The 72,089-nt window shown below is 38.4% G+C and overlaps 1 protein-coding gene and 3 long non-coding RNA genes across 12 annotated transcripts; all 4 read left to right on the top strand.

Moving 5' to 3' along the window:
- The first annotated feature begins 1,618 nt into the window (after positions 1 to 1,618).
- Positions 1,619 to 4,874, top strand: LOC129451123 (uncharacterized). Of its 2 annotated transcripts, XR_008646610.2 has the most exons (5): positions 1,619 to 3,316; positions 3,850 to 3,942; positions 4,040 to 4,172; positions 4,255 to 4,355; positions 4,466 to 4,874. It is a non-coding gene; the product is annotated as an uncharacterized lncRNA (long non-coding RNA). The 2 variants fall into 2 exon arrangements; XR_012370868.1 differs by having other exon boundaries at positions 1,626 to 3,316; positions 4,255 to 4,874.
- A 25,256-nt stretch (positions 4,875 to 30,130) lies between these two features.
- On the top strand, positions 30,131 to 34,869 carry LOC141365597 (uncharacterized). The gene is made up of 3 exons (XR_012370669.1): positions 30,131 to 30,227; positions 30,294 to 30,393; positions 34,316 to 34,869. It is a non-coding gene; the product is annotated as an uncharacterized lncRNA (long non-coding RNA).
- Positions 31,093 to 33,057, top strand: LOC141365596 (uncharacterized). The gene is made up of 3 exons (XR_012370668.1): positions 31,093 to 31,408; positions 31,531 to 31,592; positions 32,544 to 33,057. It is a non-coding gene; the product is annotated as an uncharacterized lncRNA (long non-coding RNA).
- A 12,243-nt stretch (positions 34,870 to 47,112) lies between the features above and the next one.
- Positions 47,113 to 67,675, top strand: LOC129450481 (uncharacterized). 8 transcript variants are annotated; one of them, XM_073870925.1, is made up of 10 exons: positions 47,113 to 47,364; positions 50,498 to 50,560; positions 51,252 to 51,314; positions 52,024 to 52,086; positions 59,690 to 59,877; positions 60,059 to 60,173; positions 60,733 to 61,079; positions 65,600 to 65,820; positions 66,727 to 66,886; positions 67,382 to 67,675. In XM_073870925.1, exons 5-10 carry the CDS (start codon positions 59,691 to 59,693, stop codon positions 67,519 to 67,521), a joined length of 1,170 nt encoding a protein of 389 aa, XP_073727026.1. In that variant the 5' UTR covers positions 47,113 to 47,364; positions 50,498 to 50,560; positions 51,252 to 51,314; positions 52,024 to 52,086; position 59,690; the 3' UTR covers positions 67,522 to 67,675. The 8 variants fall into 8 exon arrangements, with proteins under 8 accessions (XP_073727026.1, XP_073727028.1, XP_073727025.1 ...); XM_073870924.1 differs by lacking the exons at positions 47,113 to 47,364; positions 50,498 to 50,560 and adding an exon at positions 50,750 to 50,927; XM_073870927.1 differs by lacking the exons at positions 51,252 to 51,314; positions 52,024 to 52,086 and having other exon boundaries at positions 47,113 to 47,901.
- The last annotated feature ends 4,414 nt before the right edge of the window (positions 67,676 to 72,089 follow it).

Genomic DNA, 72,089 nt, shown 5'->3' with positions numbered 1-72,089 from the left:
CCCATGCAGGAAATGATCCCACTGCGCCTCCTCGTTCCACCTGCACTCCGCCGCCAGGGTCCGGAACTCGATGGCATAGTCCGAGACCGACCGCTCCTCCTGTCGAAGCTCCGTGAGGAGACGGGCAGCCTCCTTCCCGGCGACGGAGCGATCGAAAACCCTCTTCATGTCCTGGGATAGCAGGGCGAACGAGGAGCAGCAGATGTCCTTATTCTCCCACACCGCCGTCCCCCAGAGGGCAGCCTTGCCGGTCAGCAGAGATAGGGTGAAGGCGACCTTAGTTTCTTCCAGAAAAAATGATCGGGGCTGTTGGGCGAAATGAAGAGAGCAATGTGACAGGAATGTACGACAATAATTTGGCTCACCAGAATATTTCTCCGGGATCGGTAGTCGGGGCTCAGGAAAAGAACTACCCCCTGGAGGTGAAGATGATGCGGGCGGCGTGGGTGGCGCAGTGGGTAGCGTGGTGTGTGGAGATCGCTGGGAAAGCTCGGAAACTTTCGCCACCATTGCATGGACGGCCTTCCGCATATCCTCGATAGCTTTGTCCTGATGATCCATCCTGGCCAATGATCGCTGGAGAAATTCCTCCAACGCGGAAATGGGTTGTTCCCCTGCTGCTTCCATGTTTGGCCAGATTCTTCTGTAATGACACGTAAGGAGTGGAAACAACTGCAGGGGAAAATTCAAACAATGTTTATTAAATATAAACAAAGAGAGAGTATTAAGAGTCAATGCGGAAGTGACACAGTCCGGTGTTGATGTTGCTGGCAATGGTGGCGAAGACTACGGTGGAAGTTGGAGTTTGAGTGCGACGTTGGTGGAGTGGTGAGCAGTGGTGAAATCCAGGCTGAACACGGGAACATCCACACGAAGACGACGACAATACACATCCAACTGAAAACTGTAATCCAAACGACACGAGACAACCAAACAACACGGGACCGAACACAATGTAAGAATCTGGCAGGGAACAGAAAGTCATGTGAGTATTTATGGAGGAGATGTAATGATGAACAGCTGGAGCGAGACAATCAACACACAGGTGAACTGAATCGCTCTAACGAGCACATGGCAGAGGTAAGTGACAAACAAACACACACACACACATGACACGGAGGAAACAGTGGATTTCCTACCGTGACAGACCCATGTTAGATAGGAGAATACAAGACTGCTGACAGTCCAGTAGAAAGGTGATTGACACTTCTTACTTTCCTGCTCACCCTAATGTCCTTTCAAGTCCTAAATAATAAGATTAATCTTTCAATATATTTTCATTGTATTTTTTTTACAATATTGCACACCATCTCAACACACTCTTACTTGTAAGTTTCATATACTTGACACTTACATTTTTAATGTTCATATTTTTCTAAATGTTTAAGTACAAACACAACATGCCAATTATTCTGGTATGACATTAATAGTGTTGATGCAATATTTCATCATTTTCATGATTATATCAACTGATAATATCTGTTATGATATAAATTATTTGTCATAATATCTGACCCTAAACTTAAATGCCCTTATATAACCTTATAAGCCCATATGCATGTATGACCATTCCAATTACTAAATAAATTAAATCTGAATCTCACATTTCACAAACCTAGTGTGGAATTTGATGTTGTTTAAATGTATTCTACTAATCGTATCGTTATAATTCAGCTTATGTGTGCTTTTGCGGGATTGATTCCTGTGCTGAGGATATGGGAGCTGTCTGTGTGTGGAGGGTTGCTGGGGGGAGGTAGCTTGAGTGAAGGAATTTGCAGCTGGTGATGGCCGAGATAAGAGCAAAACTTGAAGGAGAAAACACACAGACAAAGAAGTGCATGCTTTTGATATTAGTTCAATGGCAATCATTCATTTCCAGATTGTTACATGTAGAGGTGTTTGGATTTATAAAATTATATGTTGCTATGAATATTAATGTGTTAAAATATATAAATGATTATGCCTTTGTGCCCATGACTAATGTAGAAGATTGCCCTGTAATAAGACATTGCCATATAGGGATGAAATGCTCGAGGGCACAAAGTGTGTGTGTGTGTGTGTGTGTGTGTGTGTGTGTGTGTGTGTGTGTGTGTGTGTGTGTGTGTGTGTGTGTGAGCCGGGGGGCTGTAAAAAGCCCTGGAGGGAAAACACCCAGAACAGATGGTTTCAATAAACAAGTTGCTTGCTTTATAACTGTGTTACATTTAGAGAAAGTGAAAATTAGTATGTTTAACTAATGAATGCATTTAACCAATTTATGAACAATGGAGTATTGTTGTGTTGTTGAATAATGTTTTACATATTTACTGCCTACATTTCATGATGATTGCTAAAAGTGCTAAAGTTACAAAGATGTCCAAATAAGGACATAATGCCCCAGGGAACAGAATGGTCTGTGTATGTCTTTCTGTCTGTTTGCTATGCAACCCCCCACAGGTATGTGGTGATGGAATCTGATAAGGAAAACAGCCATCTGGGGGAGGAGAATGTTGAAGAAAGAACGACGATAAATACTCATGTGTTTGTCCTGAGCTGGGAGTTGTTGGTCGAATCTTGCTGTTAAGACTTGAGACAACCCGGCATGCTGTAACTTTTTCATATCTGATCAATAAATATTCAATTTAGATATTTGTGTCTTTCTCCATTGATGAACATGCTTTGGACGCCTTAAAGTCCAACAATTGGTGATCCCCGACGTTGTTGGAGGGAAAAGAAGATTAAGAGAAGTTTCGAATTGCTTAAAGAGCACCTATTATGAGATACACGTTTTTAAACATCCTTTTGTGTGTAAGTGTGTATTAGTACATGCTAACGATATTCAAAAAGTACATACCTCAAAGAAAACGATGACGCGAGTTATCGTCTCTAACGTTCGAGGACTACAAAAAACACTCGGATTGTAGGCAACAGTTTACTTCCTGGGATTAGTGACGTAGAGAAGACCAACATTATCATAGTTCAGCCCTCTCTGCTTCGCTTGGGTACGCCCTCAAAGACGGGGGTGGAGAGCGCTGAGTCAGAAGAGAGCTAAAATGGCGGAGGTTGGGAGTCCCTGCTTTGACCCTGTTTGCAAACTCTTGTTTCATCATTTAAGCAATTAAATCTCTCGAGTAGACGCTGTCTCTTTAGATGCAAGGGCAAAATAGCACTTTATGGACTTACACAGAGGACATCATGTTTAATACGGTTCCGGAAAAATCCAGTCAGAAGTTGTTCACGGAGTTTTCACAATAACTGCTTCTTATGAACCGAAGCTGGATTTGCGCGACGTTTCCTCTTGAAAGTTGGATTACCGTGCACTTCTGGATCACAGGCTGTAAGTATTCATGTTTATTATTTGCCTTTAGTGTAAGTTACGTTACCGGTAACCGGAGCTTAACATTATGTGCTTGTAGAGCTCAGATATAGATCTATGTGTAGAGCTAAGCTTGCAAGCTAATTGTTTTGTGTTGTAATAATGTTTTTCATAAACAGTGTACCATATTTACACACGTGTATGTTGAATTATGCAGACTATCGTTTTTATCGATGTTTATTTAGACGTGTTTACAAACTTGCTAAGCTGTTCCAGCTAAACTGTTACCGGTAAAGTTTGTTCTCATGATAAAACTCAAGAAACTCGAAGTACAGATGATTTGTTTAACGTTATATGTATTTTACTGTTGTTTTTACTTGAAGCTTTCTTAGATTTTGAAACGAAGTAAACACGTAATGTGTGTTGCTAATGTTGGGCCATGTAATACAATAACGTTTTAATGAATAGTCTAATGATTTATAATCGTTGTACTCTATTGTTATAATATGCCTTTTTGACTGAATACATGTTTGTTTTATTTGTCTATATCCTAGATTCGCAGCTGGACACATCCTTCTACACTGTATGCAAACATGCACATCATTACACACAGTACAAGGAGTCAGACTGGCATATGAGGAGCAAAGGTGTGTAACACATATGATGTATTTAGCTAGTGAAACCACTACCAGTCTTAAATGTATAACTGATGATGACAAAGTTTTTTTCTCTGCATAATCATAGGAACCCAGGCAGTAGCATCGTTTCACAATGTTTCAATCACCATCATCAGTGGATGCCTTTGCCGTCCGTAGCCTGAGATTTCAGATTTGCAGCAAAAAAATGTGACTTTCCCATTTATTGGAATGCTGTGCAGGTATTTAAGTATTTTAGTAACTGTGTAAAATAAAGTGGTATTTACTTTTACAATAAATGTATTGCTTGTTTATATTTTACAGGTTGTACCTTGGAGCCATCCATTACAATGTCACCAAGCCGTAACAAAAGCAGGAGAGGGAAAGTACAAGGCTATGTTCCCAAAACACACAAGTGACATACTGTAAGCAGTAATGTTTTATTTCAAAAACATTCATAATTAAAAACTTAATGTATGAAGCAGGGAAATAAATGATCAAAACAAAAGATTTATTGACTGCAATATTTGTACAGTTATGTGGATGATGTGATCAGGCTTGTGTTTGATGAGGTATTTGAAGATAAGCTGAAGGAAACCCTGATTCCAATGGACCTCGCATCACAGTTTGAGAGACCTTCAAAGGAGGACGTGATTGCATGCCATCTTCAGTGCAGGGGTCGTCGGAAGCCAACATTCCGATCAGGAAGCTCCAAGCATATCTGGAGAACAACACACGACAGGATGATAACCCTAAAATGTCGTCTTAGATAGCATCAGCTGACAAAGCTTTGATATGCCATTTATCTGAATAGATAGCTGTAAGAAGTGAATTGAACAATTTTTGAAAGAAGAGCACAATATGGTTACTAAAGTATGTTTATTTGTATATTGTTTAACATTTAAATATATATTTGTAATAAATAAACTTTTGACTGACTACTATATTTTCTTTAAAGTTACATCTTTTGTTCTTTTGGGTACTTTGTTACTATAATAATACTTTAGTGTTATTGGTTTAAAAATGTAATAAAACTTACTCTAGTCCTGCACCTCAAAGGCTTATAGTCGGTACAAGAAATGTTCTGTGTGTAGGGATTTAGACAATTTGTGCAAAACCTGGATGATGAATCACGCAGGTAAGAGGCCCTGGAACCTGTTGCATTCTCCTTAAAACCTAATAAGTAAAAACATAGCACTTATAAGTAAGCTCTTTCATAATAAAGTTTACCATAGTAAAATAATGTAGAACTAACATTCATTGCAATTAATACTTTTTTTGTGCTACATTTGGTGTTTCCATATAGTTTGCACAGTAATATAGTATGTAAGCAGTCTTATAATACATTTTACTGTAGTAAAATAATGTAGAAATTACCAAGTGAAATAGTTTTATAATCATTTCAACAAATACTTTCTATGTGCTACATTTGGTGTTTCCATATAGTTTGCACAGTAATATAGTATGTAAGCAGTCTTATAATACATTTTACTATAGTAAAATAATGTAGAAATTACCAAGTGAAATAGTTTTATAATCATTTCAACAAATACTTTCTATGTGCTACATTTGGTGTTTCCATATAGTTATGTAGTACGTTATAATTACCTTTTGGATGTTTTTGCAACACATTTTCGTCTTCGTTTAGCATTCGGGCAGAGCTAAGGACACCTAAAAAAGTTAAATCCAATCGCAGTCATTGACGGAGATCGTTTATATCGTAACGGCCTTCTGAACTCTCTGGATCGAGCTCGAAGTGGTAAGGCAGTACAGACACCATCGTTTATAGAAAAATATAACGCTTGTTTACGTTGCCTCTGAGGCTGTGACTCTCAGTCAGAACCGGTGTCAACCCACGCGTAGTCAGGGGCGTAACCTTTCAAACACACGCCGAACCCAGCTGACCAATAACAGTTGAGTAGTCATCTGACCAATCCGATTACACTAGACATTTTGGGAGGCGGAGACAGGAACTAAACCGAGCGTTTTCCAGACAGTGGGAAATTGGTGAGGTATGTAAGCAATTTATAAGACTCACAATGCATTAGTTCAAGTTTTAATAACATGTATGTACTATGGGATATTGCAATAACGTGCTAACGTGCCAATTTATTAGCATAATTGGTGCTCTTTAAGATTGAGTAAGGGAGGGCTCCATTTCAACACAAAAGACCGGTCTTCTAAAACAAAGGTAAGCAGAAGCCTGTTTTATCAAATTCTGCTATTGGACATATACCAAATTAATTGTGTTGATAAGGAGATCCAAACTGAAAGTAATAAATAATTGAATAAAAGATCAGATTGAAAAACTTAAAAGAATAAGAGATATAAGTTTGGGTTAGAGGCCCTTAATGTATTAGACATTATAAATGTATTAGTTTGGGTTAAAGGCCCTTAATGTATTAGACATTATAAAGTAATAAGTTTGGTTAGAGGCCATCGAGTTAGAGTCTCGTAAATGTATTATTTTGGGTTAAAGTCCCTCGAATGAAAGTTCCGTAAATAGTGAATTGGTGTGTCCGGATATTGTTAACTGTTTTAAGTTTTGTTAATACTCGGGTCAGTAGTCGCGCGGGTGCAAGTCCTGAAAACTACTGGTGTACATATTGTTAATTGTTTTAAGTTTTGCTAATACTCGGGTCAGTAGTCGCGCGGGTGCAAGTCCTGAAAACTACTGGTGTATATATCCTTCTGCTAGAAAAGAGTGACGTGTTGTGTTTTTTGAAGTTTTGAATGCTTGTAAATTGTGTAAAAATGGCTAAATTTAAAAAAATGTGATGAATATGGTTGCCTAACAGTGTATGTGCAATGGAAAAAAGGCAAGTAGTTTGGAAAGGGACCAACTGTAAAAGACTTGGAAACAGATTTGAGAATGGGGACGAGAATCGGTTTTGTTGCAGCTGAAGTTGAGACGATTACAAAGAAAAAAGGGGAGGTTGACAGTTGTGCTGTGAGCAAGCAAAAGGAAGTAGAACCAGGAAGCACTGAGCCAGTACCCTCAGCCCCACCCATGGCTCCTCCTCAAGTGAAGTCACTATACCCCTCACTGCACACACCTCCTCCTTATGAGGACAAGTCTGTTTTGATCTCAAAGCAACAGCCGGTGTTAACAGTAAACAGCGGTGAACTAGATGTTGAATTTGATGAAATAAAGGCCCTGAAAAGAAAAATGGAAAGATTAGAACAAACAATTATGACACAGGGAGAGATAATCACAACTATATTAAGATTACAGAGAGATATAAATGATAACAACATGGGAAAGAGATCTTGTGTATTAAACAGACAGGGCCATAAACAAATCACACAAACAGAACTTGTAGAGGTAGATAAGATTAAGAATGAGCTTTTGAAACTGCAGCTGGAACAGGCCAACACAAAAAAGAAACAAATGCCCCAGCAGGCCCAACCAACACTAGTAGCTATGACAACTAGTGTCCAGGATAACGCCCAATATCCCAATCAGCCCATAGATCCATATAAAGGCCCACCCTATACAGGAAACCCGTGGGAGGGATATAACGAACAGAGAAGGGGAAGGCCAAGAAGGAGTAGTAGACCAAAACGGGGAGGTTTTGGAGGTTTTGGCAGGAATACATGTTATGTGTGTGGACGGGAGGGTCATTGGGGACGAGAGTGTCCCATGTATTGGTCACAGCCCCAAAATTCAGGTGCGAGCCCACTTAACGGACCACCTGTGGGGGGATGGGGTCCCCGAGGAGGTGGTGCCGGGCGTGGAGCAGGTGGCTATGGCAGGGGGCCACCGAGATCGCACAACCCATCACAACCAGATTTAATGGCGCCTATGCACCCAACATGGGGCCAAAGGGAGTGGTGCGGATGAATGACGGGGCACACAGGAACCCACCATGAAAGGAATGGCTGGGCCTTTCATGGACCACTAAGAGCCCTAGTGGATAATAGGCCTAAATAGTCCACCATAAAAAAAAAAAGTTTCAACAACGGTGGGGATAATGGGTTTCTGGTAAAATTGAAAAGTGACTATCAACAAACCACTACCATATAAGGTAGCAAACCAGTCTAGTTCGCACGCATTTCTGTATTCCTCCAACACATAGTTATTAATAGATAGGGACCTAGAAATTACAATGACCTGTCAATGTTGTAATGTGCCTCCGGACGGACGGGGCACACATGAATGGCTGATTAAACTATGGGGAGATAGAGCCTTATGTCTGACCCAGGACCAGAGACTTATGTTGTTATTTATTTATTTTTTAATTTTTTTGGGCCTTATAAACAACAAACAATAGATAACAAGGTATGTACCAATATATAAAACGGTGTCTTAGATAAAGTTTACCAAAAAATCCTGGCCTGCCAAACCTGAAATTATGTCCATGAGGGTGTAAACATGACTGATCTAATCACTGAGGGTGAGCCACATGATTGCATACCATTGACTGCAAAAGCAAACAAATTAAGAGATGGTTTGTTCGCGGTACCACTGACAACTCCCCCACCGGTAATCACGTTATTTATGGATGGTTGTTGTTTCAGAGCAGCAGATGGCACATTGAAGGCAGGTTTTGCAGTTGTTGAACAGGTTGAAAATGATTTTGTAACAAGACTGAGTGGTAGATTGAAAGGTAAACAGTCAGCACAGAGAGCTGAAATGATAGCTGTTATCAAAGCTTTGCACTACGCTGGTGAAGAGAGGGTGATTATTTATAGTGAATCTGCATATGTGATTGGTGCAGTATATATGGAACTGCCATATGGCAGATAGGTGGAAACCAGGAAAGGCCGGCCTATAACACATGCTAGCGAAGCCTGACATATACTACAGGCTGTGAAGGTACCTAATGAAGTGGCTGTTGTCAACTGCCTAATAAGCCACTTATATCCCCAACCATGGTTTCCCAAGACAAAGTTAGATCTGACAAAATTGACAAACACGCACTGGAATTGAAATATAGTTTCGGGGCTGCTTGACACCCCAATGAAATAATGAACTTGACCTTGACATTAAAACTTGACTTGACAAACTCTGTGCACAGACAAAAATAACATGGCTTGACGCATTGCCAATTGCATTAATGTCTATTCGCTCTTCTGTTAACAGGATTTCTGGTTTCTAATCTTTTGAATTGCTTACAGATCGACAGTTTCCAGGCCCACGGAACGCCTTGGTGTATGATCCAATCCTGCCACGAACTCATACTGTTTATTTTTACAAACTAACTGCTATGATTAAACATTTTTCCTGCCAGGCTAAACGACACCGGGACAACGAACAAGCTGTTACAAATGATGATTGTGTGAAAGTGAAGGTGTTCAGACGGTGCTGGGCCCAACCGAGACGGTCCAGGCTACCGAGAGTAAAAGCAAAAACCTAACATTGTGTCCAGCTACAGGTCAAAGGCGACACCTGGTTCCATCTCTTCTTGTGTTCCATGTGATTCTCCCAGCAGGTCTCTCACAGAAATCGGTGTGGACCTGAGGACTCAGGTCCAAGAGAGGGAGAGTGTTGAAAGTGAAAGTGAAAGTAAATCAGCTGGAATACAGGGAGAACAAACAGGAAGTGAAACATCAGGGGTAACACTCACACAACACCAACAACAAAGTCAACAAACACTCTGTAAAATTGTGCATAAAAAGGTGACATTTTTTCCTAGCCCAGCAACAGAACCTTTAGCACACTGCACAAACTGTGCCTACGGAGTAGGTATAGCCGTACAATTCAAAGCGAAGTGCGGTACACAAAAGGTTGTAAGACAGAACAAACACACAGGTGAATGTGCAGTTACCCATGAGGACGACGGCAGATTGATTTTTCATTTAATAACAAAACAAAATTGTACTGATTTACCAACATATGAGAAATTTACCAACAGCCTCAGATGTATGAGAGATTGGTGTGAGGAAAAAGGAATAACAAGTGTATCCACTCCCCGGATGGGGTGTGGGTTAGATAAATTGGATTTCCATAAGGTGGTGGAGATCCTGACAGAAGTGATTGTAAACGTTATATAAGTGTATGTTTTTCCATCGTTTTACTTCTTTTGCTATACTCTTACCTGTTATTAAGTTTCAATTTAAGAGTGTTTTTTGAATTAAGCCAATAGGCATAAGTGTATTTTTCCACAGAGATGAAGCTATATGGAAATTGGAAGGTTCTGTGGGCCCTAGGGGTTATAACTGCAATTATAATCACCATAATAGTTAGCATAAACAATGGAGGTAATCTGAAAATTGACAAAAGATCCAAAACAACACCACAAGATTAGTGTGTACAGAGATATGGGGGAATTGAACTAAATTACACAAAAAATTCAACGACGTCATACACCTTTGATTTATGCAGTATGATAGACTGTGGAGGGCAACAGTAACCTCCATAGTAGTGTCCATTGGTGTATTAGTGGCTATCCTGGTGACCTGTGGATGTTGTTGTATTCCCTGTCTTAGATCCCTGTGCAACAGATTAATAGTGTCAGCAATAGAGAAAAAAGAGAACAATCCACCCCCATGTAGCATGCCCCTATTAGGCTTACAGAACCTGGATGAGGAGGAAGAAGAAAATGTGTGACCTCTTTCAGAGGTCAAGAGAGGGAATTGTGGAATTTGATGTTGTTTAAATGTATTCTACTAATCGTATCGTTATAATTCAGCTTATGTGTGCTTTTGCGGGATTGATTCCTGTGCTGAGGATATGGGAGCTGTCTGTGTGTGGAGGGTTGCTGGGGGGAGGTAGCTTGAGTGAAGGAATTTGCAGCTGGTGATGGCCGAGATAAGAGAAAAACTTGAAGGAGAAAACACACAGACAAAGAAGTGCATGCTTTTAATATTAGTTCAATGGCAATCATTCATTTCCAGATTGTTACATGTAGAGGTGTTTGGATTTATAAAATTATATGTTGCTATGAATATTAATGTGTTAAAATATATAAATGATTATGCCTTTGTGCCCATGACTAATGTAGAAGATTGCCCTGTAATAAGACATTGCCATATAGGGATGAAATGCTCGAGGGCACAAAGTGTGTGTGTGTGTGTGTGTGTGTGTGTGTGTGTGTGTGTGAGGCGGGGGGCTGTAAAAAGCCCTGGAGGGAAAACACCCAGAACAGATGGTTTCAATAAACAAGTTGCTTGCTTTATAACTGTGTTACATTTAGAGAAAGTGAAAATTAGTATGTTTAACTAATGAATGCATTTAACCAATTTATGAACAATGGAGTATTGTTGTGTTGTTGAATAATGTTTTACATATTTACTGCCTACATTTCATGATGATTGCTAAAAGTGCTAAAGTTACAAAGATGTCCAAATAAGGACATAATGCCCCAGGGAACAGAATGGTCTGTGTATGTCTTTCTGTCTGTTTGCTATGCAACCCCCCACAGGTATGTGGTGATGGAATCTGATAAGGAAAACAGCCATCTGGGGGAGGAGAATGTTGAAGAAAGAACGACGATAAATACCCATGTTTTTGTCCTGAGCTGGGAGTTGTTGGTCGAATCTTGCTGTTAAGACTTGAGACAACCCGGCATGCTGTAACTTTTTCATATCTGATCAATAAATATTCAATTTAGATATTTGTGTCTTTCTCCATTGATGAACATGCTTTGGACGCCTTAAAGTCCAACACTAGCCATACTCACATTAAATGAAAGGAACAAAACTAATTATATTAATGTGTACTTTATATGTGCCTTCATACAGGATACTGACTCTAATAAAAACAGGAAGATTTCACATAACATGGCAGAAGCAGTGAAGGACAACATAAAATATTACCTGGTATGGCAACATTACTTCAAATGTTAAAATGCTATATCTAAGGCTGTCCACTTAAAAATGACCTGTAAGGGAGGAAAACATGTCACCATCCATCCGTTGGCCCAAATGGCAGAAACCAACGGCATGGTGAAGAATTTCAGCACATTCTGTCTTTTCCGGCGCTTGCAGATGACATTTGCCGTTACGTAATTTACGTAGATTTATCTGACTCCAAAAAGATAAAGATATCGTTTACATTATATTACAAATCGGATTGATTATTAATTTTAACACTTTCAGAATTTGGATGGATGTTTGTTTATCCTGATTTAGCTCTGGTATTACACTCGTTCATTCAGTTCTCAGAGTCGCACATGATCCTACTACAGGCCTTATAATTAATATACTGATCAAAGGTCATAAGCAAATCAGTATTAGTCACTACCAGAGGTTGGCCTTTCACACCCATAAAACTATTCAATTCACATTTATTTTTACAAAACGGTTTAAAGTTCATACTGTCACAATTTAGATTTACAATAACACTAATTGTAGAATACACATAAAACACAACAATTCAGAAAAATATAGACCAGTTTATAGTCTATAGCTAACATAATCTGAAGTTCTTGCAAGGCCCAGAGTCATCTTTCCACATGTGGTTGGTCATCTGCTGGAAACAGGACTCAAACTAAAGCTTGCGCAATCACTATTTCATACCAATATAAAAAGACAAAATAAAAAAAGATAAAATAAATTAGTATAACTGTTCTTAATACCTTTTAATGTACAGACTACTTACACAATAGCAGAGTTGGGTATAACGCGTTACTATGTAACGCATTACTGTACTCTAATTACTTTTCCTGATAACGCAGTAACATAACGCTTTACATTTTAAATGTATGTTATTTGATTACAGTAACCAATGACAACAAAATTACTTTACTAGCGTTACAAATTAAGTGTTGAAAAATTAATTAAAATGTATTTTAAAATGACGTTTTGCCGTTGTGTCATGGGCTTGCCAGACCTTTCGTAATAGACTCAGGTCTGAGTGTATTTGGCAAGACCATGACAGTACTATGTTCTGTGTGGGAACATGTGGAGTCATATAGTATGTGTGGCTTCCACGTGTTCCCAGTGTTTTGTGGCTGTCATGGTCTTGCCTGACCTTGGTTATTATCCAGGTCGGATGTTAGAGGGCAAGGCTATGGCAGCATTGTGTTTACGTGGGAACACGTGTGTTTTCACATCATGTATGTGTGACACGTGTTCCCAGTGTCTTGTCACTTTTACCCTACTCCCTTATGTATTCGTGTCTTACGTGATTAATTATGTTCACCTGTTCCCCATTGATGTGCTGTCTTTATAATGCCCTCGCGTTCTCTGTGTTGTGCGCGTGCGTTGTTGAACGTTCAGAGTTTCCATGTTTTCCGTCTACTCTGTTTCCAGTTCCTGTTTTGTTCCCGTGTTTTGGTTTGTGTTTTATCACAGTGTTTTAGTTATCCTCTGTTTTACCCCCTCGTGGGTTTTTCTGTTTTGTATTTAATAAATACATAGTTATATTTTTGATACATCCTTGCGTTTGGGTTCTCTCTTTAGTTTTCCTTATTCGGTGTAATCCCACCGTGACACGTTGCTCAGCAACGTCTGTTAACGAGCATGCTCGCAGACCCAGCGGGCACCTTGACGTCAATTTGACATCAAGAAATAGTCAAGATTTTGACCACCATGTATGACGTGCATGAATATGCATATTTTCATTATATTTTGTAATTATTTCCTTGAGGTTGTAAAGAGGCCCAACAAAGGTATCAATCTGACATGTTTTTTTGTGATCCCTATATCTCAGGTCAATATCATTGACATTAAATTGATGTTGATTTGATGTCAGGAAATAAGATGTCAAATTGATGTTAAATTAATGTCAAAACAATGTTTGAAAAAGTATATTTATTATTCATTGTAAATTGATGCGACTCATTTTTAACATCTTAAAAGTTGTAAGTCTATGTATTTTGCATGTGTGTTTTTATTAATTTAAATCCTAGCATGTTTACATGTAGTTCACATTTAAAATTACACTATAATTGCATATACTATAAAAGGTCAATTTAATCTGATATCGAAGCTTGATATTGAATTATCCCAGCAGTCATATGACCGACCTTCAACATTGAAATTTGGTTGAAATAAGGTCAGTTGTTTGTTCAACGTTGATACAACGTTGAAACAACAATGAATGTAAAAACTCATTTTACGAAACTGATAAAAATACTATTTATAAATTTACCAAAAGTGATTGGGAGAGTTAAAAATGTAATAGACACATGCAAATAAACTATTTAGGGCCCGAGCACCGAGGAGCAGGCCAGAATGGCCTGCACCGAAAGGTGCGAAGCCCTATTGGTTTTGCTCAAATTTATTATTAGGGCCCGAGCACCGAGGAGCAGGCCAGAATGGCCTGCACCGAAAGGTGCGAAGCCCTATTGTTTTTGCTCGGATTATTATTTTTTTAATTATTATTTTTATTTTAATTATTATTATTTTTTTTAACACTTTTGGGCACTTTGGGTGCCTAAACATACTCGAAAAGTCTTGAAATTTGGCACAGACGTCAGAGTCGTCGGCCATCAGGTCCGGGCAAAGACTGGACCACGGGCGTGGCAAGGGAGCTCTGTAGCGCCCCCTGTAATGCAAAAACAAACATTGGGGCACAGATCGGGCAAAAATGTACGCACATGTACGAGAGTTGGTACGCATATAGATCTCATCGACCCGAACAACTTTCGCCCTCTAACATTTAAGCTCCGCCCAACAGGAAGTCAGCTATTTTGGATTGTTTAAAAAGTGCATGCGTTGAACTTTTAAATACTCCTCCTAGAGGATGCATGTGATTGACACCAAAAGTGGTGAACATTATGTCGAGACATTGTACTTGCTAAATTGCGAAGGGATTTTTGATATCTCGAACGGTTCTGCCATGGCGAGCCGACAAATTTATGGCGAAATCAGAGAAACAGGAACTGTCTAATATCTAAGGCAAAAAATGTCTTATTATGAAGACACGTGGGGTGTTTGTTTGTCTGAAGATTCCGATCGCATTGATGTGCCTATTGTGACTCCCGGGTATAGCGCCACCACCAGGCGCCAGGAAGTGTGACAGTCACAAAGGTGGATTTTTTTGACAGTTGCATGCAATGTTCTTTTAAATACTCCTTCTAGAATATTCATGCAAGTGACACCAAAAGTGGTCAACATGATGCTGAGACATTGTAGATGATAAATTGCCGAGGGATTTTTGATATCTCGAACGTTGTTCCCATGGCAACGTGTCAAACTTTACTTTCATTTTAAAGGCATATTTAAGCCTTACAGTCGCATGCGATGTTCTTTTAAATAATCCTTCTAGAATAATCATGTAGTTGACACCAAAAGTGGTCAACATGATGCCGAGACATAGTAGATGATAAATTGCGAAGGGATTTTATTTATCTTGAATGCTGTTCCCATGGCATCGCGTCAAACTTTACTTTCATTTTAAAGCCATATTTAAGCCTTACAGTTGCATGCAGTGAACTTTTAAATACTCCTTCTAGAATAATCATGTAGTTGACACCAAAAGTGGTCAACATGATGCTGAGACATTGTAGATGATAAATTGCGAAGGGATTTTTGATATCTCAAACGCTGTTCCCATGGCAACGCCCCAAACTTTACTTTTATTTCAGGCATATTTAGGGCTCTTGGCGTGCTTAGATTAACCTAAAAGTTAGCACACACATCAAATTTGTCGGCTGTTAAGTGTGCACAAAAAGCTCAGATAAAGGCGTGTCTTTTAAGTGGCTCACTAGTGCCCCCGTTTGTCTAAAATGTGGGGTTTCTTTTACCTACAGTCCCCAAATGGGTCAGTAACAACATTAAATAGTCCACTGATATTTACCCAGTTGATGCACTTGCAAACCGTGCATCGTTTTCTCTGAGGCACCATGTAGCGGTAAAAAACGTGCGAGGGCCCGCCATCGCTGCTTGCAGCTATATTTATTATTATTATTAGGGCCCGAAAGGTGCGAAGCCCTATTGTTTTTGCTCGAATTATTATTATTTTTTTTTTTATTATTATTATTTTCAACACTTTTGGCCATTTTGGGGGCCTTAACATACTCGAAAACTCTTGAAATTTGGTACAGACATCAGAGTCGTCCGTGATCGCCGAAAGCCAAAGGCTGGAACACGGGCGTGGCACGGGGGCTCTGTAGCGCCCCCTGTAATGCAAAAACAAACAGGAGTGCGCAGATCGGGCAAACATGTACGCACATGTACGAAAGTTGGTACACATATAGATCTCATCGACCCGAACAACTTTCGCACTCTAACCTATTAGCTCCGCCCAACAGGAAGTTGGCCATTTTGGATTGTTTAAAAAATGCATGCGGTGAACTTTTAAATACTCCTCCTAGAGGATTAATGGGATTGACACCAAACGTGGTGATCATGATGTCGAGACATTGTACTTGCTAAATTGCGAAGGGATTTTTGATATCTCAAACGGTTCTGACATGGCAAGGCGACAAAGTTGTGGCGAAATCAGAGAAACAGGAAGTGTCTAATATCTAAGGCAAAAAATTTCTTATAGTGATGACACGCGGGGTGTTTGTTCGTCTGAAGATTCCAATCGCATCGATGTGCCTATTGTAAGTCTCGGGTATAGCGCCACCACCAGGCGCCAGGAAGTGTTGCAGTCACAAAGGTTGATTTTTTTGACAGTTCCATGTGCTGTTCTTTTAAATACTCCTCCTAGAATGTTTATGCGATTGACACCAAAAGTGGTCAACATTATGCTGAGACATTGTAGATGCTAAATTGCGAAGGAATTTTTGACATCTCGAACGCTGTTGCCATGGCAACGCTTCAAACTTTACTTTAATTTCAGGCATATTTAAGGCTCTTGGCGTGCTTAGATTAACTTTAAATTTGGCACACACATGAGAGTTGTCGACTGTTAAGTGTTGTCAAAAAGGTCAGATAAAGGCGTGTCTATTTAGTGGCTCACTAGCGCCCCCGTTTGTCTAAAATGTGGGGGTTCTTTTACTTACAGTACCCAAATTGGTCAGTAGCAACATGAAATAGTCCACTGATACTTACCCACTTAAAGCACGTGCCCACTTTGCGTCGTTTTCTCGGAGGCACCGTGTAGCGGTAAAAAAACGTGCGAGGGCCCGCCATCGCTGCTTGCAGCTATATTTATTTTTTGGTTTTTTTAACACTTTTGGGCATTTTGGGTGCCTTAACATACTCGAAAACTCTTGAAATTTGGCACAGACGTTAGAGTCGTCCGTCATTGCGAATGGGCAAAGGCTGGAACACGGGCGTGGCACAGGGGCTCTGTAGCGCCCCCTGTAATGCAAAAAAAACCATTGGTGCACAGATCGGGCAAACATGTACGCACATGTATGAGAGTTGGTACGCATATAGATCTCATCGACCCGAACAACTTTCTAACATTTTAGCTCCGCCCAACAGGAAGTCAGCCATTTTGGATTGTTTAAAAAATGCATGCGGTGAATTTTTAAATACTCCTTCTAGGGGATTCATGGGATTGACACTAAACGTGGTGATCATGATGTCAAGACATTGGACTTGCTAAATTGCGAAGGGATTTTTGATATCTTGAATGGTTCTGCCATGGCGTGGCGACAAAGTCATGGCAAATTTAGAGAAACAGGAAGTGTCTAATAAAGCCAAAAAATGTTTTATTTGGATGCCATGCGAGGTGTTTGTTTGTCTGAAGATTCCGATCGCATCGATGTGCCTATTGTGACTCCCGGGTATAGCGCCACCACGAGATGCCAGGAAGTGTGTCAGTCATGAACTTTTAAATACTTCTTCTAGGGAATTCATACGATTGACACCAAACGTGGTGAAGATGATGCTGAGACATTGGACTTGCTAAATTGCGAAGGGATTTTTGATATCTCGAACGGTGTTGCCATGGCGAGGCGACAAATTTATGGCGAATTCAGAGAAACAGGAAGTGTCTAATATCTAAAGCAAAAAATGTCTTATTGGGATGAAACGCAGTGTGTATGTTCGGCCAACGATTCCGATCGCATCGATGTGCCTATTGTGAGTCTCGGGTATAGCGCCACCAACAGGCAACAGGAAGTGTGGCAGTCACAAAAGGTGGATTTTTTGACAGTTGCATGCGGTGAACTTTTAAATACTCCTCCTAGGATTTTCATGCGATTGACACCAAAAGTGGTCAAAATGATGCTGAGGCATTGTAGATGATAAATTGCGAAGGGATTTTTGATATCTCGAATGCTGCTCCCATGGCAACACGTCAAACTTTACTTTCATTTTCAGGCATATTTAAGCACTTGGCATGCACTTTGGGTGCCTTAACATGCTCGAAAACACCGGGAATTTGGCACAGACCTCAAAGTTGTCGCCCATTAGGACCGGGAAAACGCTGGAACACGGGCGTGGCAGTAGGGCTCTGTAGCGCCCCCTGTAATGCAAAAAATATATTGGTGCACAAATCGGGCAAACATGTACGCACATGTACTAGAATTGGTACGTATATAGATCCCATCGACCCGAACAACTTTCACAATCAAACCTATTAACTCCGCCCAACAGGAAGTCAGCCATTTTGGATGGTTTCAAAAATGCATACGATGAACTTTTGAATACTCCTTCTAGGGGATTCATGGGATTGACACCAAACGTGGTGATCATGATGCCAAGACATTGTACTTGCTAAATTGCGAAGGGATTTTTGATATCCCAAACAGTTCTGCCATGGCGAGGCAACAAATTCATGGCGAAATCAGAGAAACAGGAAGTGTCTAATATCTAAGGTAAAACATGTCTTATTGTGATGACACACGGGTTGTTTGTTCGTCTGAAGATTCTGATTGCATCGATGTACCTATTGTGAGTCTCGGGTATAACGCCACCACCAGGCGCCAGGAAGTGTTGCAGTCACAAAGGTTGATTTTTTGACAGTTCCATGTGATGTTCTTTTAAATACTCCTCCTAGAATGTTTATGCGATTGACACCAAAAGTGGTCAACATGATGCTGAGACATTGTAGATGATAAATTGCAAACGGATTTTTGATATCTTGAACGCTGTTCCCATGGCAACGCATGAAACTTTACTTTCATTTTAAAGGCATATTGAAATCTTACAGTTGCATGCAGTTAACTTTTAAATACTCCTTCTAGAATAATCATGCGATTGACACCAAAAGTGGTCAACATGATGCAGAGACATTGTAGATGATAAATTGCAACAGGATTTTTGATATCTCGAACGCTGTTCCCATGGCAATGCCCCAACCTTTACTTTTTTTCAGGCATATTTAGGGCTCTTGGCGTGCTTAGATTAACCTAAAAGTTGGCACACACATCAGAGTTGTTGGCTGTTAAGTGTGCAAAAAAAGGTCAGACATAGGCGTGTCTCTTAAGTGGCTCACTAGCGCCCCCGTTTGTCTAAAATGTGGGGTTTCTTTTACCTGCAGTCCACAAAAGGGTCAGTAACAAAATAAAGTAGTCCACCGATATTTACCCACTTGATGCACTTGCCCACCGTGCATCGTTTTCTCGAAGGTACCGTGTCGTGGTAAAAAAAAAGTGCGAGGGCCCGCCATTGCTGCTTGCAGCTATATTATTTTTGTTTTATTTTCAATTCTATTATGTCAGATTATATTTTCATCACAGTGTGTAAAATATAACATTTTAAATATACATTTTAAGAATACCATTAATAATACAATAACATCAAGACTTTTATCTGTTTAATTCATACAAGTCAGTTTGGAATGTTTGATCCTGACTAAAAAAGTAGCGAGGTAATCTCGTGAGATTACACGAGACTGGAGAGTTTTTTTTTATTCACACATAAAATGTTGTATGACAAAAAGCACTATGCCAATTAATTGTGTCTTTCTTTTAGTTGTGAACGTATCCGTTATAATGGTTGATTTGCTATTCCACTGGATGTTCCCGCCGAAATTGGTCTACGGTTACATTAATATTGATTGATTATGAATATTAATGAATTAACTCATTCACCGCCAGCCTTTTTGAGAAAAGTTGCCCACCTGCATTTTTGTGATTTTAACAAAATTTTCACAAAATTCCTTGCAGGAAAAATTATTTTCTATAATTTGATATAATTTGTATGTTTATATATTTAAAGAACACACCCTCTGCTTTCAAACAAGCAATAAACAAACAAACAAAATGGGGAAAAAACGTTTCATAGACTAACCATGTTTCGTACACAACGATGTTCCGTACAGTTGACCTTTTACCAGCAATTACTCAATAAATACTTCCAGGTCACACATCAAATTTATATCAGTGTCATCCTCATTTCCCCCTCTTTCACCCATGACCAGGAAAGACAACCTACCGCAATTCACTCCGGCGACAATCCCGTAAGTCTGCAGGGTGCACCCTCTGTATTTGAAAATGGACGGTGGGCAGGCATATGCTGACAGACTGCGGCTTCGGGGGGAGACAAGTGGAGCAGCAAAAATGTGGATTTTGCTTTTATTTATGCTTCACACTGTATTAAACTCTTTATGAAATGAATGATATGTTATCACAAATTGTAAGATTTATTATATTTTGTTGAAATTTTTTTTTTAAGTTGGAATATTTATTGATTGAAGTCAGTTGCGGCAGATGACCGCTTGGAGCAACTTGGGCAGCACGTCCGTCAGCATCATCCTGTATGCAGTGCTTATGTTTAACCTCAATTTTATCATGCTTAAACAAATAAAACATGAATTAAGTTAATGTTTTAACTTACTTGACTGTGATGTCTTTCTTTAATATACTTTTCATATAAAAGTTGGCAATGTTAAACACAATAATAACACATTCACACATGTTATTTAATGTTGTTTTTATACACAAGTTATTCAAGTTTAAAAGATTTCATAATTAAAAATACTTAATAGGTTAAGTTAAAAATATTTTATAAGTTAAAAATGTTTCTTAAGTTAATTAAAAATATTTCATAAGTTAAAAAGATTTCATACAAAGTAAAAATTAAAAAATGTTAAAAATTGATAAAAAAATATTTGATTTCAAAAGGAAGGTAAAAGAAAAAGATGCCAGGAAAGAAAAAGCAATATTCCAGGGAGATACTACAGAAGGCAGTTGGAGAAGTAAAGGCAGGTGCAAGTTTAAGGGCAACATCAAAAAAATATTGTATTCCCCACACCACGCTGCAGGACTACAAAATAAATAAATTTTCCCACAAACCTCATCCCAATTTGGCCCTGACACCAGGAGAGGAAGATTCCCTACTCTCATTGATCCCTGGTAAAAGTACTGGTTACTGGGATAATAAAAGAAAGTGGCAGAGCTGCTACCACCATGGTCAATATGGAGAAGGGGCCAAGTGACGTGTGGTGGTCCCGATTCAAGGCCAGGCATCCGGAGTTGACTTCACGGACAGCAGATTCCCTGGACAGAGCTAGGGTCCATGGTGCTACACCGGAGGCCATCGAGGGTTTCTTTAAACTCTACGAAGCATTATACACAAAGTATAATTTACAAGACAAGCCACATCTAATTTATAACTGTGATGAAACAGGATTTGGGGACAAACCTCGCTCCAGGGAGAAGGTCCTGTGCCAACTGGGAAAAAAGCACGTGTACCAGCAGCAGCAGACAACCAGAGAGCACATCACAGTGCACTGCTGTGTGAATGCAGCCGGGGACAGCACTCCACCCTTCATTATTTACCCCGGCTGCCTCCCAAGCAATGCCTACAGGCTGGAAGGGCCCCCCAATGCCCTCTATGGCATCCAGGATAAGGGGTATATGGATTCTGAGCTCTTTTTAAAATGGCTGCATCATTTTGTTAAATACGCACCTGAGGAGAGACCACTAATTTTAGTCATGGACCAACATGAGACACACGTGTCAAAAGATGTGATCGTGTTTTGCAGAGAAAACATGATTGAAATTCTTTGCCTACCTGCACACACTACACACATTTTGCAACCCCTGGACATTGCAGTCTTCAACCCACTGAAGACTGCTTTCTCCACCATGGCATCCAGGATGGGTTTGGTGCGGGGAGATATTGTGGTGGGGAAGAAGCAGTTTTCACCGCTGCTTAAACATGTTTACCCCAGTGCAGTCACCGCCCAAAACATCAAGGCTGGGTTCCGCAAAGCTGGGATCTTCCCTCTGTGCAGAGATGCTGTGGACACAACCCAGGTAATTTTCACATTATTACAATCTTAATTCAACCTCTAAGTTTCTTGGTTTCTTTTTAAGTGTGCTAATAAGTTTTACATACTTTAAATTTTTTTAGGTGGTGAGAATGCTTCCATCTGCAACTCCATCTCCATCCGCAACTCCATCTCCATCCGTCGGTCCCACGCCTCCTTTAGCCACACCATCCAGCAGTCCCCACACACCATCCAGTCTTCCCTCCACTCCGTTTGCCACACCACACATGAGTCCTGCCACACCATCTAACATTTCCACCCCTCTTTCAGCCGCACAGTCCAGCACACAACCTGATGAAAGAAACACCACCACCACCATCATTCCTTCCACCACACAAACACCTTGCCCCACCTGTAACAGAGTGGCTCCCAAAAATTACCTGGTGGCAGCAGGTGTAATCCCCGAGACTCTGGCCAATGTCCTCATGAGCCCAGCCCTGGAGAGGAATGACAAGGTTAGGCGTCGCATTCCGTTGCCAGCCCGCGTCATCACCAGTGACGAATATATTGAACTGCTAAACAAAAAAGAAGCAGAGGAAAAAGAGAAGGAGGATAACAAAAGAAAGCGCAGGGAAGAGATGGCAAAAAAGAGGGAAGAAAAGAGACAAGCCCAGGAGGCAAAGAAGCAAAAAAGGCAGGCACCTACTGCAGAGGAAGATGGAGAGCACTGTGCCCTGTGCAAGAGAGTGGTCCCTCCTGACTCCAACAATGAAGCCATTACAGAATGGCTTCAGTGTGATCTGTGTCACTTATGGTTCCACATTCAGTGTGCGGAGGTGGAGGAAATCCCAGATGATGACTGGTTTTGTCACAAATGCTGTTCTTGTTAATTAGTTACACCTGTTACAAATATAGATTTTATGCAAGTTAAGTGTTCATTTTTGTCACAAATGTTATTAATACAACTACAAATATAAAATTGTTATGTAAGTTAATTGTTCATTTTACCTTTTTGTCACAAATGTTGTTCTTGTTAATACACCTAAGTTACAAATATAAATTAATTGTTATTTAAGTTAACGTTAAGTGTTCATTTTTATTATGTTATTTAATATTACTGTTATTAAGATGTTATTTAAATGATATGTTTAATGTAAATAGTTATGTCACTAACTCACACACACACACACACACCAGGCTTGTGCACAATTCAGAATTTCAGAATTGGCATCCATTCAATTCATGAATTGGAATTTGAATTGAATTGACTCTGCCCTACAGGAAGTTGAATTTGAATGACAGGAAGTGGAATTAAATTCATGGCAATTCAAAGAAATTCCACAAACAAAACAGAAAGAATCTCACTTACATTCAGTGTTAGGAAAGTTACTTTGGAAAATTGTTTGGAAACCATTTTAAATACTTGGTTAAAGTAAAACATTCTGGGAAATGAAATCATGTTCCATCGTGTTCCACAAAATAACAATTACAAAAAATCTAACTTAATTATTTGTTATGTGACTAGAGTTTTGAACATTAATTGCTGGGGGAAAACATTTTCTGTTAATGTAATCTGTACAAGTAGTTCAAACTAATATAATTTATAGTTTATGTAATGCAATCATATCTGACATATACTGAAAGCTTCATTTTTAACATTTTACTTACTGTTTAATATGTATATTAATTTCTTAGAATTTCTATTGAATTGCAATTCTGCTACCTTTAATTCAAATTCGATTTTTAATTCTAGATCCTGTTTTTGACATCAATTCAAATTCAATTCAAAGTCAGGAATTGAATTGGAATTCAGGAGTCATTCTCAATTCAATTCTGAATTGTGCACAAGCCTGACACACACACAGACACACACACAGACACACACAGAGACACACACAGAGACACACACAGAGACACACACAGAGACACACACACACACACACACACACACACACACACACACACAGGTTCATTTATATAATAAACAAACTATTAACACAACGTTTTTCATTGCCATCTTTTCATGAAAAGTAAAAAAAAGTTACGATTTCATGCATAAAGTTAAATAACAGTTAAAATATCACCTTAAGTATGCATTAAATAAATAAACAACTCACCTGCAATTAATTAAATATAAATTTTCGCAGCTGAAAGCATGTGTTGCGCTCTGTACGAAACACCGTTGTGAACGTGTACGAAACATTGTTTCGCCTTATCATCTTCCGTACACGTGCGGAGGAGGTACATTTTCTCACTTTTCTCAAACACTGTTGGTCCAAAACACATCAATCAAAGTATGGCTCATAGGATTGGCCTTCCCCCGTAGAATGAGCACACAAACATGCTTGTAGGAGCAAGTTGCTTCGAGAAATAGCCGAAGGCATCCGGAAAATGGCGAAAAGTGTACGAAACATGGTTAGTGTACGTTATATATTTACTTTTTCTACTTAATTTAACCACTGAAATATGGATATTTCTCTTCAAAAATACAACATTTTGAGCAAAAAGATTAAAAAATTGCGTTTTTGTAAAGAAATTTATGTTAGCGATCAGACTCAGAATAACTATCAAACATAAAGAGAGTTAAAATAAAACGTTATATTTTTTTAACTTCCGTTTTTGATAAATTCGTTTTGGTGGATAAAAGCGGTATTACACTTTCACTTGGAAATTCGTCCAGAATGGCATACTGGAGATAACTCGTCAATGGCGGTGAATGAGTTAATATGATATCTGGTGTTATCAACTAAACAACTTGGTTGTTTATTGCTTCAGAAAAGCACCTAAATGTAAGGGCTTTTTGGACAACTGTTCGGTAGAAAAGCGTTGATATCGTAGTTCAGTCAGTTTATATCCGAGAGGTCTTACAGGCGCCGCACAGACACCTCTGTCAGTCATTTGTAAAGTCATCACGGCAGCTGGATTAGTGCGGTCAGTTAATTAATACTGCTTGCTTAATTTCATGTTACTGATTAAGTGTTTATACTTAACGTTAGATGAGAAGTTGGTGTTTTATTGCTCGCGAATTTGCAATAACTGCATTTATCAGGCAATCACACGTTACGTCACACGCTTGTACCTGCGGTCCCTCGCGCTGTATCCACGATTTAAAGCGGAATAAAACTCTTAACTCCTAAGTTTGTAAGAAAAAGTCAAGCAGTGTACGTTAAGTTGTTGGCATGTCCTATTTGAATTGAAATGAAGTGTAATGGTGTTATTTTGCTTACTTCTCTTGATGAAAAATCAGCAAGTTTAATGGAACTTGAAAATATTAGTTATATAATGTGCTCTTGTTTTCAGTGTGTTTTTATAAATCTTTTGTAATGTCTTTGTTATCAGAGCCCTTCAAATTAAAAATAGTGATGGTGATCTTGTCAATGGTGAGATTTCAATGCATCAACAGCCATTAGATCTGTCTGGATCAGGTAATGTTGTGACATGTTTACCCTGACATTTCACAGTATATACTTAAATGCATTATGCAAGTTTATGCATTACATTCTGATAAAGGTCATAATTTATAGAATTCTCTTTTACAATTGCACTAACTTTACTTTTTTATAGCAAGGGTTGTCAGGTCAGAAACGTGATGACACACAAACATAAGAAACTTCACAGGTGAGCTTTTTAAATACACCTGCTACTTGTTTCTCAGTACTGGTTTATCATTGTCATTAGGAAAATATAAGAAAATAATTCAGGATGCAATGGTCACTGTTCAGCACGGCACTTAATTTCTTCTGTGTCACTATACCCTCTATAGTATATATGTTTCAGACCCTTCGTTTTCAATAGACACAGCCAGAAGTTAATTCATAGTTCAGAGTGGATGTTGATGCAAGTTTTAAAGAGGATTCATATTGACAGACAAAATGGATCTTTGTGGTTGTGTACATAACAGCAGTTCTTTCTTATCTTTATTAGGGCTGTGACAGTGATAGTATTTTACCACCGCGATGGTAATGCACCAATTCATGCATTTTGAAATATAAAAATGTAAACAAAGATCAGATATGATGTTTCTTAACAAACGTGTGTGTTCATAGGCGGCAATGTCTTTTTCTGCCGGTGGGTGCTCATCACAACCTCAAGCTTTACTTAGCAACGCCAGGTGCTCTGGAGCGCTCAAAAGCTTTGAAGAGGTGGAAAGCGGCGAGGTCACGTTTTTGTGTGATTTTAGACGCAAATTGTGAAGTTAAAGGTAATGTTTTTCCTGTGTTTTTGATTGTGTTCATGTTTTGTTTGTAAAAAAAACTGTATTTTTCACACAATTTACTGTATAGCGCTGTTTTTACTATCCTCAAAACAGGCTGATGTCTTCCTTGTTCTAAGAAGTCCCTCCTTCAGAAATATGTAAAGAGTTCTGATTGTGTAGTTTGTTTAGTGTGTTGTGATTCGACAGCAGCTTAGCTTACCCAGAGCTAGGGCTGCACAATTAATCGCACGTGATTGTCATGCGCATCTCGTCAGTAAAGCCGGTTTCTTGATAAGTAATAAATCACCATCAGCTGCTTTCAGATGGAGCGCCATTTACTACACAGAGCCGTAGTTCACTGACAAAAGGGTAAATATCGCATTCATAATCGGCAATGATTTCCCCTTTTATCAGTAAACTACGGCTCTGTGTAGTAAATGGCGCTCCGTCTGAAGGCAGCTGATGCTGATTTATTACTAATCAATAGACCTGTTTGAGTCGTGACTCACTCGGATCTTTAACCCGGATCTTTAAATTAACTCATGAGTCGCGAGTCTCTAGTGTCATTTACCCGGATCAGTTGAGTCCTACTACAATTCATTGTAAAACCATAAACAGCGCCACCACACACACAAACCTCTTTCAACATTATTGATGAGACTTCGCTCGCACTACAGATCCACTCGTAACCGGCTGATCTGCGCGAGAACTGACGCGAGATTCTCACTGGTAACATTGCAAACTCGAGAGACCTGCGGTTCCGCGCGAGCCGCGAATTGACCCGAGATTCTCACTCAGAGCCGGAAACATTGCAAACTCGAGAGAACCGCGGATCCGCGCGAGCCGCGAATTGACCCGAGATTCTCACTCAGAGCCGGAAACATTGCAAACTCGAGAGACCTCCGGTTCCGCAAGAGGCGCGAACTGACCCAAGATCCTCACTCAGAGCCGGAAACATTGCAAACTCGAGAGATCTGCTCTGACTCGAGAATCTTTCAACTCGTAACCGGCTGATCCGTAACCGGCTGATCAGCACGAACCGTCTCTCCGCCTCTGGGGGCTGCATAAGCAGGACACAGTTTTTTCTATATTATTATGCTATTATTAAGCCTATTTTTTAAATGGTCGACCATACACACACCAAACCTAAAACCTATAAGCATGTTGTCTCAGAAGTGAAAGGCTTTTGTTGTGGATTTGCTTTTGAGGAGACTTCAGTCGCTCTATAGATCCACTAACCGGCTCCGGCTGATCCATGCAAATCAGCCAGTTAATGGATCTGTACAGCGAGTCCCATGGTCTGCGAGTCTGCAATGTTTCTGGCTCTGAGAATCTCGAGTCGCGTGGATCAGCCGGTTACAAGTGGGTCTGTACTGAGTTTCCTTGGTGATTTAGCAATACTGACTCAAGTGATTCAAGTGACTCACACAACCCGGATCACTTCAGTGAGTGACTCACAATAACCCGGATCCTTAAAAGGAGTCGAGTTTGCCAGGCCTACTAATCAAGGAACCGGCTTTACTGATGAGATGTGCGTGACAATCGTGTGTGATTAATCGTGCAGCCAGAGCCATTTGAGCTAAGCTGGCGTCTGACGTGTTCCTGTGGGCGGAGGTTAGTCAATGCTCGTCATTCAACCAGGAAGTAGAGGGCTGTAGTACAAACTGGCTGTTCGCTGTAGGGTTTGAAAGGGGAAAATATCGCTTGGCAGTGAACTTAGAGCATAAATAATACCTTAGCTCAAACAGCAACATTAAACACGAACTAAAGTTGCGATCAGGAAAAACATTACCTTTAAAGGGATAGTTCGGACAAAATTTATATGTAACCCATGATTTACTCACCCCGAAGCCATCCGAGATGCATATGTCCATCGTTTTTTAGACTATGACATTTTCAGTTATTTTGGAAGGGGTTTTAGATCTTTCAGTTAATCAAATGTGAAGTTATGGGGTCCACGACCTTCAAGTCCAAAAAGTGTGCATCCATCCTTCACAAAATAAATCCAAACGGCCCCACGATGATAAACAAAGTCCTTCTGAGGGTAATCCGTGCAGTTTCGTTGTAGAAATATCCACATTGAAGGCTTTATAAACCAAGATAACTCGCATCCGGTAAGGCCGCCATCTTAGTCGCGTCCGCATTCAAGATCAGGGCTTTACGCAGCGTATGGAGGTTACTCTACTGCTGCTTTGTGCCCCCGCCCTCCAAATTTATCATACGTCACTAAGAAAAGTGCATACACTACGCTAATACTCTTTCTTGAATACGGAGGAGTCTAAAGGCCGGGGTATACCTTTTTTCCGCGTCCGCGTAGCTTTTCGAGTAAATTCCCCGCGGCTACACGCGGATGGCCGCGTTTGACACTATACGCAATACAAATGATTTCTTATTCAAATTATTAGTCTAACAGGCTGTCAGGGCAGCACTGATTTGGCGACATTTACAGTACATTAAAACATTAGGATAGGTGAAGAAAAGTAACTGATCCACCATTGCAAACACAGTTTAGAACAAACAACAAGACAACAAAGAACAGGAATCAAACAAACATGCTCCAGGGCTTTCTGTTCTTGGAAGAAGTAAAAGTTAAAGAAGAAAAACGATAGTGTGTGTGCAAATGCTGTCTATTTCCTTTGTATAATTGTTTGTAGTGGAGTGTCCTGTCGAAATATTTTCACGCGCATGCGCTGTTGTATGCGGACTGTACGCGCACTGTCCGCGCGGTCACCCTCTTGATGACGAAAATGACGTCATGCGGACGGCGCGCATACGCGGACGTCCCTAGTATACTTTCGGCTTAAGATTGTGGCGCTACCGGAAGGTAGTTATTTTGGATTATAAAGTTTAAATATGGATATTTCTACAACAGCACGGCGCGGATTACCATCAGAAGGCCTTTATTTATCATCCTGGAGCTGTTTGGATTTATTTTGTGAAGGATGGATGCACATTTTTTGGACTTGAAGGTTGTGGACCCCGTAACTTCACATTTAATTAACTGAAAGATCTAAAACATTTTCTTTTTTGTTTTTTGTTTGTCTGAAAAACGATGGACATATGCATCTCGGACAGCTTGAGGGTGAGTAAATCATGGGTTTAATATCATTTTTGGCCAAACTATCCCTTTAATGTGAATAAGCTGAGCATATGTGCTTTGCCATTTCACTGGGTGCTTGAGCCGAGCTTCTGAGCACCCACGGGATTGGCGCCTATGTGTGTGTTTATTGTAGCACTTCAATCCATGAAACAAAAAGTGAGAAACCTTATTGGGGTTATAATGTTTCCAGCAGCACTAAAAACATGTTGTGATGGTGTACGGGTAGCGCAGATTAATACTTTTTGCAACCTTGAGTGACCAAGAAAGAATATTTTCCCTTTGTTCTGCTCCCAAGCCACCGGGTCATCACTGATATCAGTTGCAAATAGCGCTCTTACTCTGAATCTGCTGGCTGTTTGCGTTCACACAAACTTGAAGATATCTCGCTGGGGGAGATTGTACTTTATATTTTTCATAGTTTGTGACGTGCACGCAACCGCAGGCCGCACTTTACCACCACGGTGGTTATGAGAACTGTCACAGCCCTAATCTTTATGTATTATGGGTCTTATCATCACTTTTGAAATGATGGTTATGCCCATGAGTTATAAAATTAAAGTTACCACCAACCATTGTAATCCACCACCAAGCTACCATGTTGTAATGGAACCTTACAATATATTTTGTACTTGTTTTGGATTGTATTCAGATTAAATTCTAGTTATCCTAATAATTAAGATGCAGTGTTTTGTATTTCACAATTTTTCTTTTTAAAAGAGGCTTTGACTTGTTTTTTATTTTATTATGTGTTTTATGTTGTAGGCAGATCACCGTGCAACTTGGTGAAGTCATGTGTCTTTCTAGATGCCCAAATCTGTACCCCTCAAAACGTAAGGAAATAATAGTGTCCCATGACAAAAAAAGGAAACATTCTTAATTTTCTTTAATAGTTGTACTTGGGCCACAGTTTTTTTTTGTATGTTTCTATACTAATGAAATATTGTTTTTCTTTTTCAATACTTTATCAAATGCCATGATAGCCAAGATGAGCCTGAAGAGGAGATTTGGGAAGATGCTGTTTCATAAGTCTTTGTTTTGCCAGATTATCTGTGGTAAGTTTGTAAAACTTATATTAAAAATAGAACAAGAACATCTCCTAATCAAAATTTTTTGATCAGGTTGGGGTGTCTGCCAACGTGATGCCTTGCTGGTCTGGTTTGAGTTTGAAGTCTCTCACAGACAGTCCAGAAGGTCTGGAGTCCATCTTAGCTTTCATTGGTAAGTGACCACACAGAGGCTGTTTGACCCACACGTAAGGTAAACAGTCAATGTTTGCATTCCTTAGCATCTCAATTTGCGGGGGGTGAACATATAAAGTCAATATCACCCAAGTATTCAGACCCTTTACTCAGTACTTAGTTAACGCACCTTTTGAAGCAGCAGTTACAGCCTCAGGTCTTTTTGGGTAGGACGCAGCAAACTTTGCAACACCTGGATTTGTTTGGAACCAAACCGTTCAGAAGCACCATTGACTTCCATAGTATTCTTTTATCCTGCTATAGAAGTCAATGGTGCTTCTGGTCAGTTTGGTTACAGACATTCCTCAAAATATCTTTGTGCTCACCAGAACCCTTTAAAGGACAAGTTCTGTATTTTACACTTAAAGCCCTGTTACTGCAATTGTTTACATTTTTCCTCATAAATTGATTTTTTGAAACGTTTGCAAATATCATTTTTACATTATACATATTCAGACCCTTTGCAACAATACCTGAAATTTAGCTCAGGTGTCTCCTATTGGTCTTGATGTTTCTACACCTTAAAGGACAAGTTTGGTATTTTACACTTAAAGCCTTGTTTTCAGATTGTTTATGATAAAATAGAACGGTTTTGACTGAATTTGGACATATGATGCTGGCCCATGAATTTTCGGGTGTTTGTTGTTTCACCTCCCACCTCTACAATGTGTATATACACTGTAAAAAATGTATATTTAAAAAAATTTTGGAAACTGAAAGTTAAGTATTGACTCAACATATTGCTTTCAAAAAATTCTCCCCAAACAAAAATATGCATTGTGGTAATTAAAACATAAAGAATTGGCTTAAAACAAAAATGTATATTCACAGAACATATTAAACTCTGCTCAGCCAATTTATCATGTCAAATGAAAAATCTGAGTTGACTGAACATAGTTCAGCCAGAAAAGCATATGGGAATGCACCTGAATTTAATTGGCTTCAGTGTGGATGCGTGGGAGTTGATGATCGACATTTTCTACAATAAAGTTATGGTAAGTACTTAAATATTTACATTTAAGTCATTTTTAAGTATTTTTAAAGTCATTTTCTAGTTTAACTGAGTGAAAATCTGAATACAGCATACAAACAAAAGCATATGATGTTTTCTCCTCAGTGTAACACACCGAGCAACGCTTCATTTAGTGAGGAAATGGCAAGGTCACTACAACTTTCACAGTGAGTATATTATATTTGTATTTCTTATATAACATATTTGTATGAAAACTGTTAGCTTTTTCGAGATTTGTGTGCGTTATTTTTATTAAGAGTCGCTGCGCCGCACACGTGCACACATAGACATGAAAGACTGCTTGCAACCCGCGCCTTTCTATAGAGAAATTGTCGTGTTTTTTAAATAAATGAATATATAACGAGTGTGGGGGTTCTGTATTTCTGTATTTGGCCTGGACTTCACGAAACGGGCGCATTCTTTACTTGTATTTGACTATATGCAGCACTGCGCAGACAAATCAACCTATGACATCAAAGTTCCGCGAGAGCCATTCACAAGCTTATATCTCGCGTTACATTGATCTCATGTGCCAATCGATCTGCGTCGCGCATGCTGCCGTCGTCATCTTGCGTCAGGAAATCCACGAGGGGTAGATATGAAAAGGACGCTCTCTATCAGCTGGTGTTGTAAAGCTGCTGTTTATACTCAACGGCGCGAGTCTCAAATAAGTGCAAGGACACCGCCCAAAACGGACGAGATGTTTAAATAATCAGCGCGTTGACCTTACTGTAAGTAATCGAATATAAAACCAACACGAAGTAGCTTAACTAGTACCTATAGTTTTGCGTGAACAATTCATCTCTTAGAAAATTAACCATAGTTTTACTATTGTTTGTGTTGGATAAGCATATAACCACACATTTACCATAGTCTCACTAAAGGATATTTTAAGTGAAACTATAGTAATGAAAAATTTCCAATACCAAAATAACTGTACTTCTATATTAAAACTGTTTTATTTTCATAATTTTGAACAGAAAAATGTCTGCTATTAGCAATATTGCTATGTTCAGAAGTTTAAACTTTGAGGATATTCTATATTGATCTGGTTTTATTAATTATATTGGCTTCATTTGGTACATGTACACTCAGTGAGACTTTTTTACTTCTTACAGAGTAGCAAGGCTTTGGTGATTTACACACGTGACATGAAAATGGGAATTTGTGAAACACTGAGCAGTTGCTGATTCATGTCAAGATTCATTTCCAGTGAGCAGGTTGTGCTGGAAAATTTGTGAGACTTTATGCCTTCAATTTGTAGAATGTTTTAGGTGTTTAATGTTTAAACTGTTATGTGGCATTGTTTAAATGTTTAAGTGTTTAAAGTAGTTTCATAAGCTCTTTTCTTCGTGTGAGAATGTTAAATTCTTGTGAAATTGTGATTAACATTGGATGAGGAACTCTCCCCACTTTTATATTGGTGTTTTTGGAGATATTTGTAAAATATATTTTCTAAACTTTTTATTAAAAATAATTATTTTCTAATGTCTACTGTGCAATTGTATGCAGACCACTTCTGTATGTTTACAATTTTAAGGTATTACAATAAAATAAAAAATAAATAAAATGTTACAAAATAGTTTGTGTGTTTCTTTTTCTAGTAGGACAACGGGAAATAAACAATTCAGCATGGTTCTTTACCAATATAATTTTACCAATATACATTTTCAGATTGGGTAAATTAAAAAAAGAATGCTACCACAATTTAAAAAAGTTAATTGGGCAAAAAACATGGTTTCTTATTTTCAATTGGCTCAACCTGTTATTTTCCATTGAGCTAATGTTTAAAGATCTTTGCCACAATTGATAAAATTCCATTCACAGAAAATCTATTGGCCCAAGTGTCAATGTTATCAGTCACTAGAAAATTTTGAGTTAGGGAGGCAAATTTTTTTTTACAGTGTAGGTGCACAGGAACAATCCTTCCTAAAATGCATTAAACTTTCGTTTACAAAGACGTGAAACTCACCGAGTGTTCAGGGTCTTCACTGATATGCTCACACAAAAATCGCTGCGAAAGATGCTTTCCAACAGGTGTTTTAGCATTCGTTGTAAACTTGTGGACCTATTTTTCCAAACGCCTCACACCCGTACATTCTTCCAGTTGGTGCCGATAATCCACCTTTGCCAATTGCAAGAATATAAACAAAGTTCCCGGCGTGGAGTAATACCGTACCTCACAGCACATCTAATACAAGTCAATGGAGATGGACCAAAACTATGATAAAACCTGTTGGAATTTTGCAGCGATTTTTGTGTGAGCATATCAGTGAACACCCCTGACCACTCGGTGAGTTTCACGTCTTTGTAAACAAAAGTTTAATGCATTTTAGGAAGGATTGTTCCTGTGCACCTATATACACATTCACGGGCCAGCATCATATGTCCAAATTCAGTCAAAACCGTTCTATTTTATCATAAACAATCTGAAAACAGGGCTTTAAGTGTAAAATACCAAACTTGTCCTTTAAGGTGTAGAAACATCAAGACCAATAGGAGACACCTGAGCTAAATTTCAGGTATTGTTGCAAAGGGTCTGAATATGTATAATGTAAAAATTATATATGCAAACGTTTCAAAAAATCAATTTATGAGGAAAAATGTAAACAATTGCAGTATCATGCAACAACATAACAAAATTGAAAAGTGAAGGGGGTCTTAATACTTTCTGAATGCACCGAAGATTATCTTAATAAAAGCTCATTGTCACATTTGTAAACACAACAGCTTTCTTCCTTCATCTGACAGCTATGCTATGTTTCTAGTCAGACCATTAAAGAACACATATCTTACCTTAATATGCAATAACTTTTTTTTTATACATGGGCTAAAAAAACAGCATTTTTGACAATGACATAACAACATGTGGTTTGTTTTTCCTCTTTAGATGCTGTCATCATATTGTTAGTGCATGAGCCAGAAAGGATGGGTGGTGGTGGCCATAAGAAGACTGTCAACTAAACCAACATCAAAATTCATATTTGCAGTAATAAATAAAATGACTTTTAAACATGTTTTTGTTTTCTTATTTTATGATTTTATTCTATATTTGGAATATTCCACTTTTGCACTACTAAGTGGAAACTGTTTGAAAGAGTGTGTTTTTATCCATAAAAGATAAATTTCAACGGTGAATCAACGTTGAAATGCCGACTGGGATATCAAAATAGCATTAAAATGACATCAACATCATAACATCCTGATGTCAAATAGATGTAGAATTGACATCAAAATGACATCAGCAGAGGTCAAAATCTTGACATCAAATTGACATCAACACTTTGACGTCAAAATGACTTTCATTTTTGACCTATTCTGTGACGTAATTTTGACGTCGATGTTTGATGTCAAATTGATGTTAAATTGACATCAAATACCCGCTGGGGAGTCTGTTAACGAGCATGTGTTGGACTTTATAGCGTCCATCTGCATGCACATGCGCTCAGGGTCAGTTAATGAGCATGTGCATAATCACTCGTCGGAGACGCAAGCAAATGGATGCTGTGTGAGCGGTGGTTGATCATTCAAGTGGAATACAGACAATACATGTCCAAAAAAGTGGGCTTTACGCGATGACATCTGGTCTGCCAGAAGCGATTGTACAGGTGTGTTTTTAAATTACTAATGTACAATAAGGTTTTCTTTGTATTTAACTATAATCATGAGCTCAATGCGTGCACTTGCATTAATTAATCAAATGTTTATTTAAACAATTACCAAAACAACTTTTGATTGTTATATTTAACGAACTAACATGAATATTTACATTCTTTAACTTGACCAAAAAGCCCTCGCGAATCCGATGACGTGTTAAAACTCTAGTTTCTGTCTCCGCGACCGCGAATGAATGTGCATAGATAGATAGATAGATAGATAGATAGATAGATAGATAGATAGATAGATAGATAGATGTTAATAAATGTAGAATGTTTAATGAGAAATGTTAAACATGTGTAACTTATTATAAAAGCTACAAATATTTCTGCATCATTATGACCAGCAATTTTAGGAGAGTGCAAATCACACCAAAATAGCTTTAAAGAGTAACTAAACCCTTATCCAACTTTTTTTAGTTACTGATCTGCAGTGTTGGTCAAGTTACTTGGAAAAAGTAATTAGTTACTGATTACTGATTACTTCCCTAAGAAAGTAATCCCGTTACTTTACTGATTACTTATTTTCAAAAGTAATTAGTTACTTTACTAGTTACTTTACTAATTACTTTTCAAAAACATGATGCACGACCTGAATACGCTACACAGTATCAAGCAATAGGGCCCGGTTGCATAAAGCACCTTAAGTGTAATGTTCCCTTAAATTCACCCTTATATTTCATTTAAACTTAAGGTTGCAAAAAAAACCTTAAGCTTTTTCTGTTGCATCTCCATGGCAACAATAGTATTTTATAAACCTGGGTCGCTGTCGTGAAACATTTAACGATTACCCTTTCCTAAGAGAACCATTTCAGGGATTATACTGTATGCAACACCTTTAAATTATTATCTTACTGTAGGTAAAGGGAATTTACCCCTTAAGTGTCATACTTAAGGTGATTTATGCAACCGGGCCAAGACATTTCTGCATAATTCTATTCTTTCTGCATCCATCATCTAAAATTTAATCCAATTAAACATTCTCTGTTTTAACCTCTCGACACGCACTTATTCGTTTTTTTAAGCCTGCTAACATTAATAATATTAATATCAACATTAATATACATCGTTTAAAATGTCTACGGGTTTAGCATCAGTGTATGGTCTCTGTTTTGAGATACATATCATATCATGTAGTAAGTTATTTTGTTACAGAAGTCCAGATGACAACATGCAAAATATAAACGGGACTTCTTACCTTATAACGATCGCGAGTCGAATCCGGTCTGTTTCAGATGTGTGAATAACCCATAAAATTCATTAAATGACAACTTTTGTCCACAAATGCGTATAATCCATGAAATATAGTCTGTTGTTTACATCAGATTTCGCGTGAACGTGTATGAGATGGAGCCGCAGCGGTCACGTCAGCTTGTCCACAAATGCGTATAATCCATGAAATACAGATATAACGTTATAGTCCGTTGTTTTACATCAGATTTCGCGTGAACGTGTATGAGATGGAGCCGCAGCGGTCATGTCAGCTGGGGGTTCAGGGATATTTTCAGTAAGTTTCACATTACTGAGCCGGCTTGCTAGGTGTTTGCTTAGATTTGAGGTGGAATCTTTCGCTGTAGATAAAGTTTTATTCCCACGCAGAGTGTACAGCGGACGCTGATGTTTTTGTCACCGTTAACTGGGTTAAACTCAAAGTAATGTCGGTACTTCCAAGCATTAAACGCTGCATAGTCTTGTTTTCTTCCGCGCTCCATGTTGTCTTCTCACGTTCAACAATACACTGGCTGTTTCTCAATTCCAAGAACGCAAAGAACGGACTTGCGTCCTCGTGGAGATCGGTCTTGCCAGGCGACCTTGGAAGAACGAACTCGGAAGTTTTGCCGCAATGACTTCTGGGGCGTAAAGCGATTTCAGCAAGTCTGCACTCGATGCATCCTCGATATCAAGAACACATCCGGGTATTTTCATGCGTTCTCTGTCCTTGCGTTCTTGAGAATTGAGGTGCGTTCCATTCGACCGTAAGTGGACTGTGAAGTGGACTTCACAGGGTATTCCGCCATCTTAAGTGAGATTCCAATCCGAAGGGTGCGTACATGTTCAGTTCGTAGGGCACTGCGCACGGCATAGGGAATCAGGGAACATCGATACATCACTTCACAGGAAGTGGAGAGCGATAATCACCCAACTGTCATTGCGCGCATCACGTGATCACCAGTTGAAACGGTCAGACCGCTATGCAGTTATATGACAATCGTTTAAAAACACATATATACACATAGTTAACCAAATAAAAGTTTACTTTCATATTTGCATGACAGTTACAGCAGGGATTCAATTCTGTTAATAGTCAAGTAATAGCAGCAAAAGTCAATTAAAGTGTATTATAAACATACGTTTTTCATTATGTAGTACTCAATGTTTTTTTTATTGTATAGTGTACATATTTTAAATGTGATAGTAAATAAAAATTAAAATATGAATGTAGTCCTATATACATTTATGTTATATCAATCTGCGCGACCCCGTTGTTGACTTTCTTTGATGACGTTTGCAGGCCGTTCCAAATGAGCGGTTATTGTCTGTGAAGTCCACTTCAACTGATATACCGTGCTCAGGGAGTAGGGAGCAGTGAACACTCCACAGGGACCCTGTCGAATGGAACGCACCTTTGGAATGAACTTCGACCGTTAATGATGACGTAGAGCGAGGACACGAGGACGCAAGATCGCTGAAGAACGCATATTGAGAAACAGCCACTGACTGAGGGCGCGGCGCTCATACGTCATTGTCACTCGACTCGCGTCACCACACGAGAGAGTCTCACGAAACAAAATCAAGATTAAAAAATAACGCAGTAACGCAGCCTGCTAACGGGGAAGTAACAGTAATCTAATTACTGGTTTTGCAATTGTAATCCCTTACTTTACTCGTTAGCCTACTTGAAAAAAGTAATCGGATTACAGTAACGCGTTACTTCTAACGCGTTACTGCCCATCACTGCTGATCTGTAAGAATGATGGTTTTTAGTGCTGTTCATTGATTTTAGTAAGTTTTTTGACATTTGGATAAAAAGTGTTTCAATACTGCAATATATGGTGTAAAAACGTCTTAGTGCTGCCCTCTTCAGGTTGAACGGTGGCTACTGCAGTTGAATTTTTCTATTGGATGTTGGGTCCAAAAAATGACTCGTGACGTAAGCAGGTTTAAGTTTACCACGCCCTTGTTACGATCTCACCACACACTTGTTACGAGCTTAGTTCGTCCCCTCTATCTCTGTTGGGATCTGCCCACTTTTCTTGCATTTTTCAAATATTGCCAGTGGGTGGAGTCAGGCTCTGACCAGGGGTTTAGTTACGCTTTAAGCATTCAAATATGACCTTCGGTGTCTCGTCTCTTGTCTCCGCCCCCTTCTTCTCCCTGTTAATAGTTTAATCATTAGTTCATTACACTCACTTGTTTTCTCCTTATCCTGTTTAGTTTTCATATTTAATGCCATTGTGTTCTTAGTCCTGTGCTCGTTCATTTTGTACTGTTACTGTGTGATTCTGTCTAGTGTTAGAATCATAGTCAAGTCTAGTTTAAGTCATCTGTCAGTATTCCGTGTTTGTTCTGCCCCACGTGGGCTCTTGTTTTGTCTGTGTTATAATAAAGTGTTTTCTGTTCACCCCCGTCATCGCCTGCGTTTGGGTTCATCCGTCCTTGTTTCTGACAGTTTCACTTTGTAGCTTTTTTACATTTGATGTTGTCAAAGTAACTTAAAAGTAAAGTAATTAGTAATTAGATTACATTACTGATTACTACATGCAAAAAGTAATCAAATTACAATTTTAAAGTAGTAATTAGTAATTTGTAGTGGATTACTTTTTTTAAGTAACTTACCCAACACTGTACAATAGTACAATCTTACAGGATACAATCATGTGTATAACAGACTTAAGAGATTCATCCTAGATTTAAATTAGTAAACATAGTCTGAAACCTGAACTGTATCAGAAAGGCTATTTCACAGTTTATGTGGTGGGTAGTAAAAAGTTACCAATTTTGATGAATTTCACAAAGTGTCAGGAGCCCCACATACTATATATGCAGCCTCATGCCATGCCCCCAATCCAGTAGGTGGCAGTATGCACCTATGAAGTTGTTTTAAAACATACCAATAAACATTACACGAAAAAGTAGTGATAGTGAAATGAAGCCTTCTGAAGCACCCAGGCTTTCCCCTCAAATATATTGCAAAAAGGTTCATTACTCAAAGCTTTTCAACGAAATGCACACTAAGGACATCTTGTGGTTAAAATGTAAACAGTTGCTTGTGCCAGATGACCTACCGTAAAACTTCAAATAATAGCCCGGGCTTTTATTTTCCCAAACCTATCATCACACCAGGCGTCTAAAAGAGACAGGCGTCTATAAGAGACAGGCTTTTAATTTAATTGTTCCAGCAGGAGGTTACCACATATTACGTTTTATTTTTAATTTGAATGTGTTTAACAAATTAGTTCGTGTAATAACAACAGTCTTAAATTATTGGCAGTATAAATAAAGCAAACAATGATATGTTTTTTTATTGGTTGTTGCGTGAAATCTTACCCAGATACAACAGTGCTATTTTCTGATTGGCTGTTGTGTAGCCTCTTTCTTTTTTTGTATTGGCTCGCTCGACTAGAACTCTAGGGAAGACGGGCTTGATAGAGAGAGAGAGCAGTGCGGCCAGATACATTTTAGGCGCTGCAGCATATTAAATATGATAAATAGTGTTTCCGCGTGAGAAATACAATGTGTGGCGGGAGTGCATGCATGACAAAAGACTGAAAGCCCGGCTATTATCAGCGGCCCCAAAACACTACCGGCCCACCGGGAAAAGTACTGACTCCCTCGATTGCCACTTCGCTACTGTCATCATCACCTCAATTCTGGCGACGAAGCTTGTTGTGTTGTCATAGTGATGAGTAAAGCAACGACTGCGTCTGTCACGTGACTTCTACCGGTAAGCAAAAAAAACTTTAGCGTGTTCAATCTGCACCATAGAACTGTCTTAAACAGACTATCTGACGGGTTTTAGAAGATTAAATACAACCCGAAACTAAAAAACAGACCAGGCCTTTATTTGAGACAGGTGTTTATTTACCCAAACCTGTCGTCACACCAGGCGTCTAAAAGAGACAGGCGTCTATTTGGGACTCGGCTATTATTTGAAGTTTTACGGTATTTTTTGTGTCATGTAATAATTAACTGTCTGAAAACCAAAAAAGCAATGTGGTTTTGAACAAAATGTTTGTTCATGTCTTAATATAGTAGGCTACTTACAATATGTGAACAAATGATTAATTAATTTAATTGGTCATCACAAGCCTAGGGTTTAATTTGGATTTGTCTGTACATGTTTTTTCCTCTATTATATTTTGTTACCATCCACTTGTAATATACAACTGAAAGACTGAAATGCTTGGACTTAAAAATCTACATTATGTTCTACTGAAGAAACAAAGTCACCTACATCTTGGATGGCCTGGGGGTAAGCTGATAAACATAAAAAATTATTTTAAGATGAACTATCCATTTAACTATTTTAGTAACTAACTATCCAAATACTTGTGATATACACTAATCCAATAACATTAAAACTCTATGTATGTTTTGGTCATCATTCTAAATCTAATCTCTAACAAAACGTCCCCTTGGAATTATAAGGTTCTATCTGCATCCTAAGCAGTTTTGAGATATTGAGCTTCAAAGTTTTTGCATTACATATATGAAAACTTATATGGGGAAGAAGTTTCTTTAAAACATTAAAATAACAGGGACACTAAATGTATTCTAAATATACAATATCAAAATCCTCTCAAATTTCTAAATGTGGATTTTTGGAAGGGGTCAAATGCAGATAGAACCTTCTAATTCTAAAACAACACTTTTCGCTAAGAATTATAAGGTTCTATCTGCCAAAACATTATTCAAACATTAAATATAAAATTAATGTTGTAACAATTTTTTAACATGTGTTAGAAAGTAACATTTTAATCATTTCTATGACATTTAATATTTTATTTTTATCTCTAAAAGTCTGATTTTACATTGCTCTTTTACAACATTGCTTCTTCCCTCTTCTGCCTCAGTTTCTCTACCATCCTCCTGTATATGTCGGGTTCATTACAAAATAGACAATTTTGTTTTAGCATGTTATACCATTCCCTACTGAAAAATCCACATAAGACCAGCATAAGCTGGTGAGCTGGTTCGAGCTGGTCTCAAAACCTGGTTCCAGCAGGTCTCCCAGCTTGGTTTTAGCAGGTATTGCTGGTGTAGTAAGCTGGTCTAGCTGTGTTTTGGTCACTTTTTAAGCTGGTCTAGCTGGACTTAGCTACTGCCACCTTAAACCAGCCAAAACCAGCTACCAGCCCATGCTGGTCCTTGCTGGACCCTCCAGTAGGATTGAGCAGCTACAGGCTACAATCATTCTGAAATCATTTTAATACTGAGGTAACTGCTTTAACAATCTTTCACATGTTTACATTTTGACATAATCATAAATTACCGTAAACACACTTTTTTGGGTAGGATAGGTTAGTTCGTTTTTTCTGTATTTTTTTATCTTATTGCTTGCCTCTTAATATCAGGAACTAAGAAGCTAGCACTGCTGGCTAGTGTGGTGTCTAACTATGAAAACAATCTCCTCAGCAAGACCTAAAAAAAAAATACTGCCCCTACTGAAAAATCCAGCATAAGCTGGTAGCTGGTTTTAGCTGGTTTAAGGTGGCAGTTGCTGGTGTAAGCTGGTCCAACCAGTCTGGCAAAGCTGGTCAAGCTGGTGGGTCAGCTGGTCTTCCAGCATGACCAGATAAGTCCAGCTAGACCAACTTAAAAAGTGACCAAAACACAGCTAGACCAGCTTAAAAAGTGACCAAAACACAGCTAGACCAGCTTCCTATACCAACAATACCAGCAAAAACCAAGCTGGGAAACCAGCTAAAACCATCTCACCAGCTTAAGCTGGATTTTACAGTAGGGTGAACTTGCCTAAAATTTGGGCTGTCGATCTTAAGGTTTCTTAAAAACTTTGCGTTGGGTGCCATAATCCTCACAGATATTGTGTCTGTGATTTTTCCTGTCGTCAAGGACAAAGCCGGCAACACCACATATAGGGACAGTTTCATGGACAGGGATTAGACTAGTCCTGGAATAAAATAAATGTAAGAGCTGTCAAAACTGAAAACAACTTGCACTGACATATCTTAAAATACATCAGTGCCCTTTGTTTAGCCTCAAAATGCACAAAAGTAATACTTTTAGTAAGGCATGTTTGTTAAATATTTTCTAATGAAACTAAGTTCTAGTTCTGGCTTAAACTAATCCCTGTCTGAGAAACCACCCCAGTTTGATCCTGATTGGTCCCCTTCTGTGCATTCGAAGTGCTGATTAGCTCACGCAGATAGAACCTTATAGAGCCAACTTAGAGTTCGATTTTGTAGATAGAACCTTTTTATTTTTTTTATAAAACGTCCCAAAATGTACAAAACTTAAAATAAAACATCACATAATGTAAATAAGTTGTCACAGAGTAAGAATATGTGAATAACTCAATTTTGACAAAAATGTTAGATAGAACCTTATAATTCCAAGGGGACGAAAAGTCTTTTAAAACAATGCAATTATGCAATCTTTTTGCTCCAATTTTTGTATTTTTAAAGAAACATACACTTATTTCAGAGGTCATTAAAAGACAACAAATAAAAAAAGATGCTAAAGAGCGCCTGTTCTTTAATTTCAGATACTGTATGTTTTTATATTTAAAGAACACAAATTTCAAGAAGCATCATAAAGACATGAGGATGCGCTCTATTGTGTTGGCGGCTGGTAAATTATCTTCCAATTGATACAAATACAAAATATACGTTTAAACTGTCTTGCTCGTCATGTCAAAATATGTTCTCTACTTCATGTAAACCATGTGCATCAAGGGCCTGCTGGACTCGTGTTGAAAGGGTTTATGATAAAAAAGATGCTCACATTCACAAAATACTCACTAGACATAAGATTAACCAAGTATCTGGCAAACCTGAGCATCTCTTATCATAAACCCGTTCAAAGCACCTATTGGAATTGTTAGTATTATTAGGGGTCAAGCACCGAAGGTGCTGAGACACCTATTGGAATTGTTAGTATTATTAGTATTATTCTGCTTCTTCTTCTTCTTAGCCATAGGAGTCTATGGCAGCCCTATGAACCGTACATAGGAAAATGATGAAATTTGGCACAGTTATAGAGGTGGTCCTGAAAAGTCAAGTGACCAAAAATGGGGTCTCTAGCATTAACTCACCAGCAGTGCAAAAATTAAATGTTCAAATGGTTATAACTGCTGATCCGCTTGATCTATGAAAATTCTACTTAGTACACGTGATTGCTCTCCTCATGCTTGTTGTTTTTAATGCCTTACAGTAAAACTCCACCCATTACAGTAGTGGCCATTTTGAAATGTACAGTATGCCGTTTATTCGCTACTCCTCCTTCAAATTTGGTTCAATTGTTATGAATTTTAGCACAGGTGATCTTTGGAGTGAGCCGCACAGAAATGACCGAACAGAATTTTGATATTTATGTTTGCTCAAAAGTAATAAATGCGCAAACTTACAGAGGTTGACGCAAAAATGGTTCTGAAGCTGTAGCTCGGTCATTCTTTGATCAATTGAAATGAAATTTGGTACACTTCATGTGGACCATGAACTTGGGGTTCATGCCAAATTTGGTGACAGCGCCATTTATGGGTCATGAGATATGAAAAAAGGCTATTTTTGTCCATAACTTCTGAACTGTTTGTCAGAAAATTATGATCTTGATGTCTATGGATTGCTTACATCATGCCGCATCTGTCGATGTGTATTTTGCCGGGTTTGACCGAACCGCCTGTCCGCCATTTTTAAATTTCTCATAATTTGTTATATTTTTTAAACTATTGGACATATCCGCGCAAAAATTAGTAAGGAGCTTTGACATGATGTCCTGAAGGTACCTGGGAAGTCAGAGTACAGCGCCACCTAGGGGTTATAAACTATAACAGTTTTTATGGAACTGCTTATAACTTCTGAATACTTTGTCTGATATTAATTTATTTGTGAAATTGTATTCACTGGTTTATGACGATTGCAACGATACCTTGTTTGTCATTTTCCATCATTCTGTTCATGTGTTATTGTAAGGCATATGGTAAATGATTTTTCCGCTACTCCTTTTACAAATTTTGTTTATTTTATGCCAGGTTCTGTTCGTATAATGTTTGGAGCAATCCGCACAGAAATGACTGAACAGATTTTTGATATTATGTTATCTTTCTTAGTAGGGGTGTCACGATTCTCCAAATCCTCGATTCGATTACATTTTCGATTCTAAGGTCACGATTCGATCCGATTCTCGATTTTTACATATTTTTATATGGCATATAATTTAGACAAAAATTATATGCCATTATTTATTATTATTATTATTATTATAATACTTTAACATTAACATGCACATTGCAAAACTCGCATGGGGGTTTGTGGGCTTCACTTAACGCGAGAGCTTGTAGAGAGAGGATTCCTTCTTGCACGCGCACATGACTATGCTCGGTTGGCAGTTACATGGATCGGGCGGATGACGTAACGAAAAATAATATTTTAATTAAATTCGGGCGGGTGCCGGATCGACTGCTTGTTATTAGCTCTGTCCTTCTAAGCATGCGACATCTCTGTCTTTCATAGTGGCAGCCACAGAAGTTCAAGAAGAGAACTGAAATGAGACGGTCTAGCCTTCTGAGGACCCAAAATTTGCGTCACCTGCTGCACACGCCCCCAGTAGCGCCCACCGCGCCTGTCAGCAGAAAACAGCGGAGACATTTCTGACTTATTAAAATAAATATGTAATCAGAAAAATATTAATTTATTTCAGAACATATGACACATTGATGTAGATTAATCTATTTAACAGCATATCAAATAATCAACCTAGAAATATACGCAACATAAACAGAATAATATTAACACAAAACATAACTTATAATACTAAAACAGTGACAAGAAAAAGTTTTCTAATAAATACACACTTTTATTTAATAAAGCTTTTAATTGTTTGGGAAATCCTCGGCTGTTAAGGATCCATTCGTTCTATCATTAACAGCGCGGAGAAATGAGGACGCATTTTGACACAGCTCTTATCAACGCTGGCGAAGGACGTGGCAACTCAAAAAATGAGAATTAAAAACAAAGGAAATAGAATGTCAGAAAAGGGTTGCCTGGAATACGTTTTACAACGTGGTAAATCAGGATGACACCAGTGCAGGCTATGAAATAATAGTCCATCCGCGCATCTCTAACATGGACTTAATGCGCGTGTCTTGGACTCATAGCATCTGAAATAAATCCAGCATAATAAGCAGCTGCGCTTCTCTCTGTCTCACGTGCACGTGCTCGCATCTGTCCGACGTCTGAACATAAACTAAAGTAGTAATCCTTATGTATTTGTTCAGTTTTATGCGTTTCATGCAAGCTGAGGCAAACTATCCTTTTGTTTAATATAACCCGCTGCATCTTTGCGCCTCCCTCGCTATCGCGCACGTGCAGAGAGCTGCGCTCTGTCCAAAGTCAGATCACTGGTAATCCTGTTTATGATATGCATTTCAAGGAGTTGTAGCATCCCTCGTCTTTAAAATATGATCGCGTTCCGCTGGACAGATGTTTTTAAAGGCATCTCTGAGAGTTTTTTTCCTCGCTTGGCAAGCCGACCGGACGTGAAATGGGGGCGTGGCAGCATCGACGATCCCATTTTTTAATTCGAAGTTCGAAGCTGTGATTTAATTTCGATCGATTTCGATTTAAAATCGAAATCGTGACACCCCTATTTCTTAGAAATACCACTCCAAAGTTGACCGAGCCTGTGACGTTGTCTATTTGTCATAGTAAATTAATATGACTGTATATTACGTTGTATAGCATTACTATACATAATGATCTGCTTGTCTTCAATTTCACTTGAACTCATGTACATTGTATTTCTGTTATTTCTACTTCTGCTGTGTCAATTCAGCATTTTTGGTGATTGACATATGTCAATGCTTGCAGATATCTAATCTTTTTCTGCTGCCCCATGAACTGTGTCAACTGAGTGGCGCATCCAGGAAATCACATGCATTGAGATTCTGAGTTCTTGGGTTCGAGTCATGTATTAGGTTTTTTTATGAATGTTTTGCTCTTCCTCATCAATTCTTCTCAACCTGTCTGTAGTTCACATATGTTATATTTTTCCATGTTTGCTGTTATTATGGGGAGCCAATTCTGCCATATTCATAAATAAATAAATACATAAATAAATATACAAGGAAATGTAAAAAAACAAAAATACAGAAATAAATAAAGAAATATATATACATGGAAATGTAAAAAAACAAAAATAAATGAGTATTTATACCTGTATTTCTTTATTTATGTATAATTGTATTTTTTCACACTATTATTTATTTATTTATTCATTTATTTATACATTTATTTATTTTTACTTTTATTTATTTTCACATTTATTTATGTATAAATGTATTTATGTCTACAGGTATTTATTTATACATTTATATATTTCTATATATATTTATTTCCACATTTATTTATTTATACATTTATTTATTTCTTCTTTTCTTCGTCTGTATGCTAATGAGGGGGGCGTGTTTTACCTCAGACTTAGCAATCGATCTCTGAGTGCCAGTGCTGAAGCTTTGAGGCCACAGTGACACCTGGTGGTGTGAAAAGCGAACAAAGTTGCACATGGAGTGAATGACTTGGAGATGTGCAATATCCAAAACCTTATTTCAAGTTTTAAATCATTTTGTGTCACCATAACTGTGTATATATAGGGTCACTATACATAGCATACGTACTGTACTCAGTACATGGCCGTAAATCGCCATCCGGTCGTGATTTCTAAAATGTCTTGGCACACATAAATATCCAAATGCACGTTATCAACATATCTGATGACAGATCCTTGTAAGTGGACAGTATGCTCCAGGGCATTTACATTAAATGTTATTAATAGTGCATAATTTCACGCGTTTCCATATTAAAGTGTCCACTTACAACCCTGATAGCAAAAGTCTCCGGGGCGGATCCGCCCTCAAGCCGCCAGGTCCGCTCCTCTCTCTGACTCAATTAGACGATGTGCACAGAATATGCCCCGCCTTCGGACAGCGCACCGTCAACTCGCGGACTCGCAAAACATGCTGGGCGGAATCGCTGACCGAACGCGCCTATTTTCAATTGACATCACTCCACACTGAGGAAACGGAGGTCGGCGATGACGGAACACGGTAAGAATAGTTAAAATATACTTTATTTCTACAGTTAATTAGTCTGTAACATTGCCGTTATACCGTTCAGCAAACTAATGTTTTTATTTATATAACTATTGTGGCAAACCAAGTTAGCAAATTGTCATTAGCGTAGATTTGAGTTAAAATATATTTGGTAATTATTAACTTTGAGTAAAAGCTATGGAAATACTTTCTCCCTGTGAGGTAAAATGGTTTAATTAAAGTTAGGTGTCCGCATTTTTATCAAACCCGGAGCGCATTTCTCCCGCTTTGAGTAAAATGTCAGGCCTAACGTTACCTACTTTTATTTCCACTTAATTTCTGTTAGTTTTAGTCCATTTTTGTTTACATTTTGACAAGTCCACCATCCCATATAACGTTGTTTCAGAAAATTAATTAATATTATATTAAATCATGATTGTGAGCGTATGCGCGTGCCTGTATGCGCGCTCTATGTGTGTTCTGTTGCAGCTTACAGTTCGTTCAAGTGCCACCAAACTTTGAAGTTTCATCTTTTCTGGACATCTGAGTAAAGTAAGACTGAATACTGTTTTAAATTCGATTTAGCCAGCTATTTAGTCAAATACTGACACATGTTCACACTACAACATTTAACACTGTTCTGGTATACTAGTTTGAGTCTATTTTTGTTCACATCATGACAAATCTGTTCTCTACCACCTCCCAATGTAATGTTGTTTTAGATTATTATTTCATCTCACATTAAGATGCTGTTTGTATTGTGTTTGTTTGTCTGTGTGTGTCTGTCTGTTTCTGTGTGTCTCTCTGTCTGTCTGTGTGCGTGTGTCTGTCTCTGTGTGTGTTCTATTGCAGCTTACAGTTCGTTCAAGTGCCACCAAACTTTGAAGTTTCATCTTTTCTGGACATCTGAGTAAAGTAAGACTGAATACTGTTTTAAATTCGATTTAGCCAGCTATTTAGTCAAATACTGACACATGTTCACACTACAGCATTTAACACTGTTCTGGTATACTAGTTTGAGTCTATTTTTGTTCACATCATGACAAATCTGTTCTCTACCACCTCCCAATGTAATGTTGTTTTAGATTATTATTTCATCTCACATTAAGATGCTGTTTGTATTGTGTTTGTTTGTCTGTGTGTGTCTGTCTGTTTCTGTGTGTCTGTCTGTCTGTCTGTCTGTGTGCGTGTGTCTGTCTCTGTGTGTGTTCTATTGCAGCTTACAGTTCGTTCAAGTGCCACCAAACTTTGAAGTTTCATCTTTTCTGGACATCTGAGTAAAGTAAGACTGAATACTGTTTTAAATTCGATTTAGCCAGCTATTTAGTCAAATACTGACACATGTTCACACTACAGCATTTAACACTGTTCTGGTATACTAGTTTGAGTCTATTTTTGTTCACATCATGACAAATCTATTATCTACCACCTCATAATGTAATGTTGTTTTAGATTATTATTTCATCTCACATTAAGATGCTGTTTGTATTGTGTTTGTTTGTCTGTGTGTGTCTGTCTGTTTCTGTGTGTCTGTCTGTCTGTCTGTCTGTGTGCGTGTGTCTGTCTCTGTGTGTGTTCTATTGCAGCTTACAGTTCGTTCAAGTGGCACCAAACTTTGAAGTTTCATCTTTCCCGGACATCTGAGTAAAGTAAGACTGAATACTGTTTTAAATTCGATTTAGCCAGCTATTTAGTCAAATACTGACACATGTTCACACTACAGCATTTAACACTGTTCTGGTATACTAGTTTGAGTCTATTTTTGTTCACATCATGACAAATCTGTTCTCTACCACCTCCCAATGTAATGTTGTTTTAGATTATTATTTCATCTCACATTAAGATACTGTTTGTATTGTGTTTGTTTGTCTGTGTGTCTGTCTGTGTCTGTGTGTCTGTCTGTGTCTGTGTGTCTGTCTGTCTGTCTCTGTGTGTGTTCTGTTGCAGCTTATAGTTCGTTCAAGTGCCACCAAACTTTGAAGTTTCATATTTTCTGGACATCTGAGTAAAGTAAGACTGAATACTGTTTTAAATTCGATTTAGCCAGCTATTTAGTCAAATACTGACACATGTTCACACTACAGCATTTAACACTGTTCTGGTATACTAGTTTGAGTCTATTTTTGTTCACATCATGACAAATCTGTTCTCTACCACCTCCCAATGTAATGTTGTTTTAGATTATTATTTCATCTCACATTAAGATGCTGTTTGTATTGTGTTTGTTTGTTTGTGTGTCTGTCTGTCTGTGTGCGTGTGTGTGTGTCTGTCTGTCTGTGTCTGTCTGTCTGTCTGTGTGTGTCTGTCTGTGTCTGTGTCTGTCTGTCTGTGTGCGTGTGTCTGTCTGTGTGTGTTCTGTTGCAGCTTACAGTTCGTTCAAGTGCCACCAAACTTTGAAGTTTCATCTTTTCTGGACATCTGAGTAAAGTAAGACTGAATACTGTTTTAAATTCGATTTAGCCAGCTATTTAGTCAAATACTGACACATGTTCACACTACAGCATTTAACACTGTTCTGGTATACTAGGTTGAGTCTATTTTTGTTCACATCATGACAAATCTGTTCTCTACCACCTCCCAATGTAATGTTGTTTTAGATTATTATTTCATCTCACATTAAGATGCTGTTTGTATTGTGTTTGTTTGTTTGTGTGTCTGTCTGTCTGTGTGCGTGTGTGTGTGTCTGTCTGTCTGTGTCTGTCTGTCTGTCTCTGTGTGTGTTCTGTTGCAGCTTACAGTTCGTTCAAGTGCCACCAAACTTTGAAGTTTAATCTTTTCTGGACATCTGAGTAAAGTAAGACTGAATACTGTTTTAAATTCGATTTAGCCAGCTATTTAGTCAAATACTGACACATGTTCACACTACAGCATTTAACACTGTTCTGGTATACTAGTTTGAGTCTATTTTTGTTCACATCATGACAAATCTGTTCTCTACCACCTCCCAATGTAATGTTGTTTTAGATTATTATTTCATCTCACATTAAGATGCTGTTTGTATTGTGTTTGTTTGTTTGTGTGTCTGTCTGTCTGTGTGCGTGTGTGTGTGTCTGTCTGTCTGTGTCTGTCTGTCTGTCTGTGTGTGTCTGTCTGTGTCTGTGTCTGTCTGTCTGTGTGCGTGTGTCTGTCTGTGTGTGTTCTGTTGCAGCTTACAGTTCGTTCAAGTGCCACCAAACTTTGAAGTTTCATCTTTTCTGGACATCTGAGTAAAGTAAGACTGAATACTGTTTTAAATTCGATTTAGCCAGCTATTTAGTCAAATACTGACACAGCTTCACACTACAGCATTTAACACTGTTCTGGTATACTAGGTTGAGTCTATTTTTGTTCACATCATGACAAATCTGTTCTCTACCACCTCCCAATGTAATGTTGTTTTAGATTATTATTTCATCTCACATTAAGATACTGTTTGTATTGTGTTTGTTTGTTTGTGTGTCTGTCTGTCTGTGTGCGTGTGTGTGTGTCTGTCTGTCTGTGTCTGTCTGTCTGTCTCTGTGAGTGTTCTGTTGCAGCTTACAGTTCGTTCAAGTGCCACCAAACTTTGAAGTTTAATCTTTTCTGGACATCTGAGTAAAGTAAGACTGAATACTGTTTTAAATTCGATTTAGCCAGCTATTTAGTCAAATACTGACACATGTTCACACTACAGCATTTAACACTGTTCTGGTATACTAGTTTGAGTCTATTTTTGTTCACATCATGACAAATCTGTTCTCTACCACCTCCCAATGTAATGTTGTTTTAGATTATTATTTCATCTCACATTAAGATGCTGTTTGTATTGTGTTTGTTTGTCTGTGTGTGTCTGTCTGTTTCTGTGTGTCTCTCTGTCTGTCTGTGTGCGTGTGCGTGTGTCTGTCTCTGTGTGTCTGTCTGTCTCTGTGTGTGTTCTGTTGCAGCTTACAATTCGTTCAAGTGCCACCAAACTTTGAAGTTTCATCTTTTCTGGACAACTGAGTAAAGTAAGACTGAATACTGTTTTAAATTCGATTTAGCCAGCTATTTAGTCAAATACTGACACATGTTCACACTACAGCATTTAACACTGTTCTGGTATACTAGTTTGAGTCTATTTTTGTTCACATCATGACAAATCTGTTCTCTACCACCTCCCAATGTAATGTTGTTTTAGATTATTATTTCATCTCACATTAAGATACTGTTTGTATTGTGTTTGTTTGTCTGTGTGTCTGTCTGTGTGTTTGTCTGTGTCTGTGTGTCTGTCTGTCTGTCTCTGTGTGTGTTCTGTTGCAGCTTATAGTTCGTTCAAGTGCCACCAAACTTTGAAGTTTCATATTTTCTGGACATCTGAGTAAAGTAAGACTGAATACTGTTTTAAATTCGATTTAGCCAGCTATTTAGTCAAATACTGACACATGTTCACACTACAGCATTTAACACTGTTCTGGTATACTAGTTTGAGTCTATTTTTGTTCACATCATGACAAATCTGTTCTCTACCACCTCCCAATGTAATGTTGTTTTAGATTATTATTTCATCTCACATTAAGATGCTGTTTGTATTGTGTTTGTTTGTTTGTGTGTCTGTCTGTCTGTGTGCGTGTGTGTGTGTCTGTCTGTCTGTGTCTGTCTGTCTGTCTGTGTGTGTCTGTCTGTGTCTGTGTCTGTCTGTCTGTGTGCGTGTGTCTGTCTGTGTGTGTTCTGTTGCAGCTTACAGTTCGTTCAAGTGCCACCAAACTTTGAAGTTTCATCTTTTCTGGACATCTGAGTAAAGTAAGACTGAATACTGTTTTAAATTCGATTTAGCCAGCTATTTAGTCAAATACTGACACATGTTCACACTACAGCATTTAACACTGTTCTGGTATACTAGGTTGAGTCTATTTTTGTTCACATCATGACAAATCTGTTCTCTACCACCTCCCAATGTAATGTTGTTTTAGATTATTAATCATCTCACATTAAGATACTGTTTGTATTGTGTTTGTTTGTTTGTGTGTCTGTCTGTCTGTGTGCGTGTGTGTGTGTCTGTCTGTCTGTGTCTGTCTGTCTGTCTCTGTGTGTGTTCTGTTGCAGCTTACAGTTCGTTCAAGTGCCACCAAACTTTGAAGTTTAATCTTTTCTGGACATCTGAGTAAAGTAAGACTGAATACTGTTTTAAATTCGATTTAGCCAGCTATTTAGTCAAATACTGACACATGTTCACACTACAGCATTTAACACTGTTCTGGTATACTAGGTTGAGTCTATTTTTGTTCACATCATGACAAATCTGTTCTCTACCACCTCCCAATGTAATGTTGTTTTAGATTATTATTTCATCTCACATTAAGATGCTGTTTGTATTGTGTTTGTTTGTTTGTGTGTCTGTCTGTCTGTGTGCGTGTGTGTGTGTCTGTCTGTCTGTGTCTGTCTGTCTGTCTCTGTGTGTGTTCTGTTGCAGCTTACAGTTCGTTCAAGTGCCACCAAACTTTGAAGTTTAATCTTTTCTGGACATCTGAGTAAAGTAAGACTGAATACTGTTTTAAATTCGATTTAGCCAGCTATTTAGTCAAATACTGACACATGTTCACACTACAGCATTTAACACTGTTCTGGTATACTAGTTTGAGTCTATTTTTGTTCACATCATGACAAATCTGTTCTCTACCACCTCCCAATGTAATGTTGTTTTAGATTATTATTTCATCTCACATTAAGATGCTGTTTGTATTGTGTTTGTTTGTTTGTGTGTGTCTGTCTGTTTCTGTGTGTCTGTCTGTCTGTCTGTCTGTGTGCGTGTGTCTGTCTCTGTGTGTGTTCTATTGCAGCTTACAGTTCGTTCAAGTGCCACCAAACTTTGAAGTTTCATCTTTTCTGGACATCTGAGTAAAGTAAGACTGAATACTGTTTTAAATTCGATTTAGCCAGCTATTTAGTCAAATACTGACACATGTTCACACTACAGCATTTAACACTGTTCTGGTATACTAGTTTGAGTCTATTTTTGTTCACATCATGACAAATCTATTATCTACCACCTCATAATGTAATGTTGTTTTAGATTATTATTTCATCTCACATTAAGTTACTGTTTGTATTGTGTTTGTTTGTCTGTGTGTCTGTCTGTGTCTGTGTGTCTGTCTGTCTGTCTGTCTGTCTGTCTCTGTGTGTCTGTCTGTCTCTGTGTGTCTGTCTGTCTCTGTGTGTCTGTCTGTCTCTGTGTGTCTGTCTGTCTCTGTGTGTCTGTCTGTCTCCGTGTGTGTTCTGTTGCAGCTTACAGTTCATTCAAGTGCCACCAAACTTTGAAGTTTCATCTTTTCTGGACATCTGAGTAAAGTAAGACTGAATAGTGTTTTAAATTCGATTTAGCCAGCTATTTAGTCAAATACTGACACATGTTCACACTACAACATTTAACACTGTTCTGGTATACTAGTTTGAGTCTATTTTTGTTCACATCATAACAAATAAATTCTCTAGCAAAGTGGAGTACCAAACTGAGAGATGCGGGTACTTTCACATCTCTGTGCACTTGAATATTTAAATTGTCAAGGCTTAAAAATTATCAAATTATAAACTTCCTTAAAGATGCAGCACTGGCCCGATCGGGCAATTGACAGTTCAGGTGTTGTGCCGAATTCTGTGAACTATCGAATTCTGTGACTATAGGGATCGCTGTTTAGAAATTGTTCATGTGAGACCTTGCCCGTGAGCGCGGCAAGGGAGTTTCTAACTATATACGTGACTGCCCACTGAGCGATGACGTCATTTTACCCCCGCTCTAGTCTAGCGTATGAATGAAGCAGTCAGACTTCCTGAGAAACGAACGCCCCGATTAAAATGAAGCGAAATAGGTTATTGTCTTAAATACCAGAACATAATTTTTAGTTGGGACTGTTGCTATTTAATGTTACACACACAATCTGGCGGGCAGTTACGGCAGCTTGCCGAAATCCGTGACCTCTCTTTGTTTCATTCAGAATTACAATATTTTTTAATAATATTAAAATGAAATGTGAATTTGGGTAACATTATTGTAATTCTGAATTAAACAGAGAGGGGTCATAGAGTCGGTGGACTGCCGTTACTGTCCGTCAGATTGGGTGACCCTGCTGTTTGTGTGCTTCTGTTAACATTAGGTCAAAATGCATTTGATGATATATAACAGATGAGATTAGACATCATCAGAGTGAGTTTGGGTAACATTATTGTAATTCTGAATGAAACAGAGAGAGGTCACAGATTTTGGTAAGTTGCTGACACTGTCCGTCAGATTGCGTGTGTAACATTAAATAGCAACAGTCCCAAAAAAAAACATTTGTGATGTTCTGTGCCCGGTTGCATGAAAGCCCTTAAGCTAAGAAATCCCTTAAATATAAGGTTAAGGGTGCCCTTAATAAAAAATGGGTTGCAAGAAAAACCCTTAAGTGAACCTTAAGGCTGTCAATAAGTATTTACCCTTAAATGCTAAATTCACCTTAAGTTGTGCTATGCGTTGCAACAAAGTCCTTAAGTCACATTTTCCCTTAAAAACTTAAGGGACTATAACAGGTCCCTTAACGTCACATGCAATGGCTGATTTTATGGTTATTTAAGAAAATGAAGTACCAACGCGCATTTCCAACGATCAAAATAATCCCTAGAGAAAAAGATGCGCATTTATTAGGAGAATAGCGATTTTATACACGCGGCACTTTACAGTCTGTTATTTGCGATGTTTCATTGTACACAAATCCGGCGTCTGTTGAGCTGCGTGCATTGATTTGTTACCGCTGTGAGATTTTGTAACCATAGCAACCGCGTCTCCGCTGCCATGTTTTGGCAGAGACTACCGTAAAATACTTAGTATAAACACTTAGGTAAGGGTGACAGTTAAGACCTTTGTTACAACCTTACTGCTTCATTCATACGCTAGACTAGAGCGGGGGGTAAAATGACGTCATCGCTCAGTGGGCGGTCACGTATATCGTTAGAAACTCCCTTGCCGTGCTCACGATAATGTGCCCGGGCGCCAGGATCGGTCTCACGTGAACAATTGCTAAACAGCGACCCCCCCCTATAGTCACAGAATTCGATAGGTCACAGAATTTGGCACAACACCGGCAACTGGCCCAAATTCTTTTACGCTCGCCCTGGGCCATCTGGCACTCCTTATTTTCGAGCCCTGCTGTATAATTAATTTCAAAAAGACTACAAATGTTGGTTTCTTTTCCACAACTCGCTAGTTGCAATCTGTATTTTGTGTTTCTTTAACATTTCTTGTAGAAAAAATGAATAGAAAAACTGTACCTGTCTCCAGCTCCACCTTAAGAAGGAGGACCCGTGTAGACGTAGATAAACGACTTAAACAAATTAGGGATGACTGCACAAATTTGACTGACTTTCAGATGACAACAGATAGGGACCTTGTAGATGTCAATAGAGACTATTTTGAAGACAGAACAGACAATCCAACTTCAGACATTGCAACTGGACTAGTCGTTAGTGAGGAGGAAGGTGGCATGGAGGTAAATGCAGGCATACAGGAGGGTTTTGTGATTGGCAGCTGTGATAGGTTGATTCAGACATCTGATTCAGAACATTCAGATAATGAACCGGAGGGTTTTGTGGTTGGCAGCTGTGATAGGCCAATTCAGACATCTGATTCAGAACATTCAGATAATGAACTGTCTGAGACATTTTCACTCTCTGACAGCATTTCCAACTGGGCCATACACTTTGGCATTTCTTTGGTTGCTTTGACAGCACTATTGTGCATTCTTCGCATTTGCCATCCTGATCTTCCAAAGGATGCTAGAACCCTCCTTAGGACTAAGACAAAGTACGATATTCTAGAAACAGCTGGGGGACAATACCACTATTTTGGTATTCTGTCATCACTTAAGAGTACACTGTCTAAATACATACACACACTGGCAGACAGTTTCAGTTTGAAGTTACAAATTAACATTGATGGACTTCCTTTGTTCAAGAGCTCTAGTCTGCAACTGTGGCCCATTCTTGGACTGCTACTGAATGTTCCAATGAAAGAACCAGTTGTGATAGGTTTGTACTGTGGATCAAAGAAACCAAGCTCAGCAACAGTGTTCCTTAAAGATTTTGTAACTGAGTTACAACAGCTTGAAAAAGGCTTTGACATAGAGGGAAAGACATTGAAGCTCGAGTTGGACACAGTCATTTGTGACACACCAGCCAGGTCATTTGTTAAAAACACAAAGAACCATAATGGCTACCATGGTTGTGACAAATGTTCTCAGCCTGGAAAATACATTAACAGACGAATGACATACCCATGTACAGACTATGCTCTAAGGACAGATGCTTCATTTGAAAGCATGGTTGATGAGATGCATCATCATGAGGGGCCACATCCATTCAGTGGCAGTAGTGTTGGCATGGTTTCAAAATTCCCTCTAGATTATATGCATTTGGTTTGTTTGGGTGTGGTTAAGCGTTTGTTAACAATTTGGCTCAGAGGTCCTCTTAATTTTAGAGTACCTGCAAACATAACTGAAAGAATGTCTGCTAAGCTAGTAGAAATGCGTCCCTATATTCCTGTGGAATTTGCTCGAAAGCCCAGATCGCTGAGGGAATTAGATCGCTGGAAGGCCACGGAATTCAGGCAGTTTCTGCTGTACACAGGACCTGTAATGTTGAGTACATTTCTGGACCGAAATATGTACAACAATTTCATGCTACTCTTCTCTGGTATTGCTATTTTAGTATGTCCTAGACTATCCTGCCACACACAGTATGCTCGCACCTTGCTTCGATCTTTTGTTTCACACTTTGGGGAAATCTATGGCAAAGATCAACTTGTTTATAACGTACATGCTTTGGTCCATTTGGCAGATGAAGTACAACAACATGGTTGTCTTGACGCATTTTCTGCATTTCCCTATGAAAGTTACCTACACAAGCTAAAAAGGCTTGTCAGAAAACCAGACTTTCCCCTTGCCCAAATTATTCGTCGATTGTCCGAAATGAGAAGTTCTGACACTCCTTTAAATGGTGCCTCTCTTAAAAAACAGCACTTTGTTGGGCCACTTGTAGAGGGATTGTCAGTGAAAGCACAGTATGGTGAGATGGCATGTGACAAGTGGACTGTCAAAGTTTCAACCGGAGATAATGTGTTTGTCATTGGAAACGAGATTTGCCGTGTACATAACATTGTGGAATGCAGTGATGGAATGTATGTAGTGTACAAAGAATTTTCAAAGAAATCTTTGTTCTTCACTTACCCATTCAATTCTGATTTTCTGAATATCTATACCATTTCAGAAACATCAGATATACTAAAGTGTGTTAAAGCTTCAGAGCTTGTCCAAAAATGTGTTGTTTTACCTCATAGGGATGGTTTTGTGGCCATACCCTTATTTCATACATTTTAGGAATATCTCCACAGGTAAAAGGTTTAGTTCACCCAAGAATTACACATTTTACTAATTTTATGATCATTTACTCAATCTGATGTTTTTCTTATTATTGGGTGAACTGAAACTTTGAGGTTACAAAGGCTTATCAGTTTTTCTTTTTCTATAATAAGCAGTTAAAAAGTAAGCTATTTTCAACTTATTCATTCTTGGCTTAGTTTTTTTTTCCTGGGGAGAATTGTAGGGTTAGTATTGATCATAGTTTTAGTTGTAGCTCTTGTGTTCTTATATTATTAGCAGTAAGAATGGATGCGGTTGCACATTAGTTTTGACTGGACAGGTGTTTATGCTAAATTAGGACCAGACACAGTGACAAAAAAATGACATCGCCATGCATCACAACAAACACTGCTGTCTAAAACTGGATAACAATTAACTGTAAGTACTAAACTTTACTGTAAGTTGCTTGTTCAATGTGTTGAAAATGTATTTATGTATATAGCAGTTTATACAATAACTATTGTTTCAAAGCAACTTCACAGTAAGTTGACAGTTCATTGTTGATTCAGATTTTTTTTCTGACCAGCTTACATCTTGTTTTAAAAGTGACCCATATGCAATTACACCATGCACCTAGTGAAATAACCCAAGGTAGTCGTACTGACCCGGAAAAGCATAGGCTGGAAAAGAAAGTAAAAACAGCATATCAGCAAATCTCACATTTCACTGAAAGTCTTATTCACTAATAATTGCGTACACTATTCATATTTATATACACACATCTCACGAAACTCACAACACACACATGCGCCACAGCAATAACTGAGTACGTTTACATGCACAGAATAAGTTGATAACTTTTAAAAATCTGCTTATTACAGAAAACTGTTTTCATGCGTTTACATGCAAATCAATAAGCCGGCTATGCAGACAACTGCGTTTACAAGGGAATTGAAGAATGATCAGTTTTCTCGCAGGCAGTGACGTCACCACCTTTAGTACACAATAGTCATTCAAAAAGTCAACGGCATATCTGTCTTAAGCTGTACTGTTGTATCTGTTCTCGTGTCTGCAGAACTTGTAAATGTAACATGAGCTTCTATTTTAACAGTTTCTCTGCCAACTGCTTTAGTCAAGCGGAGACTTTTATGCGTTACTTTGCGCTTACTTCCGCGTGTGACATTTATCTTTCATACGCTGAGACATGCGCACATGGACAAAACCGTGAGAAAGCCGGTTAAGGTGTTTACATGCCACGCGAAATCGGCGTAATGAGCAAAAAACTACCTGTGCCGATCGGTTTTTGCTTACGCCATTTATGGGCTTTCCCCGATTAAAGAAAACCGATTTACGCGTTTACATGACCCCAGGTGTTATCAGTTTTTTAAACATAATCGGTGTAAGACTGTGTGCATGTAAATGCACTCACTGATTAATAATTACGGCTATAGACCAGGGGTGGGGAACCCTGGTCCTGGAGGGCCATTGTCCTGCAAAGTTTAGTTCTAACCCTAATTAAACACCTGAAAAATCTAATTCAAGTCTTCACGATTACTTGGAAATGAAATTGAGGTGTGTTTGGTTAGGGTTTGAACTAAACTCTGCAGGACAGTGGCCCTCAGGGTTCCCCACTCCTGCTATAGACGGTTTCAGCAGTAACAACATAAACAAGCGGCTGTCGCGGTCCGCACGTAACTTCCAGTAAACTCCGCTAAGAATAAATAACAACAAAGTTCTTTAAAGGTATTTATATAACAAGGAAAAAACAACACATAGATTACCTAGGAAACCAAAACATTTGTTATTTTCGACGAGGCATTTGTTCAAGAGATCAGTTTAGCAACTAGTCAGACCATTAAAAAAACGAAACCGGAAGTAAAGTTTGGATCCAGACGTGTATCACGTGCGTCCGATGAAACCGTCTATAGAATGTATTTGACTAATAACAATTGTTTCAGAAATTCTTAAAAAGTGAAGTTAAATTTCTCTTCTGCTGTTTGTTTGTTTCCTTCTCTGTTAAGGATGTTCCACTTAATTGAGTTTCTGGTCAGCAAAACTGTAGCAGTAGTGCCACAAAAGTGGTGCAACGATGGAGTTGTCTATTGGCCAAACTACAAAAACGATGAAAGAGTAAACAGGGCGGTGAAAAATTCAGAGGAACCTGGACGTGACTGGAAAACATATGATGCTAGAGTTATTAAGTCATGTGGTATGCTATTTGATTACAATAGATATTGTAAGCAAATTTCAAAGTATTTTGCTGGTATGCTATTGGGAAAAAATCATTTTAATCAGTCTTATATTGTTCTGTTGTCTATATTTCTGTTCTTTTTTACTCTGTTAATTTGAAGGTCTATTGAAGTTTAACATGTAGGCCATTTTATTTTTAGATGACTACATTGAGGCACGACAACTCTTAAAGAAATCTCTGATGTGTAACACACCAGATCTACAGTCTGAAGAGGAAGAGGAGGAGATTCGGCCAAAAAGAAGGCCAAAGCCTATGTTAGTGTACATATATTATCCTTTTATATTCTATATTAAAGGCGGAGTCCATGATGTTTGAAAGCCAATGTTGATATTTGAAATCACCTAAACAAACACGCCCCTACCCCAATAGAATCTGGACCTTCTGTTGAAGGACCCACCCCACACATACGCAACCCGGGATTTGATTTGATTGGCTATAAGTGTGTTTTGGTAGTCGGCCCGTCTCCTTTTCCAAACCGTTTTTCAAACATTGTGGACTCCGCCTTTAACTTTTACCATTAACATTTTCTACATTAACTCTAAATTATATTTTTGAGAAAATGTAGTTTTATTATATGATAAACCCGACAACCACCACACATGTAAAGCCAGCTGAAATATAGTTAGTCAGTTGAATATAGTTGAAAAATAGTCAGTGTGTTAACTGGTTTTTCAGCGAAACCATTTTCAACCAATAACACTGATTTACAACTTAAGTTCTTAGGCCAATGAAAATATTTATGTAATTATTAATATGAGCATCTGCAGATCAAGATGTTAACTGCTAGTTGTTTTTTTCCAACCCATTTTACAGTCATTTCTTGGGAGACTCTGATGAGAGTGAAGAGGAAGGTGCCCCCAAGAAGAGAGCCAGGGGTTCAGGCAGACTCTTGACACAACCACCAGCTCCTGTTTTCTCACCACCAGCTCCTGTTATACCACCAGCTCCTGTTAACTCACTACCAGCTCCTGTTATACCACCAGCTCCTGTTATCTCAACAACAGCATTTATCCGAAGTAGCGACACAACTTCTTCACCTCCACCCATTTCGCCACCTCACTTTTCACAGAGACCAGAAGAGCAAACTCCTTCTACAAGCAGGGTCTACAGACCTACCTGGCGAGGGGGAAGATGTGGGTCAGAAAATATTGCCTGCTCTGGTGAGCAATACCTCATTGGATTTTAGACTCAAGTAGTGTTTATTTTGTCAGCTATTTTTATATGTATTCTTAGTCCTGTGTCAAATTTACTTTTTAGATTTTATCATATTTCGTCAACCTTACCCTGGTTTTGTTTAGTTCTTTTTTTAATCAACTAAATGGATGGGCATTTTAATCTAGTGTTATTCAATAAAAACGTAGACACATTTTTCTAATGCTGTATAATGGATAAAATGATAATCACTTAATCAATCATTTAGTTAAAGCTCACGTAACACACGCTGTTTCTGCATTTCTGATGTTAATCTGGAGTACCTATAGAGTAGTATTACATCCTTTATATCTCCGAAGAGTCTTTAGTTTAATCAGATTTATAAAAGAAAGATAAGCATTACCGAATCTTTCCGAAAACGTACGAAAAAATGGAGGAGGAGCTACTATCGTGGGAGGAGCAAGGAGTCATGCAACATACAACACTGTTTAACTTATGATTTACTACATGTTCGTGTCATTTTAATAATATGTACGCACCTATTTCCAACATAAGACAGAAGTCTTACTTACCGCATGCAACTCATGACCCGGTTGAGAAAATCCAGCGCATCAAACACACAAGCAAAACTCCGCTGCTCCCCCGGATAATAAACTATATCCATTGTTTTGAGTTTTAAATTTGATATTGTTGAGTTTTAAAATTAAACAAAGCTGTATCGCGTGATAAGATGTTTGTAAGTTCTAGCGTCTCCCGCTGATTGACAGTTGGGCAGGGTTTTCGGGGGGAAGTGCCCATATAAAGAAGTGATACGTATTCACCTTATTCCGCCACGCCCCTTTTTAATTTTTCGCTCTTCCGCATTTTGTCAACAGACTTCCGCTGCTAATATGGCACAGTGCATTCGGTAGTTAGTTTGGTGGTTAGAAGATTGTTTGTAGTTCACTATAACTTAGGCGAAATGACAAATATCGCTACTGCTGTATATGTTTTAAATTAGGAGCTCGGTTAAAACATCATACGACGCTCGGATAGTGTTATATTGTCCCATCAATAGTCTCGTGGTTAGACGATATGAAGCGGCCGCGGCAAGTAACCTGGCATATTTAATTACCTCGTCCTGTCAGGAGTTGATAGAGCAGCATTGAAAATTATTAAAGTACTTATACCTACCAATATTTACTCAAGTGATTTCGTCTTTTTTAAAGCAAATGTGCACCTTAGCCAGTCCAATAACTCACTATTTCGTTTTTATGTGGTAATGTACCATGATATAATTCATTTGCAAACTTGCCAACACTTATTCCTTCAAATCAGGAGACTTTAAATCCTTTTAAGTGGAATCTAAAGCTCACATATGGTTTAAGAAATTCCTTACAGATCATATCTGATCACATTGTAGGCTAAAGGTTTATATAACTGTATGACAGGTAACATCTTATCACATAGTAGTAAAGGTTTAATATAACTGCACAACATCTGATCACATTGTAAAGGTTTAATATAACTGCATGGCAGGTAACATCTGATCACATTGTGAAGGTTTAATATAAATGCATGGCATCATATCACATTGTGAAGGTTTAATATAAATGCATGGCATCATATCACATTGTAAAGGTTTAATATAACTGCATGGCAGGTAACATCTGATCACATTGTGAAGGTTTAATATAAATGCATGGCATCATATCACATTGTGAAGGTTTAATATAAATGCATGGCATCATATCACATTGTAAAGGTTTAATATAACTGCATGGCAGGTAACATCTGATCACATTGTGAAGGTTTAATATCACTGCATGACATCTGATCACATATGAATGTTTAATGTAACTTTACAACAGGTAAAATCAGGTCACATTGTAAAGGTTTATAAAAATAACTATGGACTAAGAAACAGCTAACTTTTCAGCAAGACCACCCTGCAATAAATTAAGATGCAGCTTTATCGGAGTCATCAGGAGCTGATCCCAAGTGTATATCTGGAAGCTGTTGGTGTATGTACTGGTAAAGTGCTTGGCGACTGTGTAATGGATGCAATATCAACCCTGTGTAAAGCTGACAAGGATGGTTGTTTCTGTACATTTGTGCCAGCTCAACACATTGGAGCAGTTTCTCGGACAGGGTTTACAGGACTAGGCCTTAATTATATTAGGACATTTTAGTTTTTACAAACAAACCCTACAAAAAAACAAGACTGGTGCGCATCTTGTGACAAAACAATGGCACTCGTTGAGGTATGTGAGTACAAGGTGTTTTTAAATTATTGTAGCTCAAATATGCATTTTAGCCTGGGACCAGGATAAGCCCTGTCCGGGAAACCGCACCATTGTTTTCCCATATCAGATGTAGGTTGCTTCAGGTTGAGTTGTGATTTTAAAGTGTAGTTGTGGTCAGAGACGAATGGATCCTCCCTTGTGTTTCTGCATCACAGTTTAGGAACATGCTGTTGATTGTATCATTCTCACAGTTGTTCACTGCATCACTACACATCAATGCATCTGTGAAAACAATATAACCATAAACATTTTTTATGTTAGTATTTAAAATAAACTTGCATCATGATAATTAATATATAAATGGCACCCATACTTAAACAACAGTGTGTGTGAGAGAGAGATGCATTAAAAAGAGACAGTAACATTATACACACAACCTCTAACTTCAGTGTTAAATAATACGTTGTTTAATAGGTCATTATCAATATCTGAATGAGGAATGAACTGACATTCTAGCATCTGAAATCTCAGTAACTTGTAAGAATCACGTGGGCTACTGTAAGAATGTAATGTATGTACTATAATATCTCGTTGTACTATCGTAAATATAAAAATATATGTGGACAATTAAAATCATTCAAAATAGTTGCATTTGATAAACTAACGTTACTGATCTTAACTGTATTTGTAGAACGGAGTTCACAAATCTAACTTTAGGCGAACGAGCACATAGCTAAGATAGCTTACCTGAAACTGGCCACCTTTTCAACACCCAGCGTGGTTTAAATTTACCGGAACATCGTAGTCGAACCTTTACTTGGGATAAGGGTGTTCCTCAGTCGGCTTCCCGTTCGTTAAAATTGGTAAGAAACAAACATAAAGGCACTTGAGTGAGCTTTTTAAGTTTAACACGTCGCCTTCAGCCACTGCCTCAGCTGCTCATCATGTATGCGGCCGGAAGAACGTTGACAAAATGAACGAAATGGCGCCGCCCTTGTTGTCGTGAAAAATAAGGTGAATAGAAACCCCTGAAACGTCAGCTGGACCCGTAATTGAAAAAAAAATTCAGAAACTTGTACGAACCCTGTCGAAGTGCATTCGGCACAGAAATACTCTGTAACAAGCCCAACTGCTTTTTTGACACTTTGCCTACGTTTAGCATGAGGAAACAACTCTATAACTGTGTTAACAAGTCAGAATGCATGAAATACCATTGAACCCCCCCCCCCCCCCTTTAAAGCTTTTGTTTATGTTCGCTGATCAATTTTTACATGTATGGAAGCCGAGAGGACATGCACTATTATTATTTTTTGCTTGCTTGTTTTCTCATGATCATGACTTAATTTCTTGTGATCTCGAGTTAACGAAAGTTGTTTTCTCGTGATCACGACTTAATTTTCTCATGATCTCGAGAAAACAAAAGATGTTTCTCGTTCTCCTGACATGATAATCCAAATGTCATAATGTAATTTCCTGTCCATAATATTTAGTAAATTTTTGAAGTGGACTGCTAATGTATATGAGTTGGGGTCTTCACCGTTACCACACGTGTAGCTAGTGTAGATAGACTTAATAAATAAATACATTTGGACGGGTAAGTTCATGAAATTAGGGACCATCTCTAAAGTAATACTGTACATGTTTCTATCTTCAATAGTATTTAACAGTTTATTTAAATAAATATCAATAATCTAAAAAGTGTGCATTATAGCTGACAACCACATAAACACGTTGGTTTTGTGACTGTTTGTTGACTTTCAGTCATTCCATTTAAATGCTGTTAAAAGTAGAAACGTGTATTGAGTAACTTAAAGACAGTCCCTAAATTCACCACTGTAAAATTGTAAATATTGACAAATCTATTTCAGCTTAAGCGAATCTCTGATCCAAGTAAAATCTCATTTGTTCATCCATGCTAGTTTAGCAAAATATGCTACAAAAATATGATACATTATAAACACAACAACACGATCTATCGAGTACATGTAAGCATTAATCACATCTCAAGAATGCAACTTTTGTTATGTCGAGATAACGAGAAATTTAGTCGTGATCACGAGAAAACAAGCACGCAAAAATAATAATAGTGCATGTTCTCTTTCGGCTTCCGTATACATGTGAATAAAAACCTAAATTAAATTCTTGGGTTTCTATAAAAAAATTATGTGTGTGTGCGTGTGTGCGTATATAAATATATATAATATTCCCATCTGTTCAGTAAATAATTGTGCCTTAATGAGTTGACCAATGCAGAATGAAGTTTATTTATATATTACAAACTGTTTTCTTTCCTTTTTTTACAGCTGCAGAAGTCCACATAATGAGCTTGCTGGAAATAATAAAACATCAACAAGAGCAAATCATATCTAAAGTCAATTATCTGACAAGCAAGTTGAACCCGACAGGCCAAGACATGGAAACGCCTGACATCCCAGTTGAGTTTCCATTAAAATCAATGGAAGAAGTGGACAATTTTGAGGAGTGGCTAAAAAATCCAGCAAATAATCAAAGAAAGTCTAATGTGGTGAGTTGTTTTTACCAAAATGTTAATAAGGTGTACATTGCATTTTCACAGTGTTTTAATGATAAAGTGCCCCTTTATGTTATTTTCAAATTTCCTAATTTTGAGTCGATTCATTCTTTTGGGAGAAAATAACTTTATTAATCATGGATTTACAACTTTGCAGAATGTTCACAAACAGCTATGTATGTCAGAGTCCTGCACGCGGGCGACCAGCTAATATTTGATGTAATGGGTGGAATAATATTTACGTGTGCGGTGCAGTTGCGGGTCAGAGGTGCGGTAGGCACAAGTGGGCTGCGGGTCCAATAGCCAAGATTATTTTGACTCAATCCGGCACATCGTGGTGCTGTGATTGTGTTCACGCTCTGTCTGCAGACCGTTAAAGGCTTCTGCGTGACTTGCACCTGAAGCAATGCATCTGATTGACAGCTATTGTGATTATATTTAAAGGAAGCACGCTTTTCTTGCGTTCTGTATTTAATCTATTTAACATGATGCGTAATGTTTATTGCTACTTACATTACATGAAAAAATAAACAAATGTTTTGTCCATTTTGTTTGGGAAATTTAATGCGGTCGCGGTTTTCATGTCAAGCGGGTTGGTTATGGATTTAAATGAGTGTTTTCTGTATGTCGGGTTTATTGTGCTGTTATTAACGCTGGTGCGGATATATCAAACATGACCCGTGCAGGACTCTGACGTACACACTGCATTAGAGGGAATATTCAAATGCCATAATAGGGGCACTTTAAAATTACGATCATTTGTTTACAGTGCATGTTACCTTTAGGGTGTGCAAAATATTTTTTATCAGCCATTTTGTAAATGTTTTGAATGGTCTTCCAGACAATCAGAAAGTCATGTTGTTATGCCTAAAATAAAAACAGACTTTTGTTATATTTTAGATTTCCTCCCTGGCAACTATTGGGGGCCATGACACCAAACGTGTCACATGGAACATGCTTTCCCGTATGTTCCATGACGATGTTGGGAGGAGGATCAATTGGAAGGGAATGAATGGGAAGAAATCATTTAATCTGATGGAGTCCAAGAAGTTACTTCTGTGTAAGTGAATGTATTAAATATTGTCTGGCTAAAAAATATAAGCTAAAAAGTTAAACTTATCCTTTACACTAGGTACATTATGTAACTTTTTTGTTTAAAATTTAAAACCTCTAAGTAAGGAACAAGTACATGAATCCAAAGTGTGTTTTTGTCTCATCCTTTAATCACCTACAATACACCTATATAATTATAAATGTTAATTTTCAGACTATTTTAGATTGTGTGGGATGCCAACCGCAACGGAGTTTCCTTAACCTGCATGACTCCCCATAAAAATAAACAATGACAAGTAGCTCTAGCTACAATGTTCTACTGCAAGACGCATACGGTTCTGTTTATTAACCGCTAGAGCACCAAAAGTTACAGTGTATCTATAAATGTCAGATTGTACACTTTTGTTTTAAATGCAGTGGTTATGTCTATCCTTTAAAAAACAACCTGGTAGCGCTAATGTAATTTCATGTCATTTAATGAAAATCTGCTTGTGTATTACAGGTGCTGTGAGAAAGAGCCATGTCTCCCGTGCCGCCACTGATGACGAAATTACGAAGCATGTAATACGGTGGTTCAACCTGGCTGCAGATAGGGGAAGCTCGAGGAGCCGTCCCACTGTCAGCATCCTGACCCAAGAGTAGTTTTTTAACCTGACCCAAGATTTAATGTTCTTTTTCATTTAATGAAATGTTTTTCATTAAATAAAACTATGTTCTTGGTACAATTTATGCTTAAATTTTATTTTTCTGTAATGTCTATTCAATGTATACACAAATAAAACAATAGTATAAGCTACATTTATAGTCTGTACCTATTTTTTATAGTTTTATATTGTTACTTTCTAAAAATAATGGTTTTCAAGTTTTGAATAATTTCATGTTATTATTATTAGGCATATTGATAGATAGACTGGATTGCTCTATAAGCTCAATGTAATGTTGGTCCACCATTAAATTTTATATATTTATGTAGAAACTAGCAGAAAGCTAGTTTTGACTGAAGGATCAGACAAAAATGACCCACTAATACACGGGTCCAGATCGGATCCGCGGCGGATCCGCTGCTTCATAAACGGGTCCAGATCGGATCCTCCGCGGGTATGCTGCTTCATCAGCGGATACGGGAAGGGTCTGCCGCGGATCTGCTCTGGATCCGCAATCCTTATCTGCTCCGGATTCGTTGCGCTGTGCAAGTGGACTCCGTTCCGGACGTGCTTCGCGGATCCGTTCCGGAGCTTGCGATACATCCGCGGCAGATCCGTTCCGGAGTCAGTTTGCTATCTGGGAAGGGTCTGTCATCAGATATGTTGAAAAAGTGCATTTTGATATTTATGTGTCAAGACATTTTAGAAATCACGACCGGATGGCGATTTACGGCCATGTCCTGAGTACAGTACGTATGCTATGTATAGTGACCCTATATATACACAGTTATGGTGACACAAAATGATTTAAAACTTGAAATAGGTTTTGGATATTGCACATCTCCAAGTCATTCACTCCATGTGCAACTTTGTTCGCTTTTCACACCACCAGGTGTCACTGTGGCCTCAAAGCTTCAGCACTGGCACTCAGAGATCGATTGCTAAGTCTGAGGTAAAACACGCCCCCCTCATTAGCATACAGACGAAGAAAAGAAGAAATAAATAAATGTATAAATAAATAAATGTGGAAATAAATATATATAGAAATATATAAATGTATAAATAAATACGTGTAGACATAAATACATTTATACATAAATAAATGTGAAAATAAATAAAAGTAAAAATAAATAAATGTATAAATAAATGAATAAATAAATAAATAATAGTGTGAAAAAATACAATTATACATAAATAAAGAAATACAGGTATAAATACTCATTTAGTTTTGTTTTTTTACATTTCCATGTATATATATTTCTTTCTTTATTTCTGTATTTTTGTTTTTTTACATTTCCTTGTATATTTATTTATGTATTTATTTATTTATGAATATGGCAGAATTGGCTCCCCATAGTTGTTGCTCTGCATTGTGGTGGTTCTGCTCTATGATTCCTGAGCCTTGCGTGTTTGATGTGCTTTATGGTGCTTGCTGTGCTTTGTGAGCTTGCTGTGCTTTGTGTGCTTGCTGTGCTTTGTGAGCTTGCTGTGCTTTGTGTGCTTGCTGTGTTTGTGTGCTTGCTGTGCTTGGTGAGCTTGCTGTGGTTTGTGAGCTTGTTGTGCTTTTTGAGCTTGCTGTACTTTGTGTGTTTGATGTGCTTTGTGTGCTTGCTGTGTTTTGTGAGCTTACTGTGCTTTGTGTGCTTGCTATGCTTTGTGAGCTTGCTGTGCTTTGTGAGCTTGCTGTGCTTTGTGTGCTTACTGTGCTTTGTAGGCTTGCTGTGCTTTGTGAGCTTGCTGTGCTTTGTGAGCTTGCTGTGCTTTGTGTGCTTGCTTGTTTTTTCGCTACTCCTTATTCAAATTTGGTTCAATTGTTATGAAGTTTGTCACAGATGATCTTTGTAGTGAGCTGCATAGAAATGACCGAACAGAATTTTGATATTTATCTTTATGCAAAAGTAATAAATGTGTGAACTTAACGAGGTTGATGCAATAATGGTTCTGAAGCTGTACCTCGGTCATTCGAAATGAAATTTGGTACACGTCATGTCGACCATGAACTGGGGGTCCATGCCAAATTTAGTGACAGCGCCACCTATGGGTCATGAGATATGAAAAAAGGCTTTTGCCCATAACTACTGAATCGTTTGTCAGAAAGTTATGATTGTGGTGTCTACGGATTCCTTGTCTCATGCCGCATCTGTCGTTATGTATTATGCCGGCTTTGACCGAACCGCCTGTCCGCCATTTTGAAATTTGTTCTAAATTGCTATAACTTTTGAAGTATCGGATATATCGGCACAAAAATTGGTAGGGAGCTTCGGCATGATGTCCTGAGGGTACCTGGGAAATCAGAGTACAGCGCCACCTAGGGGTTATAAACTATAACAGTTCTTATCGAACTGCTTATAACTTCTGAATTCTTTGTCTGATATATATATTCTTTGTGAAATTAGGTTCACTGGTTTATGCCGATCGCAACGATACATCGTTTGTCAATTTCCAACATTCTGTTCATGTGTTATTGTAAGGCAATATGGTAGATGATTTTTCGCTACTCCTTTTACAAATTTTGTTTATTTTATGCCAGGTTCTGCTTGTATAATGTTTGGAGCAATCCGCACAGAAATGACCGAACAGATTTTTGATTTTCTGTTCTCTTTCTTAGATATACCGCTCCAAAATTGACCGTGCCTGTGACATTGACTATTTGGCTTAGTGAATTACTGTATATTTCATTTTATAGCATTACTGTACAGAATGTTCTTCTTGTTTTCAATCTCACTTGAGCTTTTTGACTCTCATATACATTGTATTTCTGTTATTTCTGCTCTGTGGTATCATTTTTGCATCTTTGGTGACTGGCATATGTCAATGCTTGCATCTCTGTAAGCTCTGTCTGCTGTCCCATGAACCGTGTCAACTGAGTGGCGTATCTAGTTAGTCACACGCAATGAGATTCTGAGTTCTTGGGTTCGAAACCCGTCTGAGGCAAGTGTTAATTTGTTATATTAAAGTTTTGTTCTTTCTCACCTATTCTTCTCAACCTGTCTGTAGTTCACATATGTTCTATTTTCGTCATGTTTTCTGTTGCTGCTCTGCACTGCAGTGGTTCTGATCTGTGATTGCTACGTTTTGGGTACTTGCTGCGCCTTGTGTTTTTGATTGGGTGCTCAATGCGCATTGGGTGATTGATACCTTCTATGTTGCTTGCTGTGCTTTGGGTGCTCATTTCGCTAAAGCTGCTTGGCCCCAAATCGCTGCTTGCAGCTATATGTGACCCGCTCTGGCGAAATGAGTCGGAAGTCGCAACGTTCCGTTTTAAGATATGAGCCGATAATGTGGAAAAACAATGAAATTATCAAAAAAAATATTTTTAGCTAATATCAAAGAACAGACATTAAAAAATAATCTCCCAAAGTTTCGTAGTCCAAATAATTGAGTAAAGGTGTTTAAATGACTATTAAAGTTAAACAGTTTTACTAAATTCGCTGGAAATGAACATTGCTTCTCTCAAATCCTCTCGTCACCACCGAGCATTTCGAGGGATCCCCTGAAACGTCACTCTCTCCAAATATGGTGTTACACATTGTTTTAGAGCCAATCAGAAATCTTCATAAAAGCTGATCATTTGTCAATGGGAAACCCCGGGGCACGCGATTGGTCCAGCCATCCTCCTGTCATACTCACAGCACTCTCCTCTCCTATTTAACTCCTTTTTGAATTGGTTACAGTGTTGTTGTCAACTAACCTACACAAAGATATGATTACATAGGCAAGCATTATTGTTTTCTTTTTGCTTGTCTCTCTGCCTCTCAATTTCTCTCACACGCGAACGCGCGCGCGCACACACGCGAACACACACACTCGTGCGCGAACACGCATGCGCGCGCACGCACGCACACACGCACACACACACACACACAAACACACATTGTTTTGTGGGGACATTCCATAGTCGTAATGTTCTATTCCCTTCCCCTAACCCCAACCATCACAGAAACCTTTCTGTTACTTCACATTTTCAATAAACATCATTCTGTTTGATTTATAAGCTTGTTTCTTGGTTTACTGTAATAGCATTTATATTAATGTCTTTGGTCAAATTAAGCTGTAAAATAAATAGTTTATCCCTTTAAAAATGCAATGGATTTTGAAAGATATCTACAAAAAACGGGCAAAAAACTTTAAAGGCGTTTTTCTCAGGTTTTCAGTTGGAAAAAGAGGACAGACAACCTTAATTCAAATGTCTATATCTTTAAAACCATTCAATGTATGACTTTGACTAGGATATCATTTGAAAGCTTATGGTCTCCTCTTTTCATTGATACCAAAATCTCAATTTTGAAATTTGGGTCACTGTGACTCATTTTGCTGGATCAGGTCACATATTTAGGGGTCAAGCACCGAAGGTGCTGAGACACCTATTGCAATTGTTAGTATTATTATTATTCTTACTCTTGTCCAATGGGAGTCTATGGCAGCCCTATGAACCATAAGTAGTAGAATGATGAAATTTAGCACAGTTGTAGTGGTGGTCCTAAATAGTCATGTGACCAAAAATTGGGTCTCTAGCAGTAACTCTATAGCGCCACCATCAGCTCAAAAATTAAATGTTCGAACTCT

This window comes from Misgurnus anguillicaudatus, chromosome 8, assembly GCF_027580225.2.
Source record: "Misgurnus anguillicaudatus chromosome 8, ASM2758022v2, whole genome shotgun sequence".
In the NCBI taxonomy this organism is placed as follows: Eukaryota; Metazoa; Chordata; class Actinopteri; order Cypriniformes; family Cobitidae; genus Misgurnus; species Misgurnus anguillicaudatus.
Note: the sequence above shows the minus strand (reverse complement) of the source record. Positions and strands in the feature narration are given on the sequence as shown.

Excerpts from the sequence above, each read along its gene's own strand:
- LOC129450481 (XM_073870925.1), top strand. The coding sequence starts at position 59,691 with ATGTTCCACTTAATTGAGTTTCTGGTCAGCAAAACTGTAGCAGTAGTG. Across the intron at positions 59,878-60,058 it reads TAGAGTTATTAAGTCATGTG|ATGACTACATTGAGGCACGA; the intron begins GTATGCTATTTG and ends TTTTATTTTTAG. Across the intron at positions 60,174-60,732 it reads AAAAGAAGGCCAAAGCCTAT|TCATTTCTTGGGAGACTCTG; the intron begins GTTAGTGTACAT and ends CCCATTTTACAG.